Genomic DNA, 70,726 nt, shown 5'->3' with positions numbered 1-70,726 from the left:
ATGAGATTTAAATTGCACTCCAATTAAGCCTTTCCACTCTAAGTCCTCAGGGAGCATTCTCAGGCTTGGACCATGCACTTGTAAGAGCTAATACCATTCTCAGATGCCTGTTCATCTCATTTAAATAAGCCCATTAGTGCCTCATCTGTCTGGCCATGTACTTTCCTGCTACTGCTCAGAGCCTCCAGACAAACACACTTCCAATCATGCAAGCAGAGGAAAATATTAACAGCAATAATATTCACTGTATGGTTTTATTTCCTGTCTCATTATTTTCCAGCTTTTTAACTAATAATCGGTAACATCTATTATATACTTACTATGTGCAAGGTACTGTGCTGTTTTTACATAGATTGTCTCATTTCACCTTGACAATAGATCTAAAAGGTAGGTACTACTTAATTCTCACTTTACAGATGAGCAAACTGAAGCTTATAGAGGTTAATTTGGTGTCTTTGGTGACATAATTACTAAGTAGTAGATTTAAGATTTGAACCCAGATAGCCTGACTCCAGAGCCCACACCACTTAACCATGATACCTCCTTCAGTTCTGGATGGACTTATTTATAAAATAGTGGGTTCTGACCATGCTTCTCCCCTTTCAAAGGTGAAATTCTGATATGTTTAGGGAACAGGGGTATGGTGGAGACTACTAGTGATCATCAAATATCGATGTGTTCCTATAAAGTTTCCATTTCTGTTGCAGTTGAGTTGCGGCCATGTGACTGTGTCTGGCCCATTAGGTGTGAGCTGAAGTGATGTGTGTTATTTTCAAGCCTGGCAATACCGCCCCCCCCACCCCGCCCCGCACTGTCAGCCACTCCCTGTCTCTCTTGTCTATGGCTTCAGAAAGTGAAGAACTCAGAGACGGCAAAATTGCTACCTGTAAGTTGCTTGTTGCTTCTTGGAGAGAGCCATGCCAGACGGTTACCTGACCTGCATTGGATGGTGACATGAGTGAGAAGTAAACTTTCGTTAGGTTAGCCCACTTAGATTTTGGGGCTTATTTATTATCATACCGTATCTTATCATACTCCGACTAATACGCATATTGTACAGAGGGTTCCTGTCTTGTGATGGTTCAACTTACAATTTTTTGACTTTATGATGGTGTAAAAATGATACCATACTTTGAATTTTGAATTTTGATCTTTTCCCAGGCTAGCAATATGTAGTACAATACTCTCTCACGATGCTGGGCAGTGGTAATGAACCGTAGCTCCCAGTCAGCCACGCAATCAGAAGGGTAAACAACTGATATACTTACAACCATTCTATTTTTCACTTTCAGTACAGTATTCAATAAATTATAGGAGATATGCAACACTTTATTATAAAATAGGCTTTGCATTAGATGATTTTGCCCAATAGTAGGTTAATGTGAGTGTTCTGAGCACATTTAAGGTAGGCTAGGCTAAGCTGTGATGTTTGGTAGGTTAGATATAGGACATGCATTTCGACTGATGATATTTTCAACCTACAATGGGTTTATTGGGACATAGCCCCATTGTAAGTTGAGGAAGATCTGTACAAATACACAAATTGGTATCTCAAAGTAGGGCACTTCTATAACAGTTTATTGGTCTGAGAGGAAAACTAACGTTGGAGACTGGAAATGTCTCAATGCATGTTCTGTGGTGCTGAAACATTATCAACTGATCTAACTTGGGAGGCAGAATGCATGTTTATTTATATGACATCTCTAGGAGAAGAAATGGAAAAACAGAACAATAGTAGTGCATGTTGGCTATTATTGGTTGCACCTGACAAGGTATTACAAGAAAAAGATGAGGGCGCCTGGGTGGCTTGGTCGTTAAGCGTCTGCCTTCGGCTCAGGTCATGATCCCAAGGTCCTGGGATTGAGCCCTGCATCGAGCTCCCTGCTAGGTGGGAAGCCTGCTTCTCCCTCTCCCACTCCCCCTGCTTGTGTTCCCTCTCTCGCTGTGTCTCTCTCTGTCAAATAAATAAGTAAAATCTTTAAAAAAAAAAAAAAAAGAAAAAGATGAGTTCAAAATAAAACTGGCAAGAGATTGACAGAATGGATAAAAAGAAAGCAAACAAACGAACACTCATGAACCAATATATATTATGTACAGAAGACACATATTAATTTCAAAGACAGAAATAGGTTGAAAGTAAAAGGATGGAAAAATGTATACCATGCAAATAGTAGCCAAAAGAAAGCTGGAATGGCTACACTAATATCAGAAAAAAAAAAAAAAAAAAAAAAAAAAAAACCATTTAAGACAGAAACTGTTACTAGAGACAAAGAACAGATTTAGTCTTTTTTAAATTGCAAACGAATCAATCCATCAAGAAGATATAAAAATTATAAACACATGTGCATTTGACAAGAGAGCCCCAAAATACACAAAGCAAAAACTAACACAACTGAGAGAGAAATAGATAATTCTACAATAAGGGTTGAAGACTTCAATACCCACTTTCAATAATGGATAGACTATCTAGGGGGACTTAGAAGATCAAGAAGGATATAGAGACTTGAACAACGATATAAACAAACTAAGCCTAATATAATAGACAGCAAAGAAATCTTCCACTCAACAACATCAGAATATACATTCTTCTCAAGTGCACATGGAACATTCTCTATAATGGACCATATGTCAAGCCATAAAACAAGTCTCAATAAATTTAAAAGGTTTAAAATAATGTATGTTCCCTGACCAGAATAGAATGAGATTAGAAATCAATAAGAGAAGGAAATTCACAAACATGTGGAAATGAAACACATTTCTTCTGAATAATCAATGGTCAAAGAAGAAATCAAAGGGAAATTAGAAAATGCTTTGAGATGAATAAAAATGAAAACATAGCATACTAAAGCTTATGGGATATAATGAAAGCAGTGCAAGGGAAATTTATAGCTGTAAACACCTATATTGAAAGAGAAAAAAGATGTCAAATCAAGAACCTAAACTTTCACCTTTAGGAATTAGAAAAAGGAGAGCAAGCTAATCAAAGCAAGCAGAAGGAAGGAAATAATAAAGATTGGGTCATAAATAAATAAAATATAAATAAAAACAGAGAAAATCCATGGAAACAAAAGCTTGTTTTTGTTTTTGTTTTTTTAAAGATCAACAAAATCAACAAATTGATGAACCTCTACCTGGAATGACCAAGAAAAAAAAGAGAGAGAAAACTCAAATTATTAAAGTCAGGAATGCAAGAGGGGACATTACTATCCACCTTACAAAAATAAAAAGGAATATAAAGGAACACTATGAACACTTATATGCCAACAAATTAAATAACCTAGATGAAATGAACAAATTTCTAGAAAGGCATAAGCTATGGAGACTGACTCAAGAAGAAATAGAAAAAAACTTTTTAAGATTTACTTACTTATTTGAGAGAGAGAGCACGCACGTTAGCGGTGGGGAGGGGCAGAGGAGAGGGAGAGAATCACAGGCAGACTCCCCGCTGAGCGCAGAGCCCCACAACAGCAGATGCTTAACCAACTGAGCCACACAGGCACCGCAAATATCCAACTCTTGATTTCAGCTCAGGTCATGATCTCAGGGTCCTGGGATCGAGCCCTGCCTCAGGCTCTGCACTGGGCGAGGAGCCTGCTTAGGATTCCCTCTCTCCCTCTCTCTGAGCCCCTCCCCCCACTCAAAAAAAAATTCCATTTGCAGTAGCATCAAAAAGAATAAAACATTCAGGGATAATTTAACAAAAGAAGTGCAATACTTGTACACTGAAAACTGCAGAACATTGTTGAAAGAAATTAAACACCTAAATAAATGGAAAGACATTCTATATTCATGAATTTGAAGACTTAATATTGTTAAGATGACAGCATTCCCGGGGCGCCTGGGTGGCTCAGTCGTTAAGCGTCTGCCTTCGGCTCAGGTCATGATCCCAGGGTCCTGGGATCGAGCCCCGCATCGGGCTCACTGCTCAGTGGGAAGCCTGCTTCTCCCTCTCCCACTCCCCCTGCTTGTGTTCCCTCTCTCGCTGTCTTTCTCTGTCAAGTAAATAAATAAAATCTTAAAAAAAAAAAAAAAAGATGACAGCATTCCCCAAATTGATCTACAGATTCAATGTAATTGCTATCAAAATCCCAGCTGGATTTTTGCAGAAATTGGTAAGCTGATCCTAAAATTCATATGGAAATGCACAGGATTCAGATTAGCCAAAGCAATCTTGAGAAAGAAGAAAAAACATGGAGGATTCACATTTCTTGATTTCAAAACTTACTACAAAACTACAATAATTAAGACAGTGTAGTACTGGCATAATTATAGACATATAGATCAATGGAATAGAATTGAGGGTCTGGAAGTAAATCCATACATTTGTGGTCAATTGATTTTTGACAAGGATCCCAAAACCTTTCAATGAGGAATGAATAGTCTCTTCAACAAATGGTCCTGGGAAAACTGAATGCAAAAGAATGAAGTTGGGCCCCAACCTCACAATATATACAAAAATTAACTCAAAATTTATCAAAGACCTAATTGATAAAATTATAAAAGTTTTAGAATAAGACAGGTATAATTTTCATGACCTTGGATTAGGCAATGGTTTCTAACATTAATACTAAAAGCACAAGCAACAAAAGAAAAAATAGACTTCATCAAAATTAAACACTATAACAGGGCACTCTAAAGAAAGTGAAAAAACCCATAGAATAGGAGAGAATATTTGCAAATCATATATATCTGATAAAAGTCTATTGTCAAAATGTAGTGATCTGAAGGGGCACCTGCACTCCAATGTTTATTGCAACAGTGTCCACAATAGCCAAACTATGTAAAGAGCCCAGATGTCCATCGACAGATGAATGGATAAAGAAGATGTGGTGTGTGTGTGCATATATATATATATGCACACACACACAATGGAATATTACACAGCCATCAAAAAATGAAACCTTGCCATTTGCAACAACGTGGATGAAACTAGAGGGTATTATATGCTAAGGGAAATAATTCAATCAGAGAAAGACAATTATCATATGATCTCACTCATATGTGGAATTTAAGAAACAAGGCAGAGGATCATAGGGAAAGAGAAGAAAAAAGGAAACAAGATGAAACCAGAGAGGGAGACAAACCATAAGAGACTCTTAATCCTAGGAAACAAACTGAGGGTTGCTGGAGGGCAGTGGGGTCGGAGGATGGGGCAACTGGGGGATGGACATTGGGGAGGGTATGTGTTGTAATGAACAATGGGTGTTATATAAGACTGATGAATCACATACCTCTACCCCTGAAACAAATAATACATTACATGTTAATTGATTGAATTTAAATTAAAAAAATAAAAATAAAAAATATATCTATAAAAAAGTCTATTGTCGAGAATATTAAAAAGGATTGTAACTCAACAATAAAAAGGGAAATAACCTAATTTAAAAATGGACAAAGGATCTGATAGACATTTCTCCAAATAAGATATACGAATGGCCAAAAAGCACATGAAAATGTGTTCAACATCATTAGTCCTTAGGGAAATGCAAATGAAAACTAGTGAGATACAATGAGATACAACTTCTCACCCACTAATCTGGCTATAATCAAGTAGAAACAATGACAAATGCTGGTGTGAATATGGAGATGTTGGAAACTTTACATATTGCTGGTGAGAATGTCAAATGGTATGGGACTACTTTGGAAAATGGTTTGCCAGCTCTTCAAAATGTTAAACATAGAGTTCCTATATGACCCACCAATTCCACTCCTAGGTACTCATCCAAGAAAAATGAAAACATATGTCTAAACAAAAACTTGTACACAAATGTTCATGGTAGAAATTTCATAATAGCCCCAAAGTGGAAACAACCCACATGTCCATGGACAGATGAGTTGATAAACAAAATATGTTATACCTATATAATAGAATATTATTCAGCTATAAAAGTAATAAAGTACTGATTTAAATTTTGAAAACAAAAATACTAATTCAAAAAGATATACACACCCCTATATTGCAGCATTATTTATAACAGCCAAGATGTGAAAGCAACCCAAATGTCCATCTGTAGATGAATGGATAAAGAAAAAGTGGTATATATATGTAAACAGAATATTACTCAGCCATAAGAAATGTAATCTTGCCATTTGCAACAACGTGGATGGACCTAGAAGGTGTAATACTAAGTGAAATAAGTCAGTCAGAGAAAGACAAACACCATATGATTTTACTCATATGTGGAATTTAAGGAACAAAACAAATGAACAAAGAAAGAAAAAAAAAAAAGAGAGAGACAAAAAAACCCAGACTTTTAAATACAGAGAACAAACTGGTGGTTGCTAGAAGGGAAGTGGGTGGGGAAATGGGTGAAATAGATAAAGGGGATTAAGAGCACACTTATCTTGATGAGTACTGAGTAATGTAGAGAATTGTTGAATCATATATTGTACAGTTGAAACTAATACAACACTGTGTGTTAATTATACTTGAGTAAACACACACACACACAAGTGATGAAGTATGGATTCACATTTCAATGTGGATGAACTTTGAAACATGATGATAAGTGAAATAAACCAAACACAAAAGACCACATATTATATGATTCCATTTATCTGAAATGTCTAGAATCAGCAAATCTATAGAGACAGAAAGTAGGTTAATGGTTTCTGGGGGATGGAGGGGATGGGAAAAATGAGAGTGACTACTAATGGTTATGTTTCTTTTTTCCTTTTTTAAAAAAGATTTTATTTATGTATTTGAGAGAGAGCGAGAGAGTGAGAGAGCATGAGTGGGGGGGAGGGGCATAGGGAGGGGTAGAAGCAGGCTCTCACTGAGCAGGAAGCCTGATATGGGGCTTGATCCCAGGACCATGAGATCATGACCTGAGCTGAAGGCAGACGCTTAACTGACTAGGCCATCCAGGCACCCTAGTTATATTTCTTTCTGGGGTGATGAAAATTCTCTGAAATTAGATAGTGGTGATGGTTTCACAACTCTGTGAATACACTAAAAACCACTGAATTATACATTCTAAAATGGGGAAACATTACGGTATGTATAAGATTTGAGAAGTGTATCTCAATTTAAAATTAAAAAGGAATATATTTGGCTGTTCTGCCAGCAGAAATTAAATGCTATAGACAAAGTCCAGAGTACTGGTGTCAGTCAACTTAGAAAAGCTGACTGCCTCTAGTTCCCAAATAGTAAGAGATGGAAATTTAAAAGGCTTTGCGTGACAAAGGCCCAAGAAGATGTTTCAGCTGATTAGAGTGAACCATGGAAAATATCTGATTAAAAGTGTGTTCTTTGTTTCAGCTAGCTTCAGGGAAATCACTATCACATTGAAAGAGAGAGCCTGGGGGAAAGAAGGCAAAAGAGTAAAGCAAATTTGAAGACTATGTGTTACAAAAGAACATTGAGTATGGATATTGGCAATGGAAGGGTCTGGATGCCAATAGACTAGAAGTTTACCAAGTTTTGGAGAAAACTGTATTGTCAAAGAAACCACAAACTTGTGTAAAAAGCCTAAATTTGTTAGTTAAGCCTTAAAACAACCTCTGGCAGGAAGTTGCACAGTCCCTAGGGAGAGCATTCTCCCCATCTCTCTCTTTAGATGTAGCCAAGGAGAATAAGGGTCCAGGAAGAAGCCCTTTAGAAGATGAGGCCAAGGATCACAAAAGATAATGGATGAGACAGTCCCTGCCCCAGGCTAGGCAACTTTGATATCTGCCTATTGGTATTTTAGAATTGTAATACCAGTGTGTCTGTGGAACAGTGACTACTGTGGGTCTCTCAGGCTCCCCCTGCCCTTTTTTTTAATTTTTATTTTTGTATTATTTTTATTTTTTTAAAAGATTTTATTTATTTATTTGACAGAGACAGAGACAACGAGAGCAGGAACACAAGCAGGGGGAGCAGGAGAGGGAGAAGCAGGCTTCCCCCTGAGCAGGGAGCCCCATGTGGGACTCGATCCCAGGACTCTGGGATCATGACCTGAGCCAAAGGCAGCCGCTTAACAACTGAGCCACCCAGGCACCCTGCCCTTTTTTTTTGTAAAGATTTATTTACGGAGGGGGGTGTGAGAGCGCATGGGCATGGGGTGGGGAGGGGAGGGGAGGGGCAGAAGGAGAGGGAGAGAGAGAATCTGAAGCAGGCTCCATGCCCAGCAGGGAGCCCCGTTGTCGTGGCGCTCAATCTCATGACCCTGAGATCATGACCTGAGCTGAAATCAAGAGTCGGACACTTAACCAACTGAGCCACCCAGACGCCCCTCAGTCTTGCCCTTCCTGAATGGGAGTGCTTATTGAAGTTATCCTATTCCTGATCCATTATTGTACATTTGTAGGTTGGCATGGGTATGAGGCAGACAACTTGCAGTCTAAGAGAAGTTGCATTTGTTTTTGATGGGGAGGACTATGAAATGCAATGGCAGATTGGACTTTGCATTGTCTTCCACAAGGACCAGTTGAAGGTGTTTTACTTGTGGGAAGAAGAGAACAAACAAGTGTTTAAAGACCAGGAGAGTATACTTTGGTGGAGACTGTTAGTGCTCACCAAATGGGCTCACCATGGACTCCTCTACATTTCCCAGCCTGCAATATTGGCCAATAATTTTCTTTTCTTGTAATGTCTTTCTGATACCAAGGAATCAAGTTTTGCAAGCCTTATAAAAATGAGTTTGGATATTTCTTTTCCTCTATTCTCTGGATGCATTTGTTTAGATCAGCATTATTTGGACTATAAATTTTTGTAAAACCATTCAGGTCTGCAGTGTTCTTTGTGGGAAGAGTTTTAATTTCAGATTCAATTTCTTTGATAGATATAAGACTAGCATTTTAAAATTTCTTCTTGTGGTAATTTTGGTAAATTGTGTTCTAGGGAATTTGTATATTTCACCTAATATTCCAATTTATTGGCATAAATATGGGCACACAGAGTGTCAATTTATTAACATAAAGTTGTTTATGATATCCTCTCATTATCCTTTCAATGTATATAAGATTCATAGTGATATCCCATTTTTAATATTTGATTTTGGTATCTGTGTTGTCTCTCTCCCCTTTTTTTCCCCTCTAGATTTGTCTTGCTAGGGTTTAAAAAAAAAGATTTTATTTGTTTATTTAATATAGAGGGAGAGAGAGAGTGAGCATGCGTGAGCGGGGGCGGGGGTAGAAGGGGAGTGCGGAGTCTGATATGGGGCTCCATCTCACAACCCTGAGATCATGACCTGAGCTGAAACCAAGAGTTGGGGGCTTAACCAACTGCACCATATAGGTGCTCCTTGCTAGAGGTTTATTAATTATATTAATCTACTTAAAGATTAGGATTCTGGCTTTGTTGATTTACTCTATCATGTCTTTTTTTAAAATTGATTTCTGCTCTTACCTTTTTGCTTCCCTTCTCCTTGTTTTGGGTTTAGTTTGCTGTTCTTTTTCTAGCTTTTGAGTTGGAATCTTAGATCATTGGTTTTCAACCTTTCTTATTTTTTAATATATAAATTTTAAAGGGGCGCCTGGGTGGCTCAGTCATTAAGCGTCTGCCTTCGGCTCAGGTCATGATCCCAGGGTCCTGGGATCGAGCCCCGCATCGGGCTCCCTGCTCCGCGGGAGGCCTGCTTCTCCCTCTCCCACTCCCCCTGCTTGTGTTCCCTCTCTTGCTGTCTCTGTCTCTGACAAATAAATAAATAAAATCTTTAAAAAATATATATATATATAAATTTTAGAGATTTATGCTTTCTTCTAGGCACTGCCTTAGTAGTGTCATTGGCCACACCATCTCCCTTCTCCTACACATCAAGTAGTCAGACTCCTAATGGTGGAAATGTAGGATGGGACCTGCCTGAATCTCTTGAGTCATTGTTTGGAGGAAAGCCACGCAGAAGAGCTACCTGACCTGCCTTGGCTTGTGATATAAGTAAGAAACAACTGTGATGTGTCTGGCTACTGAGTTTTCTATCTGGTTTATTTGTTTGTTTTGTATTTGTTTGCTATATCCTAGCCTATCTTGGCTGATACGAGACGACTTGTCCTTTATCAGCTCCTGTGTTGGTCTACATGAGAGTTTCCCATGACCTCTTCTCTTTTACACGCCCAAATATCAATATTTGGAGACTCTTGTTATAAGACATTTTCACTGAAGACGTGGGGGGTAGTGAAGGGGTGTTAGTACAATACAGAAGACAATAGGAAACAATGATAAATTTAATATGCCTTCCCCTCCCTGTCATAGGGAGTTTTTCATTGTCTTTTCAGTCTGGCCCTGCCCTGTTATCAAGTTTTGGGGTTCCTTTCTCTGTTTAGACTCTTCCCTCCCAGTTCATATTCTTTCTTCTTCCCATCCCTCCTATTCCAGAGCATCCCAAACTCTCCAGCTTTTACATATGGCTCTTCCTTACCTTGGATCAAATAAAATTCTTAGTCACGGTGTCTTTTCTACAGATCAAAGCACACCCAGAGGTCTGGGGCCGAAATATGGCTGTGGGCCGCCTGATGGAGAATCAGAGCAGGCACTCCAAGTTGAGAGGACTTTCCCCCAGAACCTAGAGTTGTATTTAAAAAGGTCCTCTTATCACTTTCTTTATATGCTCAAGTTTTTACTTATTTTATTTCATTTATTTTATTTTTCACATAGTTGAAATCCTGCCCTGCATCCTACTTTTATGACTTAATGTTCTATCATGAGTATTTACTATATTACTATATGATTTTGATAAACATTATTTTACATTCACATTTTTTCCCTATTTAAAAACCCAACAATCAGTCCCAAGGGGTATAGAAAGGACATGCAACTTCCTGAAATCCCGACCACTGGACAGAGATGAATTGGGCTGCATGACTTCAGCACTGACAGCTGAACAGAAAGAATATTCAGAAAGTCTGTGGAATGGGGTGCCTGGGTGGCTCAGTCGGTTAAGCATCCGACTCCTGGTTTCAGCTCAGGTCATGATCTCGCAGTTGTGAGATTGAGCCCCCTATCGGGCTCCAGCCTAGGGCGGAGTCTGCTTCAGATTCTGTCTGTCCCTCTTCCTCTGCCCCAACCCCCAGTTGCTTGCGTGTGCGCTCTCTTGAAAAAGAAAAAGAAAGAAAGAAAGAAAGAAAGAAAGAAAGAAAGAAAGAAAGAAAGAAAGAAAGAAAGAAAGAAAGAAAGTCTGTGAGGTGACTGCTTGGACAAAGCTGTCGTCCCTTACCAAACTGTAACACAGCCATGGTCCTGACAACCAGGACTGCCGGACTCAGATGCATCCGGATATGTCTGGAGCAGTTGTGGGGAGGGGGCCAGGCAGTAGTCCCTTTTCAGAAGGGTTTCCCTAGGAACCCTTGGGAGAGGGTCCAGCCTGTGAATGTGGCTCACATCGCCCTGGCGCCGCCTCAGAGGGAGGGGCTATAATGGCGAGTGAGTAAAAGTAGGCAACTTCACTGAAATTCCTGTGGGAGTATCAAAACTTATTCCTTTGTGTTCTTGGCAATAGTGACCCACAGAGGAGGGAAGGGATGGTGGAAAGATCCTCCACCCCCACCCCCTTGATGGATAACCCTGGGAAACAGATTGGATACAGCTGCCTGAGCTGTCAGCCGAACCAAATTATGAAAAAGGAGGGTCTGAAGAGTTGCCGGAAGAACTGGCCGTGATAGGGGCGCCTGGATGGCTCAGTCGGTGAAGCATCTGTCTTCGGCTCAGGTCATGATCTCAGGGTCCTGGGATCGAGCCCTGCATAGGGCTCCCCACTCAGTTGGGGAGTCTGCTTCTCCTTCTCCCTCTGCCCCTCCCCCCCCCCAGCTCATGCTCTTTCTCCTTCTCTCTCAAATAAATAAAATCTTAAAAAAAAAAAAAAAGAACTGGCCATAACTTTAATGTTCAGTCTAATTGAGAATCAATCACCAGCTAACCAAAAGGCAAGGGAGGTCAGAGGACCAAAATGGTCACTCAGCACCATTCCCAGATCCTCAAATGAGGAGGAGAGAGAACAGACATCATGTTCATAGGAAGGCCTGTAGGCCAGGTTAGAGGTAGGAAACCCTATGCAGAAGAGTAGCCCCTGCATAGGGGTTCAGTGAGGGGTCTGCATACATAGACAAGGCTGTGAGGAAGAGGATTTGGCTTGGAGTCTGGCTTTATTGGAAGCCTGCCATGTAATTAGCGCCACTGCTCTTCAGACCTGCCCTTTCAGGCCCAAGAAGGTAACACCCTGATGTTACTAGCCCTTGAATGTTGTATAGATGTTCATGGTTTTCTACACCCTGCCCACATCTTTGTCAATAGTCCCTTGATTAAGTTATCTGTTAAATCAATGATCCCAACATGAATGTACCATCCATTTGCTACTAGGACACTACTGATACAGGGCTAGTCTGTTGATGGCGCTGGGAAGGCCCCCTGGGACTCTGGCTCTTACAAACCAGCTCTGGAGACAGGACGAGGCCAAGGTTTACATGGTGGACCCCGGCAGGGGAGTTGTGTGAGGAAGACACAACAGGTAAGGATAGAGACTGTGATTTCATTGCCATACTTCAGAGGTCCCTGGTAGGAATGGAATTTGGCAATGCATTTAGGCCTGACACATCGGGATAGGGAGAGATTAGATAGATCCAATTTGAAGCACGGTGGGGTGGTGCTGTTATGAGGCAGAAAAGCTAATGAAATAAGACCATAGCCCAGGACCATGGATCACCCAGATCTTATTCTACTTGCTCTCTGGAGAAGAGCTGAGCAGAAGGCTAGACTCAGGTTGGATGAGTGATTACAATTAGAGCCCATGAGGAAGAAGTAGCTTCAGGCCGCTACCTGACGCTGGAGTTCCTGCATGGGGTCTGGCACTCGTGAGCCCCTCTACAAATTTGGCAGAAGAAATGAAGATGCTTAGAGGCGCCTGGGTGGCTCATTTGGTTAAGCGTCTGCCTTCAGCTCAGGTCATGATCCCAGGGTCCTGGGATGGAGTCTCGCGTCGGGCTCCCTGCTCAGTGGGGAGCCTGCTTCTCCCTCTGCCTGCAGCTCCACCTGCTTGTGCTATCTTAAAAAAAAAAAAAAGAAATGAAGATGCTTACAAAACAGCATAGGGAAGACATTCTTCTCCACTGACTTTCAGAATATACTCTCATGGAAGGAATGTTTGAGAAAGACAGTACTGGAAATACTCAGAAAACCCAAGGGGTTGGGGAGGGTGGCCATGAGGAATTTTAAAACAGCTTTGTTATAAATTTAATAAATGCTGGAAAAGTGACAGGGTTTAGAAAAGTTAATTAAAAAAAACACCACCCTGGAGCACTAAATCTGGTTTTATTTACCCAGGCCATGTGGTACTTTCCTTAGTAAACCAAAGAATTTATAGACATTGGAAATTGAGATTTTATTGTGTAAACTTAGAATGTGCAATCATGAATACATGACAGAAATAATGTGGAGGGAAACGGCTGTGGTATTGTTCCCCTAAATTCTCCCAGGGCCTTTGCACATGCTGTTCCCAATGTCTGGAACCTTCTTCTCCTTCCTCATACCTGGAAGAAGGTCAGGTATTCTTGTTATGCCCTGATATAACTCTTGCACTGTTCCTTTACAGAACTATCACTATTGGAAGTCATGCTTTCATGGGGTCGTTTGATCAATGTCATGTCTTATTCCTTAGTTGATAACCTCCATGAAGGCAAGGGCTGTGTGCTGATCACCATTGTTGCTCTAAAACCCAGGGCCTGACACCTGCCAGATGTTCAATAGGTATTTCACAGGTGACTGCCTGAAGAACTTTTAAAGCATGCCAAGTTAGGACTGGCTTCCCAAGTAAGAGAAGGTAAAGCATAACATAATTCTGGTAACCTGGGCCCCTATTGCCTGCATTTCTCCATGTAAAGACATTCTTCTGACACCACACTAGTGAAGTGGGAGCATGCTACACCGGCATGGTGACTGCTGACATTGGGACTTGATGAGGTGGGGTAGTGAAGCCTTTACTTGGGTAGAGTCCTGCCCTTGTAGCATGAGAGACAAATAACTCCTTTGATTCCCCCCAAATTGCCTAAAGGCTTTCATTTAACTCAGAGGTCTTGGATGTTGGAGTGGCCGCTACAACTATGCAAATATCATGGCACATTGACTGACCCGGAGAAGTTCTGAGGTGGTGAGGAGGTCTAGACTGCACTGTGTTGATACTTTTCTCTGCTTTCTTTGATGTGAGATTTTAGACCTCTTATCATCAAGTTAATCATGAAAATCTATGGCAGTTATATTTGGAAAGGAAGGCTATGCAGAGTTATATGTGAGACAAGAAACACCAGTGTCCTTGATCAGTGATGCTACAGAGCTGCTTGGTGTGGCCCATGGTTAAGTGGAAGTGTGATATGTGGCTTCATTAAAAGACATTTGGCACATGCCCTCTGACTTTTATTCTCCCTTCCTTCCTCCCTCCCTCCCTCCCTCCCTCTCTCTCTTCCCTTCTTTCAAGAACACTTAACATGAGATTTACTGTCTTGACAGATTTTTAAGTGTACAGTACTGTTATCTATAGGCACAGTGTTGAACAGGAGATCTCTAGAATTCTTCTATCTTGCAAAACTGAAATTTCATATATGTTGATTAGCAATTTCCCATTTCCCCCTTCCCCCAGCCCCTGGCAACCACCATTCTATTCTTTGCTTCCACGAGTTTGACTATTTTAGATAACTCATATAGGTGGAATTATGCAGTATTTGTCCTTCTGTGACTGGCTTATGTCACTCAGCACAATGTCCTTAAGGTTCATCTATGTTGTTATATATGTCAGAATTTCCTTCTTTTAAAGGCTGAATAATATTCCAGTGTATGTGTATATCATATGTTCTTCATCCATTCATCCATTGATGGACATTTAGATTTCATCCACATCTTGGCTATTGTGAATATTGCTGCAATGAACATGGGAGTGCTAATATCTCTTGAGATCCTGATTTCAATTATTTTGGATAAATATGTAGAAGTGGGATTGTTGGATCATATGGTAATACAACTCGACAGCAAAAACTCCCCTAATAACCTGATTTTAAAAAGGGCTAAAGACTTGAGTAGACATTTCTCCAAAGAAGACCTACAAAAGGCCAACTGGTATATATGAAAAGATGCTCAACATCACTAATCATCAAGGAAATGCAAATCAAAACTACAATGAGATGTCACCTCACGCATGTCAGGATGGCTAGTCTCAAGAAAACAAAATTCAGTGTTAGTGAGGATGTGGAGAAATTAAAACCCTTGGGCACTATTGGTGGGAATGCAAATTGGTGCACTGCTATGGGCAACAGTATGGAAGTTTTTCAAAAAACTAAAAATAGAACTACCATATGATCCTTCCTCCTGCTTGCTCTATGATACCTGTATGTAATGGCTGAAGATCTAGCTATAGGCTCTTAGAAAAGGAAAGGGGACTGTTAATTCCCACAGTGGTGAGGGCCACACCCAGGGGATGGTAGAGTGGTGGCTGGAAGAAGTCTGAGGATTTGTGAAGTGTCCATAATTCCCAACTCTGAACTATTTAGTGAAAGAAAGAGAAAGAAACTTTTATCTATCTCATTGTTATTTTAGGTCTTTGTTACCTTCAGCTGAACCTAATTCCAATGAACACTTTTTTGGGAATACTAGATTATTGATAAGCCACAGCTTTGCCTATGTTTATTTAGAAAGGATCTGAGCTTTGCCATATGTCACTGGGAATTGATCTGGTTCAAGTGGGGATTCTCTGGAATGTGATGTAGACATGAAATATGCAGATGGGCAGTGACTGGGACTTACATTTTGGGGACAGTTGACAGATGATAGATACTGGTGACTTCAAAGTGATTTATTTCTCTTTCTCAAAGACTCAGTCTTTAGAAAAATCATGAGTGATGGGAACTTCTGCCCACCTTGAGCTGTTAGGGGCTTGTCCAGTATTCTCTCCAAGATTTCTGAAGATTCCTGGGAAGAGCTTCTGTGTCATAGTGACCTTTGGATTCTCTTTCCTAGTGATGTGCTAATCCTCTTTTTTTTTTTTTCCCTGGCAACTGCCTTCTTTTCTTTCCTGGGTCCTTTCAGGGTGGAACAGAACTCTTCCTTCTTTGTTCCCTCAGAGAACCTCTTAAGCAGCTTTGCCTGAAGGTTTGTGGATAGTTGGATAGCTGATAAAGAGTCATTTGCTCTGTTCACACTTGATGCAAAGAAACAGTGGAGCTGTGAAGTAACAGTTTTTTAAAAACTCAATTTTTGATTTTTTTGTTCTTTCAACAATTTTTTATTGTAGTAAAACATATTGAACATAACATTTGCTATTTTAACGTGTACAATTTTACATGCACATTTTACATGTATAATTCAGTGCCATGAATAATGTTCACAATGTTGTACAACCATCACAATTTTTAAATTTTTGATTTCCCAAATCAAATTCTTTTCTTTGAAAGATTTATTTATTTGAGAGAGAGAGAGCGTGTGTGCACGCAGGAAGGAGGGGCGGAGGGAAAAGAAGAGAGAGGGAGTGACTCTCAAGCAGACTCCTCACTGGGCATGGAGCCCCACTCGGGGCTTGATCTCATGACACTGAGATCATGACCTGAGCTGAAATCAAAAGTCAGACGCTCAACCAACTGAGCCACCCAGGCGCCCCTCAAATCAAATTCTTATACAGAGTCCTCGTCCCTCACCCAAGGTGTTATTATCCTTAGTGAAATCATAGTTAGGCTCATTCAAATAACAGGAATTCAGGAACTGGAAAAATCCCTATACTTCCCTCTGATACAATTTCAGCTACTCGCATTCCTCCAGATGTTCCTGGTAGAACCCACTGAGCTGAGGATGGATTGGGTGTTGAGTACTGTCTGGAGTCTGACACTCAACTGGAAAGCAGACACTGAGGGATAGGATAGCTACATACCCTTGCTCCTGGCTCAGCCTTTGACCCTATCACTCACTGACTGGTTGGGTGGGCAGTTCCGAACCAGGGATTGGGAAGAGGACAGCCTGAGATGGGGGAATGCTAGAAGCTGCAGCTAGGAGGGCTCTTGGGAATGAGTATGGCCTAAGGGGAATGTGTGTTTGTGTGTGTGTGTGTGTGTGTGCGCGCATGTGTGCGTGTGCAGGGGGCAATGGGGAAGACTGCATCTCTGGGAGACAGAGGTTACAGCCTCATCTGAGGCCTTACTCTGCCCACCACCCTCTTCCCCCTCCCAAATAATTCTAGAGGGCCACAGTCATGGTAGAACTTGACATCTGAATTTCAAATTATAAGGTAAAAAATAAAGGGAGTTGGGGGCAGATGATTTGGGGAGTTTAGACAATGGGTTAAATGTGCAAGGCTGTCCGAGGCTGTGACTTCCATTGTAGAAGTCCAACAGCAGAGTCTCACCAGAATGGTGTCATGGCTGATGGGGGAGTTTTGGAGAGTATGAAAGACACACAGACATGGGAATGAGCTGGTGGTGAGCTGGAGCGATAGCCTAGGATTCTCTTGTACAGAGTCCTGGAGAGAAGGCAGAGACAACAGGCCGTTCTTAGATAGGATAAGCGGATTGCTAATTGCCAGACTTCAATTTAAACACAGAGATCATGAGCCTAGGAACACACAGGAGTGTCCTGGGAGTGTCAGTCCCCTGACTACTGAGAGAGAGAGAGTGTTCTGTGGCCAGATGCTGTGGGCCCAAGCCTCAAGCACCCACTCACTGACCCTCCTTCACTGCAGTGCTGACAGGAATGACTCTAAGCCCCAGGTCTCCAGCCACCCCCAGACTCAACACCAGTCCTACCCCCGAGCTCTCCCCTCTCCCTCTGCTTCCTGTCACAACAGCTCCACTTCCAAGGCTGAGTGCATGTGCTCTGGGGCCAGGGCCCAGCTCTCATTCACACTAATTTTTGAAGTACTCAGGTTTGACTCTCTCCTTTCTAGAAACCCATTTCAGAAAGAGGAAACCCGGCTTTTAACTGTAAGGGGACTGTTCTGCCCACTGTCCATCTCTAGCTTGCTCAGGGCTGATTGATGTCCAGGGACTTACATTCCTGGGGGAAGGATTTGGACCTCAAATTGGAGTGAGAGGCAAGTGGGGGGAAGGCTGTCTTCCCATTATGCCCCAGCACTGGCAGGGGCCACAATCCCCTTCTGTGCCCAGAGCCGGGAGCACTGCCCTGGACACTCTCCTTCCAGTCACCATGTACTCCTGATGTACCTATTTCTGCCCATTGTCAGACCATATGCCATGATTTCCGTCCACTCAATGAATAGAAGGCCCCAGGACACTTTGGTTTGAAAACTGGATGTATTTGATGAGGCTCTGCTAAAGCACTCAGAAGCAGAGCCCCTTTCTTATTGTCTCCTGGGGGGAGATTTTGGCTTCTGTAACCCAGAAGACTAAAAGGAGACAGAGAAATTGGGTATTTGGAGGCTGCCACGCTCATCTTGGATGTGGGTGTATATCATGTAACAATCACCCAGAGAAGAGCATTAGTGGGGGTGGAGGGTGGAGCACAGATCCCAAACATCCCTGGGTTGCCAAAAATGCTCGAATAATGCCGACCCCCAGTGGTATTAGGACTCAGAGCACTGTTGGGGGTAACCCACAGCTCTGATCGCAGTGCTCTCCAGGGTGTTCAAGTCTGAATGACTGGAGCATGGGGCAGACGGGAAGAGAGGAGGAGAGGACTCAGGATGTCTGCCACTGGTGGCAGAAGCATGGAGAAGAGACGGTGGTGGTGGTGCTAGGGATGGGAGAGGTGGTTGTACGGGCAGAGACTAGTTAGGTGGTATTCACATGGAACCGAGGCAACAGCAGGGATGGATTAAATCAGTGGTCTTCAAAGTGGGTGTGTAGGATGATCCACTGGCATGTAAAAGAAAAATTAAAGCTTCTATTTATATTTATGTTTTAGGCTCAAAATAAAGAAATTAAGATTCACCTATATTTACTATGTGGATTGACACAGGCGCCCTAACTCATCCCTTGCTTCAGGTGTCTACGTCATGTATCATAGTTAAGGTGTCCTCAGAAAAGAGGGGGGGTTCTACTCCCCAGGGGAGGGGGTGACTATGGCACCTTCACTGGTTCAGTTGCTTTCAAGTAGGTATTATGAATTATTTGTATCCCAGGTGGTAGAAAGATAGATTATATCATCAAATCATCATTTAACTAAGCTAATTCTCACAAAAGGGACAAGTGGCTTGAGAAGATTACTGCAAAGAAATCCACAGACTGAAAATAACATGAATAGTGCAAGCAAAATCAAACTCAGAAAAATGGCAGAGCTAACAATTTCCTACTACTCATATGAGATCCATTATGAGGATATCTCTGGGAAGGGAGTAGACCAGAAAGAAGTTCAAAGTTATGAAAGAGACTACTTAGAATATGGATCTACATCCCTGTAGTTAACAACTAACCTAAGGGTATACTGGGCCTTGAGGTATCGGCTAATAATAATATAAATGTGCCATTCATAATCAGCAAGATGTGTGAATTCTACACAACCAGAGCATGAAGACAAATCTCTACAATTTTTGAGGGGGAATATTCCAAGTCCTGCAGTACTTAGTTGTGTACTTTTGTGAGCTATTATTAAATGCAATAAACATGTCTAAAAATCTCTTTTGAGCAAAAATCCCTTTTGCTTAAGAGTAAAAGGCAAAATGTCAGTCAGTGTCATTGGAAAAACCTCTGTTTTATTTGCCATTGTTAAGGTGATGGCATTAGTAGAGAGAGAAGGTGATACAAAAAAAATGCATTCTGTTGAAAGACACACAGAAAACACTGTTGAAGATTCGAAGAAAAGGTTTAGAGCATATGATGCGTGTGCACATTGCTGACATGTTGCCCCTTACCCCTTTGCCATACTTTTCAATGATGGCATTCATAAAGAAATACTTTTTGTAATCTACTAAAGGAAAGACGTTTACAATATGAATGGCTTGTAACATGCTGTGGGTTTTTTTTTCTTTTAAAGATTATTTATTCATTTGAGAGAGAGAGAGAGAGAGAGAGCACGAGCAGGGGGAGGGGCAGAGGGAGAGAATCCTCAAGCAGACTCCCCACTGAGCCCAGAGCCAGACGCGGGGCTCGATCCCAGGACCCTGAGATCATGACCGGAGCCAAAATCAAGAGTCGGATGCTAAACTGACTGAGCCACCCAGGCGCCCCGACATGCTATGGTTTTTATGTGTAAAAGGAACCACTGATGGAGTGGCTTCCCTAACTGGAATACAAAACTGGGAACTGGGAACAGGGAGGGGCTACACATGAAACTCATCTACTGCATCATTCATTTACAAATTACAATTTCTTTATTGTAATTGAAGTTGGAAGAGCACAAAATACTATAGGATGTCAATAATATGGCTAATTTGAACAAAATCTTAAAATACAGTAGAATCTTTACAGTACTTTGTAATGAAATGTGGAATGAGACTATGAAATCCTTCATATTACTCAAAGGTTTACTGATTATCTGAAGGCAAAGAACTTAAACACTGTGGAATTTAAAGATGAGTTTAACAAAAAGACCAAGGATTCCAAATTTGCTGACCTCTGATGGGCTGGCTTGTGACTGTCACAGATGCATGAATACACACACATAAATACACAGTGTATCCTTTATATGAAGGTGATATTTTTGCAATGAATATAATTGTGTTTTAAAAGAATTATGTTATAGGGAAAGACTTTTGAAGACTGATGTTTGGAACTGTTTCCATTGTCATGTGATTTTAATGCCAAAATAAGTGTATCATTGTCACCTATATAGACTGTGCTACTGGGGGTTGTATGTAAGTGATGAATCACTGAATTCTACTCCTGAAACCAATATTGTACTCTATGTTAACTAACTGGAATTTAAGTAAAGAAAAAAAGTAAAATAGAATATATATGTAGTCACATTAATTGATGGGGCTCCTGGGTAGCACAGTGGGCTAAGCTTCGGACTCTTGGTTTCGGCTGGGGGTTGTGATTTCAGGGTTGTGAAACCTGCTTGGGTTTCTTTCTCCCTCTCCCTCTGCCCACCCCCTCAAATAAATAAATAAATAAATAGTCTTAAAAAATAGACTGTGCTAACTATAGACTTCATAATTAAGAAATACACTTTTAAATCCACTTTACGATCTCCCAAATGAAGAGTTTCAAGAGTTTAAGAAATCCCATTGTTACGAATATTCACAAAAATAACTGATGAAAACATCATGAGAACGTGGGTTTCACGGACAAAGAAGGGCTTTCTGGTGGAATTTCACATTTGCAAAATTGGTAGATGGCATTTAAACGAGAATTATGATTTACTAAGTGTAGTCAAAGATAGAATTCTCCCATTTGGGTCTACTTATCTTTGCGATATATCTTTTTTTTTTGCGGGGTGGGGGGGGCGGGCAACAACAGCCATTAGGACTAAGTATTGACATTAACCGAACTTAAAAGCATACTTTGTAGTTTCATAAAATATTAAACTAAGATTTATTAAAGCCATTTTTAATCATGTTGCTCTCCCTAAACAGACTTTTGCAAATAACTTTAAAGTGAAAGGAAAAAGGGATATTGTACCATTCATTAAAAATGAAGTATTATCGGGGCGCCTGGGTGGCTCAGTCATTAGGTGACTGCCTTCAGCTCAGGTCGTGATCCCAGGGTCCTGGGATTGAGCCCTGCATTGGGCTCCCTGCTCAGCGGGAAGCCTGCTCCTCCCTCTCCCACTCCCCCTGCTTGTGTTCCCTCTCTCACCGTGTCTCTCTCTGTCAAATAAATAAAATCTTAAAAAAAAAAATGAAGTATTATCTTAACCACATCCTTTGACATCCATTTTAGGTATGCTTTGTAATATATAATATATTAATACAATTGCATGTGCATATCATTTATAAATAAGTACATTGTAAATACCAGGCTGTGAGGTAGAAGGAATAAAACCTGGTGCTTAAAGGAGGCCACTATGTGACAGCAGTTGGCACAGGGAAGACACAGTGGGTGCTCACTAATGACTGGTTCCACTTCCTCCTTTAGTGACGAATTTGATGCGAGAAGTGAAAAGGAGAGAGTCAAGGAGGCCTCCCCAGTATGGCCTGGAGTGGAAGGTGGTGCTATCCTTCCCTAAGACTGGAAACACAGGAGCAGGAGCAGGTTCTGGCAGGATCCTGGGAGGAAATTAGGAGTTTGAGTTTGGGACTACAAACCTCCAGTGGAGATGGCCCCCAGGAAGCTGGATATACCACCTGCAGCTCTAGAGGACATCCTGGGTTGGAGGTGGGGTTCAAAAGTCGTTAGCAGGCAGGAGGTTGTTGAAACCACAAGACTGGGGTAGGCCCGCGGAATGACAGAGGAGACAGGCTGCGGTGCGACCTGGCGGAACACCACAATGAAAAGCCCGGCCTTGGAGGCTGAGAAGGTGTAGTCACCAAGGTATGCAGGAAATGAGAAGAGAAAGCGGCGGGCGCCAACTCTGGAAACTTTCGTACTCCACGCGATCCAGGAAGGAAGGGCGTGGTCAGCAGGTTCAAACGCTGGGGAGAAGCGAGTAAGGGGCTACAAGGCACAAGGCTGGATTTAGCAACTAGGAGGTCAGTCGGGACTTGGAGGGGCGGGTGTATAAACTGCAGAGCAGGGGGTTGGAGGAGTGAGTATGTGAGTGTGAGCGCGTGTGTGTTTGTGTGCGTGCGTGTGTGTACGCGTGCTGGGAGGGGCAGGAAGGTGATCCAAGGGACCAGGCTGACGCCTAGCTGATGCTTGCCGGTCCGTTCAGCTACAGGGAGTAAGTCACCTATTTGGGGGCCGTGACCCCAGACTCTCACCTTGGGAAACGTCCTGGCGAGGGAGGAAACTCGAGCAAGTCGGAACACGGCGGCAAGCGCTCTCGGGCCTGGCGGGTGGCAGCGGAGGCGAATTCCGAGGAGCCCGGCTGGAGCCTGACCCCGGGCTGCGGCGGGCGCGCTTCCGGCCGGCCGGGGGACAGGGCGGCCGCCGCGCCCCTGGCGCTCTCAAGTTTCCTGTTGGCAGCGCCGCCCGGGCGCCTCAGGTAGCGGCGGGCAGGCCTGGTTGGCGGGTGGCGGGCAGGCAGACCCGCGCGGCTGCGACGGCCCGGCCCGCGCCCCCCTGCTGCCCGCTCCTCGCTTCTCTGCTCCGCGCCCAGGTAGGGCACCGACCCGGGCGGCGCGCGGCTGGCGGGCTTCTTCCGTGAGGAGGCGGCTCTCCTCCTCCCGCCAGGCCGGCCGGGGGGCTCGGGGGTGCGGAGGTGCGGGCGCCGCGGCGCTGCGCTCGCAGAACGCTCGGTCCCCGCCCCGCCGCCGGCTCCAGCTGAGCCGGCCCGGGGGCGCGGCCTGGCCCGGGCCGGGCCCCGGCTGGCTGCGGTGCCGGACAGCCCCTCCGCGGCGCTTGCCGTGCGCCCTGCCCCGCGCCGCCAACTGCCCTCCAGCCCCGAGGGCCGCCCCCTTCGGGCCCACGACAGGGCCCTGGCCCCGGAACCCGATGAGTGCGCGCGATGCTGCGAGGCTGACCTTGGGCCCGCGCCCCGCGGCCCCTGCTGCCCAGGACCGGAGCTGGAGCCCCCGGAGGTCGGAACCTCGGCTCTGGGTTTCGCAGGCCACCCTGGCGGCGGCGCCAACCCCGGACTCAGCCCTGCCCGGGCCCTTGCCTGTGCTCCGGCCGCTGTCTCTGCGGTGGCCTGGGCTGCAGCCAGTCCGGGGTGGCAGCATGTCCCGGGTCCCTCAATTTCTCTAAACCTCTCGAATCCAATGTAGGCCGCCAGGGAGCTGAGATGAGGCTGGCTCACTTAAGCTCCCGGGGAAGTTTCTAGGTGTTTGACGACCAGCCGGATGCCCATGGCTGCGGAGATGGACAGGATGACAGGGTGTGGGTTCATTCGAGGCCTTCATCGTTACCTCTTTGGCTCTCTCCCAGCATGGGAGGTGTACTGGCCTCTGGAAGTCTGCTTTCTGCCCTTGAACTTCCCGGTAGCTGCTTTGCCAGTGGAGCTCCTAATGGCTCGTCTCGGCTGGCGGAGGCCTCTGGGGGAAGTTTTGAGAGACCCTGGAGTAGGAGAGGCTTGCTAACTACAGTGTCATTTCCCCAAACTGTTAGATCCTTGTATGTGTCTGGAAGCTTAGGTGTGACAAATTAGTAAAGGAGCCAGGTGAAAGCTGGAAGGAAGGAATTTTAGCATGGTCTTGAGCCCATGTTGGCTATCCCCCTTGACGTGGTGACCAGCAATTGGTCAGCTTCAGGGAAAAGTTGATGGTGGCTGGAGCCCTCATGGGAGAAATTCCTCCCCTGGCTGTGAAGCATCTTTGCTGAGTGATAGTTGAGCTACTGAGCCAGGAAGACAGAGCTCCTATCAGCTCTCACATCTCCAAGTGTTGGCAGCAGGTTTGGAGTAATAAGCCTGGGCTGGCTACTCCTCTGGGTGAAACTCTGAGGGGCTGGCTTGCTGTGAAGATAATGGAACTGGGCTGCCCTGTCTAAGAATCATGGAGTTTGCATGGATGGGTTCTGGGGAGACTCTTGGACCTCTTGGCCCCACCCTCAGCACACCCTTAGTCCTTCTGAGATCCTAGATGAGGGATGAGTAGCTTTCAGCTAGGTCAAAAATTTCTTTGAGAGATGAGGCCTGTTTTTCTTGTCCTCACACTAGGTGAATAGCTTTTCAAATGGCCTCAAAATCATACCCAGATCTTTTTTTTTTTTTTTTAAATCATACCCAGATCTTGAAAATATCATGGGCAGATAAAATACAGCCTTGGGATTAAGCAGGGAGATACCTTTTCTCCCCTAAAGCTCATTGGTCTTCCTGGTTCTTCCCCCAAATATATTAATCTCTTAGATCTTCTGAGTGCTGGCTGCATATCGAGGACAGGAGACCTTGTCTTTGGGCTTTGATATATAAGGGGCCTAGGGCATAGAAAGATGGGCTCATGGCTAGAACACTGGCCATGCAAAGTCAGCAAGAAGTATCAATCATAGAGGAGAAGGCTGTTTCTCCTGATCTGGTTTCACATTTAAACATGGTTTCCTTCTCTTTGCTCCCAAATAGGAGCTTGAGAGAGTGCCTGGCATATAACTGCACTCCATAAGTAATATTGAATAAAAGGATTCAGGGTCTAGATGAAACTTCATGTTTGGTTTCCCAGTTGGACTGCCTCTTGTACCTGATATCATGATGACAATGACGTTGATAAATAATACTTTAAAGCATATACTATGTGCCAGGTACTATTCTAAACCTAGTCTAGCATATTTACACATGCTAACTAATTTAATTGCCATGACAACCGATGAGGTTGGTACTGTTATTATCCCCATTTTATAGGGAATAAAACCGAGCCAGAAAAATTGAATAACTTGCTCAAGGTCCTGCAACTAAGTTGTAAAACAGGAATCAAACCTAGGTAGTCTGGCTTGAGCCTATCTATTTAACCATATACTCTACTGACTCTTGACATTGCCATAGATAGATTAATCACTTAAATCGTTCACTCATTCATTATTTCATACATTCATTCATTCAATGAATATTTATTGATACCTACTGTATTGTAGGCAGGGGGATACAAGAGTGAATGATGTGGGCAAGGCCTGTCATGGAGCTGATATTTAGCAGGTGAAGCCCCTTTGTCCAACTCCCATGAGAGTCATGCACGCCTCAGAAAGATGAGAAGGAAAAATGAACCCTTAGAGGCAATCCCAAAGCATCCTTTCAGAGGAAGGGGGAGTAGTATCTTTCTTGGTGAGACATAATTTGATTCTAGCCTTTCCTGTCCTGGTGTTTGTAAGGGGTACATAAGTGGTAAAAGTGAATGCAGTCTGGTCTCCTGGGCAGGAGATGCAGGCCCTGGGCCTGGTTATCACAGATTGTCTTAATTTTTGTTCAAAGAGGAAATAAGGCTTTGAGCTTGGGACCAGTGCTCCTTAGTCCAAGGAGACTTCTAGGCCACGAGGGGCAGTGACATGTTAAGCTCAAGATGGACTTGTGAGGTCATGAGTGAAGTTTGCCCTCCCAAGACAGAGTCACAGTCTCCTCCTAAACTGCCACGGTTCTGGAGGCTCTTCTATCTCTTTGGCTCTAGCAGGACCCTTGGCTATTGTCCCAATCTGTATTATCTTAGCTGAGCTGCTACCCATCTCTGTCCGGACCTGATGGAGTGGATCTCACATCCATACCTGGGCCTCAGCAACGCAGCTTTCTCTATGTTGGAAAATGAAGGCTCAGGTGGAAGGCATTTTCCAAAGCCTGTGCCACGGATATTAATAGGTCTTTTTTCCTATGGTGGCAGTGGTGAGAGGGTCAAATAAGTGTGTTGGGCTAAACAAAGCCAAACAGCTTTCTTTACTGAAGGACTCTCTGGTGTTTAGAATCTGCTAGTAGAAATTGTGCATGAATCCCCATAAGGGATTATGGTATGTAGTATTTTCCAAGCCTTCTGACCTTGTATGTTCTATACACTACACTTTGGAAAGTGCTTGTTTAGACTGAGGCTATCCATGGTCTGGTGACAGGTGCAGAATAGAATTCCCTGAACTGGATCTGGGTAGATTCTCAGATGCATGCACTAGGAAGCTCCCACTGCAGCCCCCGTTGTACCTCCCCCTCCCCAAAACATGTCAGCAGAAGGAATCACTTGCCCCTCCTCCCTTCTGGCAGAACAATACTAAGGACCTGGACCTTTTCCCCCTATGCTTTAAGTTCGTTTAATTATTTAATGAATACATATTACCCTCCCTCTAGGTTGCTTGTAGCTTGCTGATCGCGCTGTTTATGAAACAGCTGTGAGGACAGGTGGGTTGTAATCTCTGGGTAGCTCAAGCCCAGCAGCAGCCCGAGGATTATGTGTCAACCCTGTAATCCTGCTCTGCACACACAGGAATCATTATGAGGGCTCAGGAAGGCACAATCTAACGATTGGACGTGAGGAGGTGACTCAGGCCCAAGTCGGGGCTAGCGCTAGCCTCCTGGTAAACAACTGACCCATCCTTTCTGGGCTCTTGTCCCCAGGATTTCAACAGCATCACAGAAATAGCCATTTTGCTCACGGTTATTTCCCAGACCCACACCATTTGTCTAAGTCACTGTATCGGTCCTGAGCCTTGCTTTCAGAGGACTGCTTCTGTGGCTCACTTGAGGCAGGGCCACCGTCCCCAGGGAGGGCAGCAGCTGTGGCGGCAGGCGGGTCAAGCGCAACCAGTGCTCCAGAGGCTCCGCAGAGCTGGAGGCCCACGTGGGAGTCAAGAGCGGCAGTAAGAGGAAGAGGAGGGGGTGGGTGGGCTCAGGTGGGTCAGAAGGGACAGCCTTCTTTTCTGGGGGGTGTGTGTGCGTGTGTGTGTGTGTGTGTGCGCGCGCGCGTGTGCGGGTGTGTGCGTGCGCGCGCGTGCGGGTGTGTGTGTGTGTGCCCACGCACGTGCGGGAGGGTGTGCGTGTGCGGGTGTGTGCGCGCGCGCGTGCGGGTGTGTGTGTGCGCGCCCACGCACGTGCGGGAGGGTGTGCGTGTGCGGGTGTGTGCGCGCGCGTGCGGGTGTGTGTGTGTGTGCCCACGCACGTGCGGGAGGGTGTGCGTGTGCGGGTGTGTGCACGCGTGCAGGTGTGTGTGTGTGTGTGCGCGCGCACGCGTGCACTGATGCACTCGTGCTCTGGTAGAGCCTGTCAGGCTGCCCAGCACTTGTGATGTCAGCTTCCTTCAGGGAAGAAAGGAAGGAGAGGGACGAGACATGCCAGCTTTTCATCCTAAGCCTGCTCCTCTACGGAGGAGTCTCCTCTCCCTGAGTCTCTGTCCTTGGCTCTTTTAGAGGGGGAGGGGAAGAAGGAACTCTATTGGCAACTGGGCTCAGCACCTCCCCTGTCAGTCCTGGGGTGCCTTCAGGGAGGTTGCTTTGGGGGGCCTTCTGAGGGAAGGCAAGGCAGGTTGTGCCGTAGACAATCCCCTTGGTGAAGTGAACGCGGCTGCCAGGCCAGGCCTGAGGTGGGGTTCAAACGGAAGCAGCCAAGGTGATGGTTTGGCCTGTTCCTGCTCGGCTGTCAGGGGTCTGCTCATTAGAGGGAAGCTGTGGCTTATCTTCTGTGTGCGGTCAGGACGGCTGAATAGCACTGTCGTGTTGGGGCCAGCAGCGGCTTTAGCTTCTTGCTTTGGAGAGGGCTGTGAACAGGGCCAGGGCACTGCATTCAGCACACAGCAGCTGTGGATAGTTGGTATTACCTGGGCCCTTTAGGACCTTTGGAAATTTTCCACTTACATTTCATATTCATGGAAGAATTTCTAGCCCAGACGTTTCCTGCTCTTGCTCAAGGCTGCTCACAGATATGCAAAGCAGAGACCTCCCACCCCAGCTGCGGCAGGCAGGACCCAGCTAGCTGCACTCACACTGACTCAGCTCAGCCTCCTGGGCGCACATGGCCCATGGCCTGAGTGCGTCGCCTGTGTGGCATCCTCAGGATCAGCCATGGAGACTCCAGCACCAGGCTCAGGTCTGTGTCATGGGTTCTGACAGTGGGAGTGTGGCAAGAGCAAGAAACAGCTTCATTTGCGTCGGGAGGGGATTTAAGTAGTCCCATGCTTCCTTTCTGGAGGGGTGATGGTGCCTTGAAAAGCTACTGTTTGTTGGAACTGGTGGCATTTTGTAACTTTCTGACTTTGAGACACTTCTTCAAGCCCATCAGAGGATGTCGTTTGTAGCAACGAGATAAGCTATACCTTAGCCGACTGAATTTACAGTTAAGCCTCCCAAGCCGGCTGGCTTCAGCCGACAAACGGTTGACAAACAGTTGACAAACGGTTGAAAGCCAGGCTTGAAGAAGCAGCTGGAGCTGAGGCTTGGCATCGACAGGGCTGACTTTCCTGGGCATGCCTGCCCTGCCAGATGTCTCCAGGTCTGAGAAGAGAGACGAGCTGTGGAGGGAGGGGTTGCCCGGTGGGAGCTGTCTGCCAAGGATGTCCAGAAGACAGGGGTGTAACAGGCTCCTAAGGCCCACTGACTTAGTCCAGCACCCCACCTGGGTTACTTGGTGCATACTAAGGTATGGAATGAAGTGTCCCCCACTTATTTAAGACACTGGTAGTAATTCTGCAGGAGATTGATACGGCTTCCACAACAAAAGCGATCTAGATGGGGAAATGCTAGTCTATGATCCTGTCCTCGGGTCTTTGATGTGTCTTGGGAATCTGGGGTGAGGAACTATGGGATGGGGCATCTCCCTGATAAATGACCACAAGACCTGTTTCACCAGCAACAAGCATCAACTTTTCATGGGACCCACTTGGAAAAGGCTGATTTAAACTATTTAAAGAAAAAGGAAGATCTTTTGTAGAAAGATGCATCCAGGAAAGTATGTTTAGTTGACTTCAGCAAGGTAAAAATGCTTCATGGAAAGACATGGCAGGATCTGGCGTAAGAGCCCTCAGACACGAAGAACCCCCCCACCCCATGCCCATTTCTGAGGAGGCCTGGTGGGCTGTGGCCTGGGTTTGGGCCTGCGTGTGTTTGTAGGGGTAAGGGCTAGTGGGTAGGAAGGTGGTGGTGGGCAGTTTCTGCCCAGGGCAAGAGCGAACACAGAGATGGATCTCAATGGCGTAATTCTCTTGGCTGGCCTGTCTCTGATGTGGGTTAGGTGGGAGAGGACCCTAATTACCAAAACCTGGGATGTAGAAGTTCGATTTTTTTCCTATTTTCCTTTCTTTTTAAAAAACTCTTTAGTCTGTTTTCTTTCTATCTTCTTTGTGTTTGTTAAAGTGACATTTATAACAGCATTAGGGGCACGGAGGTGGCTTAGTTGGTTAAGCCTCTGACTCTTGGTTTTGGTTCAGGTCATGATCTCAGGGTCCTGAGATCGAGTCCCCTCATTAGGCTCCCTGCTCAGCTGGGAGTCTGCTTCTCCCTTTCCCTCTGTCCCTCCCCTATCTTGTGCGCGCGCTCTCTCTCTCTCTCTCTAAAATACATAAATAAATCTTTTAAACAATGACATTATAACAGCATTAATGATCAAAATCAGGTATTGTTGCCTCGCACACAGGCAATCCTGCCATCTGGTCATTGAGTGTCTCTTGTGCAGCCCTTATCCTTAAGGGGCTGCATTTTCATATCACTGTAATCAAAGCATGGGTACAGTTTTATGTATTAATTTTTTCATTTACTGTCATTTCACAGTATTTTTTATGTGATTGCACTGTCCTCTGCACTGTCCTCATAATTGTAATTTTGGTTGCTTAACTTTTTTTTTTTTCCAAGTAAGCGTGCTCTCGTTTGGACATTTTAAAGCTATGTATTAAATAGTGCAGGTAAACATCTTTGCGCTTTTCCTTCCTTCAGATTCTTTTCTTAGAAGCCATTTCTGGAAGTGGGTTTACGCTGTCAAATGGTATGGATGCTTTCTGGCACCGGCTGCCCCTTGCCTGGGGCCTGTTTGATGTCTACTCCGGGCATCAACCCTGTGAGATTTTGGAATGCTATACTTGACCCGCAGCCTTTGGGTTGGGGGGACAGGGGTCCAGCTTTGTTCTCACCTAACAGCTCCTCCTGGCTCTAGTTCTTTGTCTTCCTCTTCATTTATCTCCCTGCCACTTCCTCTCCAAGCCCCGTTGTGATGGTTTCCAGCTTCCCCTTCTGTCCGCTATCAGGATGTGGACATCTTCACAGTTAGCTCTGGTCCTCCTCCTCTGTGCAGGTCAGGACTGTGCTGTCTTGCTCTCTGCTGCCACAGACCAGCACAGCTGTGGGCCAACTTCCGTCCTCCTCAGCAGTGCCCTCCCCCTGAACCCCCTGGAGCGGAGAGAGGCCCAGGAGAGGCATGGCCCTGGGGGTGGGGGGAAGGAGGAAATCGGTTTCACAATCAAGGGGTCCACAGATGTACTTTGACAAGTGTTACTGGCCTCCTTTCTTCCTTCCTGTCTATGTCATGAATTAGCCCATGGGCCACAGAGAAGACCAGAGCAGCAAGCCTCCCTGGGCACTGGAAACCTCTCTGGTACCTAGAAATTACAGCACTTAAAACTGAGAGGGCCTTGGAGACTGCTTAGTCTCCTCCCTTTATCTCACAGAGGAGAAAACTCTGACGCCCAGAGAGTGACTGTCCTAAGGTTGCTCAGTGAGCCCCTCCTCCCCTGTAATTGCTTCCTCTGCTGGCCACACAGCAACTGGGCCCTGCCTTACCTTCATCTTCATCTCTCAGCTGACTAAACCACCTCTCTCTTTAAACCTTCCTCAAAGAAACTTTGGTAATAGGTAGACAGGACACTCCTCGTCAGGGCTGCTCCTAGAGAAGGGGGCTCATTGACAGGCTGCAGTATTCACCCATTCCATAAATGTGTTGCTGGGGACAGCGAGGAGACCTGCCCTGACACCCAAATGGACAAAGAGAAGCACCACGGTGCAGTGGTTAAGAAGACAGACATGGGAACCAGGTCTGTGGGTTCAAATTCCTGAGCAGACGCTCATAGAGGAAAGGGGCAGGGTGGGGGGCAAAGGCTAAGAACAGCACAAGTCTCTGCCCACTTAATAAAAGTGTGACCCAGGCACATTAGCTCTCTGTGCCTTTACTTTCTCATCTGTAAAATGTGAATATTCACATAAGTAGAAAGGGCTTGGCAGAGTGTACTTAATAAGTCTTATATAAATGTTGAAAGAAAGACAGACAGACAGAAAGAAAAGAAAGGAACCAACCAGGTAATTTAGGCCAGCTACTGATAGTAAGGAAGCAGTTTGAGGAGAGGTGGATAGGGCAAGCTTCTTTGAGGAAGTAAGTTTTCAGCTGGGCTGTGAAAGTTAAGGAGTATCTCTGCCTCTAAACCTTTCTTTTATTTGCTGTGTCTTGTTCAAAGTTCCAGAAAGTCTGGGAGATGGTGGAACCATGATGGTAGACTCCTTCTTTTCAGAAAAAGGCCTTGTTTTATGTGAGGAAGAATGAAGCTTTGGATTCCCCAGCACTCATCTTGTGGGACCTTAGGCTAGTCACTAGACTTTTGGGCGTTAGTCCTCCCCTCTGTGCAGTGGGGAGTGAGGTTTGGTCATTGCTATACCCAGATGGCCTCTGGGTAGTCTGCAGGAAGGGGGCTTAAGCTCTCCTCTTCCTTCCTCGTCATGGAAACAAAGCCAGGAAAGGTGGAACGGCCCATGTGCTGCGGGTTCCCTGAGTTCTGGAAAAAAGAAGCATACATAGTTAGACAATTCATTCTTGGACTTCTGAATGTTTGCTTTCTCGTGAAATGTGAGTGGCGCTATGCTCTTCACATCCAATGATGTATGGAGCTAGTTTTTTTTTTTTTTAGATTTATTTATTTATTTGATAGAGAGAGCTAGAGAGCAGGGGGCAGGGTGGAGGGGCAGAGAGAGAGGGAGAGAATCTTAAGCAGACTCCATGCTAAGCGCAGAGCCCAACACGGGGCTCCATCTCAAGACCCCGAAATCATGACCTGAGCCGAAACCAAGACTCGGAAGCTCAACTGACTGCGCCACCCAGGTGCCCCTTGGAGCTAGTTTTTAAAATTGGCCTGCTGGGTTTGTTCTGGGGAATTCCTGAGCAAGACAGCTGACCCCAAGGGCCAGGCCCTTATTTTAGTACCTTCTCCTTCCCCAGCCCGCTGACTCAGGCCATCCAGGAAATCAGGAAGGTTAACACTTGCTCTTTTTCTCCTAGCCGAGATGCCACGCCAGTTTCCCAAGTTGAACATCTCTGAGGTGGATGAGCAAGTTCGGCTCCTGGCGGAGAAGGTGTTTGCTAAAGTGCTCCGGGAAGAGGAAAGCAAAGATGCCCTGTCCCTTTTCACAGTCCCTGAGGACTGCCCCATCGGGCAGAAGGAGGCCAAGGAGAGGGAGCTGCAAAAGGAGCTGGAGGAGCAGAAGTCTGTGGAGACGGCGAAAAGGTTTGTCCCCAACACCCAGCTCATGTGTGCACTTGTGCAGGCCCAGGCGGGCTGTGGGTATGTGTCCTGAGATAAGCTGGCCTGTCCCTAGGACCTGAGTTTGTTTCTTAACCAAGACCACTTAATTGACCACTTACTTCTTGAAGGATTTCTCGGTGCCTGTGTTTGGTTGAAAAGATCAAAACCCACTTTTTCTCGGCTGCCGTTTGAATAACAAATCGTGTGCATAAACACACACCATTTGCAAATGATATTTCCGTGTTCTTATTGGAAATTTGAGGATTTCTTGGGAAACACCAATTTTACTTCTTTTCATCACTTGACAAGTACTTGGCATTGTTAACTAAGTCCATTCACTATTTGCCAGGTGCTGTACCAGGCACTGAGGATCACTAATGAACAAAATAGATATAGTCCCTGCCCTGTAGAGCTTACAGTTAGTTGGTCTAGACCATAGTTAAGTAACAGGACAAATTAGATAAAACAAGACAAGTTCTGATAAGACCTGTATCAGTGAGGGTCGAACCAGAAAAAAACCGGAGCCATGTAAGTACTGCAAATAGGATTTTAATGCAGGGAATCGTTACCGAGGTGGTAGAGAACCGAGAAGACAAGCAGAGGACAGAGACTAGAGGCAGTAGGAATCAGCTACCACTCTAGGCTGGAGGGATGATGGGAAGAGGTGGTGTTGCTGACACCCAGTGCCTGGGGTGGGGAAGTTGGAACCATGGTGGCCTTTTCAATGGAAGATGAGCCAAGGAGGAGAGGCCATGGCTGCAGAGATGCTTCTAAGGCAGAGATGGAAGCAGGAGATACCTGGCTTTAATCCTTCTGGCACCTTCCAGTTTCTCCCAGTGGTTGCCATTGGCCAAACCTAGCCAGAAACCAGCTGACACAAAGCTGGAAACACAGGGGAAGATGAGGAGTGGATCTGAGGACGCACAGGACCAGCATGGGTGCTATGTAGTGGATGAATAAGGAGTTGAAGGAGGGAGAGAGAGAGAGGGAGGGAGGAACCACAGGCTGGAGGGAGGGTCAGGACTCAGGTCAGGACTCAGGTCAGACTGGCCTTGGGCTCCCTGATAAGAAGTTTGGATCTTAGTACAAGGGCAATGTGAAGTCCTCATCGTTTCAGTTTATCTCACCCAGGAGAGTGGAATTAAAGAAGAAAAGAGCTCTGAGAAAGTGTCTAGTGGGGCTTTATCTCGGTGCCTGCCCAGCCAGCACACTGCAGACCTCAGAGCTAACTAACATAGTGGAGCTTGAGCCCTATCTGTGACCTCATCAGCAATCAGGTCCTTCCTAAGATACCGCCTTATTTTTAAAGGGAAGCCCTTTGCTTTCTGGTAGTCTAGAATTTCAGTATTTCCTTAATGTTTTGGGGAAGAAGTAAAAAGTCAAGTACTGGTATAAAGGCAAGAACAGAACTTCACCATCCAAAAGAAATGCTTTCCTTCGTCTGAGGGGCTCTGAGACCCCTAAGTGAAGGGTTAGAGTGTGCCGTCTGTCAGTTGTGAGTGCCAGCCAGTGTTAGGTGAGGGGGAGTGGCTGTCGGCCCTGCGGTATGCTCATCCCTGGAGGGCCAAGAAGAGCAGGACTGTGGAGACCCTCCTCCACCCTGCACTGGCTCAACAGAGGGCTGGCTTTATGAACTGAATGGTGTGCAGGGCCCTCTGTGTCCTATGAATCGTGCATTTTAGACCCTTGATAATGAGAAGAGAAGAAGTCCTGGCATTTTTTGTTATTAGGAATAGTGCATTTCTGAGGCCACTTTCCATTACAGGGTGATGCTGGGCCTGACGTCTGCAAAAAGAGGTTGTTCTCTTCTTATCAATGCCCAGCCTAACAGCAAAATGGAAACCTTCTTACTCTTAGTCCACATGGTGCTCCATGGTTTCCAGAAACTCTTCTGTAGGCTCCTCTCCAGAAATCATGTTCTGTCCCTCCTTGCTAGGATTGGTGGTCTCAGTTTGCATCTCTCTGGAAGCTCCTTGAGATCTGCCTCTGGTTCCCACCTTATCCCCAGGATCCAGCCCCGGACTTAGCCCGTGGTGATGAGCAGTGGATGTGTGGCAGAGAAAAGATGTCCTGTTCCTTCACAGCCGATGCAGATACTACATCAGAGTGGCTACAGCTCTCCGGACCACTGTGTTCTGCCACCACTAGAATGTTCTATGACCTTGGAAAATTAGGAAACTCCTCTGTGCCCCAGTCTCTTCTTCACCTAAAAAGCAGGGATGGTAACAGTAGCTACTTTTGTGGGGTGTTGTGAGGAATGAGGGGATTGACATGGGAAGGGCTTAGGACAGTGCCTGGGTCACAGGAAGCCCCATGTCCCTGCTCCCGGTTTGCCCGACTCCCTGCCGAGGAGACAGGTGCAGCAGATGCTCGCCGCCCGCTCAGTGCTGGGCTGCTTGCTTTCTTTACTCCCCACATTAAGCTGATTAGTTGGATATTCTTATTGACTTCCATTTTGCAGATTAGGAATCTAGGGCTCAGAGAGGTTAAATTAGCCTGCACGAGGATGCATAGTGAGGAAGTGACAGAGCAGGGACTAGAACCCATGTCTTTTGAATCTAGAACCCCAACTTTGATCACCAGGCTATTCCATCTCCGGCCAGGGGTGGAGTCTGGTGCCACCCGTAGATGCTGGAATGACACCGGGTGCTGCTTGCCAGGGTATAATTGCTGGCTTTTGAATGAAAGGAAAGGCAGCTGGGCCAAAGCTCCTCACTGCCCACTGGTTTTCTGCCAAAGGACGGACTGGTCCCTGGACTTACCTGCAGGAAGTCCCAGTGTTGTCCAGAGCTGCACGTCCCTAATCTGTCTTTCCGCTTCGCTGCTCAGTAGAGGCACCATTATGCAAATATTCAGATGTGAGCAGTCCCTGGAGGAACCCTCTCCCCAGCTTCCTCTTTATTTCTCGCTCCTCCCTGACATTCTGGAATATAAACGGTGATGTGGAGCTGTCCTGCAAGGAGCCCACAGGCCCGGAGCCAGCAGCACATCTCCAGATGCCCGGAGTCTGCGGGTCTGTGTTTCAAACTGTGACATGAGAAAGGGCATCCAGTTTGGACAAAGCCCTTCCTCATCCTGGCTCCTCTGACAAGCCTGAATATTCCTGGCGCTTGGAGAAGGCCTTTCTTTACAACCGTTGCCTTTTTCTCTCTTATTTAAAAAAAAAAAAAGAAAGGCACAGACTATTGTTAAGTCTCATGTAAAGGCATAAACTAAAACCAGGAAGTAAACCAGCTTCTTATAAAAAGAAGAAAAACTGGATGGTGAATAGGAAAGATGAGCAGCTGCAGCATGGAGGCTGGGTGTCCAGGTTGCCAGCAACTCTAAGAGCTGAGCTGGGCTCGGATATCACCCTTCTAGGATGGGGACCGACACCAGGGAGCCAATGTTCCAGGCTGCTCAGAGAAGCTCTCGTTTTGCAGGCTAGACTGGATGAGGAGACCAGCAGGGACAGCTTGCCACAGGGCCCTGCTTCCTTAGGAAGATGACACTGGGATTCTGTTGGGAGTCCCAGGTCTCGGATGGGACTTGGGGGCAGGTCAAGGTGAGATGGTGGGGCGGACGATCTATGGCATCAAAGTTAGGGGGGCAGACAAAGGAAGACAGGAGAAGCTGAGAGGTACCCAGAAGCTATCCCTTTGTCCACATTGAATCCTACCATCCTCCCTAGCCAGAGCTCACCCACTCTACTAAAGTACAAAGTTGCAACTTAGGGCCACATTGATGGCAACACGAAGAATGTGCAACCAAAATGTACCTTAGTGCTCCCCAGCTCTCCTGTTTCTTCCTTTTAAACAGCTTTATTGAGATATAATTCAGATACCGTACAATCTACCCATTTAACGTGTACAATTCAATTGTTTTATTATATTTGCAGACTTAGGCAACCATCACCACAATCAACTTTAGAGCATTTTTATCACCCCCAAAAGAAACCCTGTAGTTTTTAGCTGTCTTCTCCCCAATACTCCCATCCCATCTCCTACTTATTCTTTACACAGAGTTCTAATAACCTTGGTGGTCTTACCCTGTGACAGATTTAAGGAAGGAGATTAGAAGTGGGGAGAGGGATTTCCATGGGCAGGGACGCAGAAGTGGCGCGTGGCGACTTTGAGCTCAGGCGTGGTGGTCAGGCCACTGGGTTCAGATGACAGCCCATCTCTTACTACTGAGGGGCCTCAGGTGAGGCTCCTAACTGCAGGAACCTATTTCCTGATCTGCACAATGTGGATAATAAAAGCACCTACCTTGCAAGAATTAAGTGAGCTAATACGCATGACTACTTAGGACAGTGCTTGGAACATCATTAGTGTTCTTGTTTTTATCATCATTATTATTTGACAGTCAACAGTGAAGGAGAAAGTCATGAAAAGCAGACACAAGAATTCGAAGCACAGCAGTCTTGGGACAAAATGCCTCTAAGCTCATGACTGGGTAACACAATGATGACTACAAGTCATCGAGAGAATTTTCAATTGTGTTCAGCATTCTCTGATTAAAATATAGGAATTATGGATTTCATTTAAAAAAAGCCACACCATAGCTGTTTTGTTTTTTTTTTAATTAGGGTATAAGGGGGCCAGATTTTGTCTGAAAAATGTAGCTTTCTAAAACAGCTACTTTCCCAAGTAAAACAGATAAACAGGTATTTGTTAGGAATTGAGCATAGTACAGCTACGGTGTTATTAAATCATTCTGTTTAATGAAATTTCTTAAATCAGAGGTAGGTAACTTTTTAAATTCAGGGCCATTAATAAAGGAGCTACATTTGTTTTCTTTAAAAGATTTTTAAAAATTTATTTATTTGAGAGAGACAGAGAGAGAGAATCTCAAGCAGGCTGCATGCCCAGCATGGATCCCAACACAGGGCTCCATCTCAAGACCTGAGCTGAAATCAAGAGTCGGACACCCAACCGATGAGCACCCAGGTGTCCCAAGGAGCTTCATTTAACAGTTTAATTCATCTGCTTTTAAAGTTAAGAGTAGAGAGTATTAGGCCTATTTTAAAAGATAGTCAAGATTGTACTTTATTTTGACCTCTGGAGTCTTTTAGGAGGAAGGGCAGCTGGGAAGGACTGGGGAGAGGGAGGAAGGGAGCTGGCAGGCAGTGGAGACCCACATTTGGTCAGGAGGGAGCCAAGGGAGACAGTGACGGGTGAGGGCAGGTTATCAGAGGGAGGTGAAGGGAGAGACAGGGGTTGCGGTTGTGAGTCTTTACGCCTGATAGGCTTCAAGTGTGCAAATCAAAGCTATGCCCACCTGGGCAGGCCGCTGGTCACTTGGTGTGCACACAGAGTAGGTGCTGTCTGTGGGGCCCAAGGGCCTGGCATCCTTGCTCACAGCGGCCACCCATCGTGGGCACACACCGTAGTCAGCTGTATCTGCTTTCTCCTTTCTGGATGGGCTGTGACCTCGGGTATCAATCACTGCTCCCCTTCTTAGACCACGGGTCCCCACTTCCCCAGGAATCAGTGCAATGATGGTGGAAGCAATGGGGACAGATGAACCTCCGGAAGTGGGGGATGCCTGCCCCACCTAATGGCATTCAGATTCAAACTATTAATAAATCTCCATGCTGGTTTGGGACTCTTGCCCCAAACCTTTAAAATGGTAATTCTCATCTGGAGGGGTAGAGGCTGCCAGAATGATCTGAGTGTGTGTGTGTGCGGAGGGTTCAAACAAGCCTGCCCATTCTGGAGTGTTCCCCATTCCCTTTGGGAATGACGTAGGTAGACTTCTCTGACCCTGCTGCTTCACTGCTCTCGCCCCCAGTCTGATTAGGTGTCTCCTCTGGGATCCCCAAACATCCAGAGCATCTCACACACCAACCCCACTATGTGATGACAGTCTGTTGAGTCGTCTGGCCAGCTATGCCAGCATCAGTCAGCCCCTGGAGTCCGGGGGATAGCTTCTCTCCGCCTACCCCTGGGGCCTGACACTTGCTACTTTACTGAGTAAAGTGAGATCTGCGTGTGGCCCCCTGATTCACTGTACACAACTGAGAGCCTTTGGTGAACGGTTTGCTCTGGTGATTTCCCCTGCCTGGAAGTTCTCTGGACAGACTACACAGGGCAGCGGGCTTCAAAAGGTCCCTGGGAAGATGCTGGTTGTTCTCTAGAAGATTGAGGAGGGCCTTGAGGTCTTAACTTGGGTTTGGCATATGAATCAAATGTTATTATGGGAAGGCTTTGGGGTGCCCAGGAGCTGAGGAGGGCTGGAGAGTGGGGCAGGGTAAGGATGGGGACACAGTGAATGGCAGGGGCAGCCAAGGGCCGTAGACCTGGGGCAGGAAAGGTACCAGACAGGTACTGAGAGGTACTGTAATAACAGCCCATGTGACCAGTTCATGTCCTTGTGTTGAGGGCCTGTTTGGGTAAGAAAGTCTCTGTGGCCCAGGAGGCCCATCCATTTCAGAGAAGATGAAGCTGCTCCTGGCCCCTTGGGCCCTCAGGCCTGGCCTGGAGCTGGTATGCTCACAGCCCCACACTCTGCCAGCTCTTTGGCAGGACTGAGTTTCTGCCAGGTGGATATATGGGTGGGGGAAGGAGGGGGCCTTCCAGCTGTGGCAGAGAGAGCTGGCTCACTCTGGTGCCCCAAGGGCTAGCGCGAGGTACAACAGGTGGGACTGTGGACAGACAGATCTTGGCCCATCATGAGGAAGTGCTTTCTAACAGTGACAACAGATCATGTTTTGTTCACCTTGTTTGCGTGCTTAGCACTGGCCTGGCCCAGAGTAAGTGCTTGGTAAATGTTTCTTGAATAAATGATTGATGACTGATGTCTTGTTCAGAAATGTAGTGAGCTGTTTGTCAGTGGAGGTGTTTAAGCAGAGGCTGTCTTAGTGAGGGGACTGGGGTGTGTAATATTTAAAATCCTTTTCAGCCAAGACACCCCATGGTTCTCTACTTCAGATAAAGCTTATGGCTCCTTCTTTTATTACTGTTACGTATGTGGGGCTTCAGATGGTCTTGAGAGGGAAAGAAAGACAGGTGTGTGGACACACACAGACACACACACACACAGACACACTCACACACACACACATTCAGTCACTCAGTTGCTGCTCTGCACCTTCGTTGGCTGAGCCTTGAATGGATGGAATGGATGCTATGTATGGGCCTACGGTAGACAGAATTTCTAAAATGCTCCCCCACCAAAGATGGCCCTCTCTAACTCCAGACCCTCTGAATATGATGAGACATCACTCCTGCAATTAGACTATAGTGTATGGCACAGCAGTCTTACAGCCGCATGGAACTGGATTCTGCCAACACCCTGCATAAGCATGGAAGGGGATTCTTTCCTAGAGTCTCCAGATAAGAGCTCAGTGAAGCCAGAATCTTGACTTTGGCCTTTCGATACCCCAAGCATAGAGCCCAGCCAAGCCCACCCAGACTTCTCACCTACAGAACTGTGAGCCAATAAATGGGTGTACTTTTAAGCCACCAAGCTTGTGGTAATTTCTTATGCAGCGATAGAAAATAAATACAGGGCCCTCTCCTTGGGCTCCATTCAGCTTTTCCAATTTGCTGAGATACAAGCTTAATGGTTAGCTCTGGTTACTCTAAGCCCTTGCCCAGGGTGAGTGAGCCCTGAGGAGATGCCCCATCTGTTGTTAAACCTGTCCCTTGTGCCTGTAGAATCAGGGCTCTCAGCCCAGGGATGTCCACATGTAACAATCTGGTGCTCACTTGAAGACCAAGATGGAGCCATAATGGACGTCTTCAAGAAGAGTTCTTTGGGCACAGCTGGGGGGTACTGGCTTCCTCATTGTGGCAGAAGAATATGGATATTCCTAGGACAAGCCTGGTGGGCTCCTGGCTTAGGCAGCCTTCCAGCTTCCTGAACGTGGTGGGCTTTATGACCTTTCTTTCCTGTTGCTTACCTTAGACGTCATCTTGCTTCTCCTTGGTGAGACCAGCCCTCAGGCAGCATTGGCTGAGGCATGGAGGGGGGTGAAGTTGGCAAAGATAAAAACCATGAGCTGGCAGGCATGTGAGTGACACAAACACCAGAGTCTCATGGGATCCAGCTGAACCGGTCAGAATGTTAGAGGGAGGCCAAAGTAATAGCTCTTCCTGTAGGTGTGAACGTCCAAAAGATGCCGAAGTGAGAGCTTTATTGCTCAAGGTGAATCTGCCTCTGAGGAATGATTGACTAGCATGAGTGGACATCTTCCTTGGGGCAGGATGCTTAGCTCTGCTCTGTGGAATGGATGGGTGGCAGACTGGAGAGAGCCTGGGCTGGAGGCTCCTGGAGTTCAGGCTGCGTTTCTGGAACGACTCAGTGCCTCTGTTATGCAGGGTCATGGGCTGGGCAAAGGCAAACTCCTGAAAAGGGACTGCCTCTACTTTCCAGGTGCAAACAGCCTGGCCCCAAACAAGGGATAACACAGGTGGGCAGATAAGGATCAGAGAGCCATGGCAAGTGGTAGGTGTATAGACAGAGACGTCAATGTGGTTCCTGAAAAATTGGCAGTGGGCCTATGAGGAGACCTGGCCAAGGGTCAGGAGGAAGATAACTGCTTCCAGGTGACTCATAACGCCTGTTTGGAGATCAGGCAATTTCCCCACCCCTTCTAGGTATCATGGTACCCGGAGAAGAGAGGGGTTCTATGGGCTCTGGTGGGTCATTGGGTCTTTTGCTGGTGGCTGTAGGCCCCGGCTATCCTGCTGGGCCCTCAGCTAGTTTCTGGCATTGGATACTCCAATGCTGGGGGACTGGGGTCTTTAAAGGCAGAGAAAAAGACGTGGGAGAGGGGAGTGCTCATGGCTTCACCTCATTGCTTCACCTTCAACTCCCTTCCTGGGGATCCTAGGACTTGGGGGTGATGTCATTGAAATGTTACTCTTTAGTTAATGAGGAAGGTGAGTATTTACGAATCACTGCAAATAAGCATGAGCTTGCAGCCTTTTAAACCACCTTGTGCCCACTTCCCCAAGAGTTTGTGAAATCACTTTTGGTGCTAAAGTGACAGGTCCAAAGGGCCCTGAACTTGATGCCGACCACTCTCTTTCCCATAATAGAGATACAGGTCTGTGCCGGCCCAGCAGTAGCAGCGGCCAGGATGGCGCCTGTCGGGCTTGAGGAAGGAGCAGCGGGGGTGACAAGGTGGAGCAGGGTCCCCAGGAGGCTAAGGGCTAGCTGCCACCTTGCCATGTGACCTTGAGCATGCTCTCTTCTATTTCTGGGCCCCTGACTCCTTCATGAAGAAAAGAGGTGGGACTAGTGGGTGGTCATGCTCTCTCCTGGTTCCGGTGCCCCAGATTTCGAACTCTGTGAAATACAAGGTGGGTGTCACCTGTGACCCTGTTCACTGTCCTTCCTGAGGCTGTCCACGTGCTGGGACTTAGAGTTTGGGTGACTTGACCGGGTCCTCACTCCTCCTGCCTTTGGTGTGAGACTCTGGCAGTGTGGTCTGCCCTCCATCTCCCAAGACAGTTGCTTTCCCCAAGGTTCTGTGTGCCGTGCAAACACAGGCCACGGCCATTCTTAGTGACCCCAGGGAGGGCTGTCTGCAGGGCTGTTCTGTACCTCAGGCAGAGATGTGAGTGAGAGGAAGGCATAATGAGCAATTTCTTAATGGTAGGGCCAGTACCAGTGATGAATCAGAGGGCAATTCTCCTGCCATGTGCATAACAAAGACTCTTTATCACTTGCCCCAATTCGTGGCTGATGTTTCCCACTTTTCCTTGTCCTTGGCTTTTAGAAAGAAAAGTTTCAAGATGATTCGGTCCCAGTCCCTGTCTCTGCAAATGCCGACGCAGCAAGATTGGAAGGGCCCCCCGACGGCCAGTCCGGTCATGTCTCCCACGACCCCTGTGCTCCCTGGCACCACTTCCCAGCCCACGCCAGTGCCCTATGCCATGCCCGAGTTCCAGCGGGTCACCATCAGTGGAGATTACTGTGCCGGGGTAAGGCATCTCCCACTCCCCACTCTCTACCTGTGCCCCAGGGGCCTGCGTGAGGGCCCATGTGCTTTGTGCTTCCAGGAACACACCCCACCCCCCTGTGTCCCTTGGCCACCAGGGACATGCCTAGCGCTGAAGCTTGGTCCAGTCCACGGGTGTCTGGGAGGTGATGGGCAGGAGGCACAGGAGTCTGAAGAGAAGGAGGGTCTTAGTGGAGGTTGTGGGGTACGGGTGTGGCTAGGGCACTGCTCCTTCCTGTGGGGGTGGGGCGAGGGCTGCGGGCTGGCACACTGGGCCTGTGGCCTGCAAAGTCCTTGTGTTCTGTGGGTCCAGAATGCTGCTCTCAATCCCTGCAGCCCACTGAGGAAGATGCCAGCTCAGACCCTTGAGTGTTTCCAAATGTTGAGTGGACTCGAAGTCCACGTGTTGACTGGTTTGTGTGGAATCAGTCATTGCTGGTTCAGCTCCTCCTATGGGATTCGGCTCAGTATCCTTAAATACAGGCTAGACCCTCCCAACCAGGAAGAGGGGGTCTTGATGAGAAAATGAACAAGCTCAGTCACTGAAAATGTGCTAATTTTCTTGGTTGGATGATGCATTTTTATTGCTTCCTTCTTGAAGAGAAGTATCACTTAGTACAGGGTTAAGTTTGGTTCTCCCTCCCTGGCCCTCAACCTGCTACCCACACCTCAATTGTCCTTGTCCTTGTTAACTCTCTCTTCTTCTTCTTCGTTTTTTTTTTTTTTTTTTGAGAGAGAGGGCACACACATGTGCAAGGTGGAGGGGGGGCAGAGGGAGAGGGAGAGAGAGTCCCAAGCAGACTCTCTGCTGAGCCATGGAGCCCGACGTGATGAAGGACTCCATCTCACATCCCTGAGATCATGACCTGAGCTGAAATCAAGAGTCGGACGCTTAACTGACTGTGCCACCCAGATGCCCCCCCAAATATTTTATTATTTGAGGCAATCCTTGGCTTTGGTTTCTTATGTGTATCTAAAATTAATTAGGCACATATAATTTGTTTATTTTTACATAAATGGTAGTTTACTATACACATTATACTGACTCTAGCTTTTCTCACTTAATGGCACATCTAGGAGATAATGCCGTATTAATATATAAAGAACATCCTTGTTCTTTTTTTTTTTTTAACAAGTGCATAATATTCCACTGTGTGGGTGTACCACACTTTAAGTTCCTATGGATGGGAATTTTGTTGGATTGGACACAATGCAGGCCTTCTCCGAAGATGCAGCATCCTGACCAGGAGTCCTTAATATCTACCTGGCCTCTGACATGTGGGCAGAACAGGAGAAGGGGGAGTAGAGGTGGACCAGCCAGCTGAATGGGAGGATGTTGGCTTGGTGCAGTAGCTAGCTTCTTTCCATCGGTCTCCTGGCATGGAGCCCCTGAATTGGGCAGTTGGTCCCTAGAGAGCTATGAGTCCATGAAAGGCAGGCTGACCTTACAGATCACCTTGGCTCTCAGTGGGCCTGCTGCCGGGCATAGGGCCCACAGTGTCTGTAAGCTGGCTGGTGACTGCTGGTCACCTGGGCTCCTGAGCACCCTTTCTGATACTTTAGCCATGGCCTGAGCCCCTTGCCCTGCTGAGTCCTTTGGCTCTGCCAAGTGTTTGGCTTTGTCATTGGCAGGGACATATTTTTGTCTAAGGTTCTAAGATGTTTGTGTCTATTCACCTATTCCTGCTGCTCTCAGAAGCCGTCCACTGGAAGGTGTAAAATGGAATTAATGTGGGGACACGTGGAATCAGGAAGGGAGAAGCTACTTTCTTAACAAAAGCGAGGAGCAACATTGAGTAAAAGTATAAAAACATGCATGGGAAAGCTATATACCAACTTGCTTCCTCTGAGCCTGGAGTGGGGTGGAGGAGCAGGGAGGGTGGAGTTTTAGCAGTGTCTGTGATGATTTATTTATTCAAATATATGGGAGATCTGGAACAGTAATGAAAAACATTAGAAGTTTTAGCTCTGGAAGGTAGACACATGGGTGTCTGTCATATTATCTTCACTGCTTGTCTGTGTGTTTAAAATGTTTTAAAACTAAAAGTGGTTTTTAATTAAAGCAGAGAGGAAACTTCCAGGAACACGCCCCACACCCCCGTGCTCCACCGGCATCTTGTACCTCCCTCTGCTCTGTGTCACTTACGTCCTGTTATGACTGTCAGTTTAGCTGCTTGTCTCCCCAGACACGTTTGGGTTTCTGCAACACACCTCCTTCCCAGACAGGCAGAGATAAATAAGCCCACTGGAAGGTGGGAATTTCTCTCTTCCATCTTTGAGAAACAGGCAGCTCTGGGAAGGCAGAACATGCTTAGGTGCAGAGAGCCAATCAGACCAGAATCTGAAGTCTGACTTTGTAACTTCTGGCGAGTGATTTATCCTCTCTGGGTCACGGTTTCGCCCTTGGTAGAATGGGTTGCTGTGAGGACCAAAATGAAATCTAACACTTGCCAATAAGTGCTTGTTGACTGGGTGAATTGGGTGATTCACAGATGAAGCAGAAGCCAGGGGTGGCAAAGCAGCAGACTGAGCATGCCGAGTTTTTATGTTTACCTCTGGGGGACCCCTGTGTTTTCTCCAGTGAAAGCGATGATCCTCACCCTCGTCAGGGCTATGGTCCAGGCCCTGGCTCGTCATGTTCAGGGTGCAGCAGAAAGGCTGTGGTTTCACTAGCAGCACCAGAGGCTGGTCTTGGGGGTGCAGGCTGGAGGACCTGCCTTTCTCTGAGTCTCCAGCAGCCCTCATTCTCCGCCTGGGCCAAGGGTCCCCGGGCTCAGTCATTGACTAGGAGGACACTTAGGACCCAGCACAGAGTTGTACTCAGGACTAGGATTTATTACAGTGAACGGATGCAGAGTGAAGTCAGCACAGGGAAAAGGGACAGGCAGTAGAATCTGCCAGAACCCAGACTCCTCTCCCCGTGGCGTCAGCAGAACACACTTCATTCCTTCAGCATCAACTCGTGACATATTTGAAGTGTCGTCTACCATGGAAGCTCATCAGAGACTCAGCACCCAAGGTTAATAAAAACCTTGTCTTCCAGACTCCCAGAGAAAACCAGGTGTTCGGCATAAACCGTAGTGTTTGTGCAAACCGTTTAGGCTGGATGAGCTGCTCATATTAGCGAGTGGGGGAAGGCACCTGAAACCCAAGTTCTCAGCTGCCAGCTGAAAGCCAACTTTGCAGGAGATCTTGCTATGGACCGTGGTCTCAGTCTTGCTATGTGGACTCTTCTCTGCCCACCCCCTTCTGCAGATCACTGTGGAGGACTATGAGCAGGCTGCCAAGAGCCTGGCCAAGGCCTTGATGATACGGGAGAAGTATGCCAGGCTTGCCTACCACCGCTTTCCACGGACCACTGCCCAGTACCTGGGCCATCGGCGGGTAGACACCATGCCTCCGGAAGAAGGCCTCCCAGGTAGGGCACTGTGGGTGCATGGGGGGTCCTAAGTGGGGCATGGCCCAAGAGTTGGTCAGGACTTTTTCCTGACTGGATATATTTTTCCCAGATGGTGTTTTAAGGACAGGGCCCTGGTATGGGCTTCCTACACCCAAGGATTCCTTCTGTGTGCGCTCTATGCTCTGCCCTGGGTAGAACTGAGCTATAGCAGTTCAGAGAGATAGGCAATCTCATCCTGGATATTTAAAACAACACCACGACTGGGTGCCTGGGTGGCTCAGTTGGTTAAGTGACTGCCTTTAGCTCAGGTCATGATCCTGGAGTCCCGGGATCAAGTTCCGCATCAGGCTCCCTGCTCAGCAGGGAGTCTGCTTCTCCCTCTGACCCTCCCCCCTCTCATGCTCTCTCTCAGTCTCATTCTTTCTCTCTCAAATAAATAAATAAAATCTTTAAAAAAAAAAACAAAAAACCCCACAACACCACGACTGTAAATGCTGAATTTGCTAGTAGGGTGGGGTAGAATGGGGGTAGATGCAGAGTGCATGTTCTGGGGGCAGGGAAAGTAGGCTCTGGAGTCAAACACACCTACCTTCTGGTCTCAGCTCCACCACTGTCTTGGGCAAACCTCAGTTTCTCAATCTGTAAAATGGGACTAATATCTATACCCTGGGTCCGTTCTGAGGATTGAATGAGAGAATGCACATGAAGTACTTAGTGCAGTTCTGGCACCTGGTGAGTGAGTGTTCAGTCAATGGTAGCTGTATTTACCCTGCAGAATGTGGGGAAGAAGAGATCAGAGATGGCAGGATGGTTTCTGGGGGAGTCTGGTCTGAGAAGGACCTAGGAGCAGTAGAGGCCGTAAGTAAGTTAGGTAAGATGAATGAAGACAACAAGAAACTACCATCTGTAAAGGTGGTACTGGGGGATCAGGCAAGGGCCTGCTGGTCTGTGCCAGTGCCCAGGACCCTGGCTGCCCTCTGGCTGTAATGGGTGCCAAGGGGTCTCCTGTCCAGGTTTTCCTTGAAGCTCTGAGACCTGGACGTTGAGCATCTGTGACCACCTGGGACCCTGGTTAAATCGCAGCCCCCCCGGGCCCATTTCCCTATCTGTCTGAGGCTAGTCGAAGCTACCTGCCCCAGTTTTGGCAAGAGCAGACAGGACCAGCTGTCAAATATGTACTTTATACAAAACAGAGTACCCAGGGGGCCTGGGAATGAGCCTGGTGAGGCAGACGCTGTGGGTTCTTGCAGGCCCCCTGGCACACTTCAGGGACTCCTGAGCTAGCCGGGGGCTGTGCCTGAGGGGGGAACGTGCTTCAGCCCCTGTGATGCCTCATGTGTTCTCTGGGGCGGTCTGTTCCCAGCACTGACTGGGGGACGCCCAGGCAGGTCACCAGGCCTTGGCTGCTTTCTTCGATGAAGATTCCAGGGCTTCTGCCTGCCTAGGCTGGCAGCTGAGCAGCTGCGCCCTATGTGGGCTTGGCTGGTGTGCAGAGTCAGAGCCCCCAGATCTACTGCTATTGAGCATAACCTCTGTTCCTTGGCCAGAGACGGAGCTTCTCTAGAGTCAGGAGAACTCATGGGAAGAGTGATGCGAATAATGTCGTCTAATTGATGGGTTATAGGCATCACTGTTACAAAGCATTGCTTATACCCACGTTTGCAGCCTTTACAACATCCCATTAAGGCAGGGTGTGTTATTCTCAGATGAGCAGGCAGGATCAGAGAGGTGAAGTGGTTTGTTCAGTCTCATAGCTGGGAAATGGCCAAGCGGCATTTTCTGCCTCCTGTGGGCTAACAGCCCTGGGGACAGAGAACTCTGTCTTTGCTATTCCCTGCTCTGTGGGGGATGAGCTGCCTATTCTGTGCTTATTTGGGGAGGAGAGGAGCCCTCCTTCCATCTAGCCCCTTGCCTGCCCGGGGCTCAGGAAGTTGTGGGAGGACAGGGACAATTATTCCCACTGGGCAGTCCCAGGTGCTGCCTGTTATTTTATTAGGAGAGGACACAACAGCCCTTTCTAATGTGCCTGGAGTCCCTGTCATGCCCAGGAGGCTGAAGCTCATTTCAGTTAAATTAAAAACATTTACTGAAGTGCCAGCCATGTGCCAGGGGCTGTTCTAGGAAATGCAGATACAGCAGTAAACAAACAAAACATAAAAGACCCAAGATAAGTAAGTGGAATTGTTTTCCATAGTGGCAGATGCCAAGGAGACGATATAAAGGAGAGAAGGAGATATGTGATGTCAGGGCAGGTGAGAGTGGTGGGGGTGGTTGGGTTTTAGATGAGATGATGAGGATAGCCCTCACTGAGGTGACTTCTGAGCTCACGTGAGCTCATGAGGTCAAGGGCACTTTGCAATCACTCAATCCTGTTTTGCAGACTTCCACCCTCCCCCTCTGCCCCAGGAAGACCCTTACTGTCTGGACAATGCTCCCCCCAACCTGGGCTACCTGGTCCGCATGCAGGGGGGCATCCTCTTCGTGTACGATAACAAGAAGATGCTGGAGCGCCAGGAACCCCACAGCCTGCCCTACCCCGACCTGGAGACCTACACCGTGGACATGAGCCACATCCTGGCTCTCATCACAGATGGCCCCACGTAAGCCGGCTTCCCCCAAGTCTGCCTCTCTTTGCATGGTGGCTGTTCTGTAGGAAGGGGCTGGGAAAGGCCAACCAGGTCCCCCTTTTACTCTGGGCTTTCCTGCACTTAAATCATCCCAGAAAGAGAGTACTTTCCCTTTCCCCACCGTGCTTTGTGGGTTCCTGCGACAATTTTCCATCATAGGCTGGCATGTCCTTAGAGTCAGTACTACCTGTCTCTTCTGCATCCTAAAGCTGGAACTTCTGTTTCTTAAAGTGGCAGTTTTCCCTCTCCCCACTCAGGGTGGCAGCCTTGCAGAGGTCCAGCCCAGGGCATCACAGATGGTGGAGGAGAGAAGAAGACTGTTGCTTTGGTTGTTGGGTTTTCCGTGTTTCTGGAGGGGAGAGTGCAGGGAGCCTGGTAGCTTTGTGCCATGACCCCCAGGATGCTCGCTCCCTCGTGGGCTTGGCTTGAGCTAAACTGGAAGGCAGTTGTCTCCCTGCATTTGGTCCCTCCCTTCTTGGTGAGCACTTCAGCTAATCAGCAAAGGAGGTTGGGCAGGCCTGGCCCCTGAGCCGGGGAATGGCTGTGCTGAGTGCTTGGCCAGGACTCGGCAGTGGGGGCAGGAAAAGGGTGCGGTCACTGCCCAGGAGCCTCTCTTGCCCTGCCTTCAGGGTTTTGCAGGGAATGGTGTGATGCCAGTTTCCAAGGGAGGAGGGTGGGTCCCAGGGGGGTGGGGAGAGTGGGTCTCAGGCCTCCCTGATCTGAGGGCAGAGCTAAGATCCGGTAGGGGGAAAAGGCAGTTTCCAGGAGGCTTGCCTCTGCCATGTGAGGAGGAGCTGTGAGGGGAAGCCTTGGGAGGGAGAGGAGGGGGAGGACCCCGGCTGTTCCAGGAGGTATGTGAGCAGGGGTTGTCCTGTCCCAGAGGCTGTCCAGGCCAGTCCTGCTGGTAAAGGGACTAGGTGAGATGGCCTTTGAAATCCCTCCTGACTCAGACTCTTCATGCTTCCTCTGAGCTCTGCTCTGGGGATTGTCTCGGTCGACATGATGGTGCTGTTCCAGGGTCGGCAGCTGCTCCTGATGAAAGTCCGAGTGATTTCATGCCAAGGGAGCTGCTGTTTGTTTGGGGGTCACAGGAAGCAGGGTGGCATGACTTGTGGTTGGGAGTTCCGTGTGGCTGTGGGCACAGGCACATGGCCAAGCCCTGGGCTGGGTGTGGGCTGGAAGTTGGCTGGGAGCAGTGAGCATTCCCACCCTTGGTGGCCTTTGCTGACTGGCGGGAGCATCAGTCCCTGCAGAGATTTCTGTCCTAGTAACAAACATCTCTGCATTCCTCATCTGCTCGTGATACAAAACCTCCTCTGTTTGTCCTGAAATCTCAGAGTCGAAGGGTCTTCAGGTCTCGGGGGTTGCAGAATGTCATTAGGTCACCAGATGCTTTCTCCCCATGCCAATGTGGGCAGGTCTTGCCTTATAGTTTGGCTGTATTACTGAGGTTCTGGGCAGAAGTGAAATTCCTTTTAAGGAGTTAAAGGTGGCTGAGGATCGATGGGAACACAGAAGGAAGGAAGGGATGAGGAGGGAGACCTTTACTGAGCATCCACTCAGCTCAGTCTTGGGCACTGTCATCTCCATATTTGTTCGTGGGAAACAGAGGTTTGGGATGAATTGCCTAAGCACATACAGCTACAAGTCCAAGAACCTGCACGAGGTCGCAAAGTCAGCTTTGTACCGCCCTGAATGGACCCTCCACTCATGTCACAGAACACATGGAGGTGGTTACACAGTCCAGCTGGGTCTGCAGAAAGCTGGAACCGCCACATCCCTCCCTGCTACATCCTGACCTTCCACCTGAGGGCCGGTCCCCACAGCTGCTGGAGGTCTCCAAACTGGAGAGCTCCGTGTGACTTCTCCTCAACTGGGGTTTCTCCCCCTTCCCCACCTGCAGGAAAACATACTGTCACCGGCGACTGAACTTTCTGGAATCCAAGTTCAGCCTTCACGAGATGTTAAATGAAATGTCTGAGTTCAAAGAGTTGAAGAGTAACCCCCACCGAGACTTCTATAACGTGAGAAAGGTGCGTCAGTGGGCCACTATTGAGAGCAACCCCTCCCAGTCCCCCTCCCAACCCACTGGGATGCCCTGAGCCAGTCTGGGGCTGGTCCCCTGTGTGGCCTTCCTTGGCCAGAGGAGTGTGATGTGTATGTGTGGAAGAAAGACTGGCGAGTTGCCTTCCCTCTGCCGGGCCATGTCTCAGACGGTACTTGGTATGACTCTAGGTGGAAACCTTTGTCCGTGTTATGTGTCTGTTGCAATGTGCCCTCTAACTTGGAAAATAGGGTATGGTCTGTTAATTGGTCATAAGACTTGAGGCCAGGCTACTTGTAAGGTGGAGGATGTATTGAATTCATCATGGAGAGAAAAGGCTGTTAAGACCTCTTTGGACTTGGGAGTTGGTGGTTTTGCTTCCTTCTGGACCAGAAGTAGGTAAGGAAAAGCATCCAATGCACTCCCGTCTTGCCCCTCCCCTAGGGTGCATGAGCAGCCTTACCTGGGTTCGGGGACTGCGGCTGCAGCTGGGGCAGGTGTGTGTGTTAAATGGTCATGGCCTCCAGCTGTTCCATTTTCTTCCATTTAACTAATATCAGTGCTAAGCCTGGGGTGTTTGATGTTGAACAGGAGTCACTGACCGTCCCCGAGAAGTTCCTAGCCCGGTCCTGTCAGTGTGAAGTGTTGTGGCTTCCAGGAAGAGCCCAGAACTGAGCTGACTTAAAAGAGTGCATAGGAGTCAGCCTGGGCAGGAGCGAGGGGGGGGGGGGTGCGGGGGCAAGGGAATGGAAGGGATGGCATTCCAGGCAGAGGGCACAGCATATACCGAAGACTAAGAGGGAGAGAGTGCTGTACCATGAGAGAGGAGAAACTATGTCCAGTGTGTGGTGTGACAGGAGCTCAGGTGTGGGGGACAGCATGGTGCTGGGCTGTGGGGAGAGTGAGGTGGTGGAGGTATGTGAGGTTCTGGACCATGTGGGGGGGGGGCTGGGTTTCTCAGAGGAAGCAGGGAGCGGGGAGGGGGCATGGTAGTATTCTGGGAGAGAAGCTCAGGGGGGAAGGGTGGGGATTAGGCTTTGCCTCATGGCCAAACCCAAGCTGACTCACTGTGGGGTCCTCATCTCCAGAGGGGATTCTGTCCCAGATGTGACCCCTTGAGGACTCCCCCTCCCTGGGGTCAGCTTTGATAAGGGAGCGTTAGTCAGGGGAGGATGCGGCTCCTCTGTGGAGCCCAGGCCTCCCTGACCTGACTGGGAACACTGAGCAGTGATGGACAGACGGCCTCCTCCAGGGAGGCCCCAGGGTCACCCCTGTTAAGCATCATGGGGTCTGGCATGGACTCCCACTTGGATGGGACCTTAAGAGTGAGAGGTGGCTTCAGCTCATGGGCTGTGAGGCTTATGGAAGTTTCTCAGGGGGCTCCAGGTAGGGGTGAGAGGATGTGTTAGAAATCACCCACCTGGCATTCTCACCCTTGAACACTGTTTGCTCCTTCTCTGTGAGGCTCAGGGGCTCAGACAGGTAGGTGCTTCAGGCACCATGCCAGCTCCTCTCAGTCCTGCCTGAATGCACCCCCCATGCCCAGATGGGTGCCCGAGGAAGCTCCTTGCCTGGCCCCGTGCAGCCCCGCCCTCTGCATGAACACTCCGGGCCTGACTGCTTCCTGCTGCCTGCAGCTGAGGTGTTCCTGCTAACTGCACTGGCTCGGACACTGTTTGCTCCTGAGGTGGGGCCCCGGTGGGTGTTCCAGCTGCTCCCTGGCTGTCATATGGGACAGAGTCCTGGTCGGGGGGGGGGGGGCCTGTGGTCACCTACCCCTAGGCGTTCCCTGTCGGTCTGGGGGTTAATGTGTTCTCTGGATAGGGATGACCTTGACCCCTGTGCTGTGACTCAGTGGCCTGTTCTCTGGCACCACAGCAGTCCATAAACATGGGCCCGGCTGTGCTCCAAGTCAGGCCTCTGCCTGCCCCTCCCTGTCTCCCGGGTGCTGGCTACTTAATCTTACCCTGGAAGCTTCTTCTGTGGGAAGAGAGCTGGCTTTCTGAAACCCCGGGTGGGCTGGGAGGGTGGCCTCCGTATTTCCAAGGTGGCTGTCCGTGTTGGGAGGGCAGGCCAGGGCCGTGCGCTGAGGCAGAAGCTGTGAGTGGCCATGGGTCTGTGTGGGTGGTGTTTGTGAGAGCGCCTGCAACATCACCGCAGGGCATGACTTAGGACACCCTGCGGCCTAGCCAGCAGGACCGTGTAACTGAGACGTCTGTTTTTTGTTCAGAGCTAAGAACCAGGGCTGAGTGTGTTTACTGCCTAGGAGTTGGGTAAGATTGGGCCTTCTCCATTTTGGTTTAAGTGTCATATATCAAGCAGAGCAAATTGGCTTCATCTTCTGTGCCAAACTTGACCAGTTGGCAGTGGTTACTCCCAATGCTTAGTGAAAGTGCTGCAATCGATTATTGATGTCTGACATGCATGTGGAAATGGCCAGTTTGTAAACTGTACTGTTGGCTTAGACCTGGGCCCGAGGTGAAAGCAAGGTACGCGCTGGTATCTTCTGGTGAATTGAAAACACTGACATCCAATGACGGGCTCTTTTAGTTGTTCCTAAAATAATCACCTTGGACCTTCTGAAATTTGGATTGGATGCTTCCTGGATTGTCCAGTTATTTTTCTCCCTCATCTTGTGACTTGTGGGGGTAAGGACAGCCTGCACCCCCTGCAGTGTGTCACTGGTGTGCTAGAGGACAGAACCAGAAAACCCAGAATGTGCTATGTCATGCTGAGGTAGTTGAGTCCAGCTGTGTCTGGCTGAGCTAAGCCAGGCTGACCACTTGGGCGTCCCACATGAGCCCTGCCTGCCCCTGAGGTGACTGAACCTTTGCACAGTGCTTTGGGTGATGTTTTAGCTTTTGGCGCTTTGAATGGCTTTATTTCTCTGATGTCTAGTGGTCTTTCTGGTTGGAGGTGGCAGGATGAATGGCAGGAAGGGCCCCGATGAGTCAGTGATGTGGCCAATGACATGGGCTGGCTTGTATAACGTTCACAGAGATTCAGTAGATCAAATGTCTGGTTTGGCATGACTCAGAGATGCCTGGCCAGCTGTGGACAGCATTCCCTGGCCACAGGTCAGCCGCCTCCTCATCCCAGCCCTGGCAGAGTACCCAGTCGGCTGCAGCAGGAACTGCAGAGCGCAGTCTGGTGGTTGGCAGCATCCTGGCCTGTGAGGCTGCTGCCATTTCCCTGGGGCCCTCTCTGAGGCCCCCTGGGCTCAGGCAAGGGGAGTCAGGATGCCCACTGTGACCTCAGGCCATCCCTCAGCTTGGCTAGGGCTCATTGCGTTAGGGCTGCTGGCTGAAGGGAATGCTCCAAGAGAGGTCAGTGGGAAGAATGGTATTTGGTGGGGCATCTGGCGGGTCCTTGGGGTTATATGAGGATGTGTATATCACCATTTGTTCATTCATCCATCCACTGATTCAACAGATAGGTCATACTAGGCTGTGGGGTAGGCGTTGGAGACTGAGATGCATCAGCTGAAGTCCCTGTCCCTTGAGGACTGCGCTCAGTCTAGTGGCAGAGTGGAGGGGAAATCTGTAGAGTGAATTGGGAGGACGTGCACAGTCACGGGAGTGTGTGCGCTAGCTTTCCCGGCCAGTCAAGGGAACAACTGGTCAGTGTGCCGGGGGGATCAGGATTGGCTTCCAAGTGGAGGAGGTTTTAAGAAATCGCGCGTAGGTGGATGAGATTGGTGAGGAGCAAGGAAGGCACGCCAAGCAGAGGAGACGCATGGGCAAAGTGACGCAGTGCAGAATAGCACAGTGCCTTGGGCACCTGTTAGTTGTAGGTCAGGGCTGGAGCACAGAGTGGGCAGTGGTAAGGTGGGAACTGGAAGCAAGGCTTGAATCCCAGTTGACGGAGTCTGGGCTTTCTCTTGAAGACTTGGGGGCCACTGATGATTTGTTAGCAGGCGAGTGGCCAGACCCAATCTACATTTTAAAAAGATCTCTGGCTGCTGTAATGAGGTCAATAGGGCAGCAAAGCTAGAAGGAGGACCAGTTTTGAAGTCTAGAGGAGACACTGAGGGGAGGGGCGTAGGTCCAGGCATTGGTGGGACCGCAGGTGCTGAGGTTTCGCGCGCCACTTTGAGGGTTGGACACCCTGTCTCCTTGCCAGTGGGGAGAGGGCGCCTGGTTCATGGCTGGTGGGCACTGCGCTGCAGGTGGACACACACATCCACGCAGCTGCGTGCATGAACCAGAAGCACTTGCTGCGCTTCATCAAGCACACGTACCAGACAGAGCCCGACAGGACCGTGGCCGAGAAGCGGGGCCGCAAGATCACCCTGCGGCAGGTGTTCGACAGCCTGCACATGGACCCGTACGACCTCACTGTGGATTCCCTGGACGTCCATGCGGTGAGTGAGCTTCTGCCCCAGTGCCTCCCGCCATCCTGGGCAAGCACTCCGCTCCCGGGGAAAGAAGACCACGGCTGTGCCCAGGGAGAGGCTGCGGCCCTGTCCCTTCCAGCCATAGAGATGTGAAAGGGAATCTGGCCTCAGGGAATAACAGGGCCATGGGACAGGGGAAAAGTGCGTGTGGCTTGGAGTCAGACAGGTCCCAGTTCTAATTCCCCTTCTGCTGGTTGGGAGTCGTGGGCCCTTAAGCGATTCACTTACACTTTTATTTCCTTGCTTATAAAATGGGGACTGCCATGTGCCTTATTGACAGGACAGTTATTAAAAACTAAATGATGGTGCCGTTGCTCTAGAAGACAGTATGGAGTTTCCTGAAAAAGTTAGATATAGAATTACCATATGTTCCAGCAATTCCATTCCTAGGACTATACCCCAAAGAACTGAAAGCAGTGACGAAAACAGATACTTGCACATCCACGCTGGTAGCAGCATTATTCACAATGGTTGAAAAGTGGAAACAACCCAGGTGTCCACAGTAGGTGAATGGATAAACAAGATGTGTAAAAACATACACTGGAATATGATTCAGCCCTAAAAAGGCATGAAGTATGATACTTGCTATGAGATGGATGAACCTTGAACACATGATGCTAAGTCAAAAAAGCCAGACACAAAAGGACAGTTAATGTACAATTCACTTGCATGAGGTACATAGAGTAGGCAAATTCATGGAGACAGAAAGGAGAGTGGTGGTTACCAGGGACAGGAGGAAGGAGTCGTGGGGAATCATCGTTTAATGGGTACCAGGTTTCAGTTTTATAAGATAGAGAGGTCTGGAGATGCATGGTGGTGATGGTTGCACAACATAATGAATGCATTTCATACCATTGAACTGTACACTTAAAAATGGTTAAGATGGTAAGTTTTGTGTTATGTATATTTTACCACAATAAAAAAATCTTCGTAAAACCAATCAAACACAAAATGAGTAATGTGGAGAAGGTGCCTTAGGAAGTCCAAGCAGTAACAGACACACTGTATTACTGACTGTTATAGTTTGGTGTTTTCTGCTCACTCAGTCAGCTGGGCTCCTAGCCATGGCGCCTTGGAGCACAAGGCCCCTTGGTCTTCACAGAGGGCCTCACTAAAGGACCCCCAGGCTGGCTGAGTGAGGATACACATCCTGGCTCCAGGACTTTCCAAGAGTTCATGCAAGAACGGACATAGAAGACATCGGTTAGCATGGCCACACATAGGGCCACCTCGTAAAGGCCTGGAGAGGGAAACATGCGTGTATGGTAGCTGCAGAACAATATGGCCATCTGCCTGGTGGTCTCCTCTCTCCAGGGTCGGCAGACATTCCATCGCTTTGACAAGTTCAACTCCAAATACAACCCTGTGGGGGCCAGTGAGCTGCGCGACCTCTATTTGAAAACTGAAAACTACCTGGGAGGAGAGTACTTTGCTCGGATGGTCAAGGCGAGTGAGCCCTTGGGAGTCAAGCCCTCCCCAGATCCCTGACAGCATCTGTCTGCAGAGGGTGGGGGCGCTGCATGGCCTCCTGTTTCCCCCTCCCCAAATCCCTGTGGGCCCACCATCCAGCTCAGGCAAGGCTAAGGTGCCCAGGGGGCCCATGCGGTGGCCCTGGCCGCCAGCTCCTGAGCACGGGCGGGCTGGTGCTGCAGGTGCTGACTGCAGGCCAGAGGAGGGGAGGGTATCCTGGCACTCACGGCATCCAGGCTCACCGCCCTGTCTGTCTGCAGCCTGAATTTGGCTGGGGGCAGGTTAAATCCATTTGGAGATGCTTCTGCTGCCTGGCCTGGTTATGCATGAAAGGAGCCTCGACTGGGGTGGAGGAGTAGTTACATGGCAGCTAGGGGACAGAGATCAGGTCTTCCCAGCCTGGGAGCAGGTGGCTGAGGAAGCCGCAGGATCCAGCAGCTGGGGTGCTCTTGGGCTGACCCGAGCTCTTCTTGGTGTTAGGAGGTGGCCAGGGAGATGGAGGAGAGCAAGTACCAGTACTCAGAGCCACGGCTCTCCATCTACGGCCGCAGTCCCGAGGAGTGGCCCAACCTGGCCCGCTGGTTCATCCAGCACAAGGTCTACTCCCCCAACATGCGCTGGATCATCCAGGTGCCCCGGATCTAGTAAGTGAGGTGGCTTGCTGTCTGCCCATGCCCTCATGGGCTGCTGGGTCTGCGCTATTCTGGTGGGGCTGGTGCTGGTGCCAGCTTGGGCCTCTCCTCCCTAGAGATTGTCCCATAGCGAGGGGTGGTCGGCAAACATCCTTGTGACACTTCAACCCTTGTTCTTTGACAAACAAGCCTGTGCAAAGCCTAGTAGGAACTACTACCCATTGGGGTTTGAGGGTGGATGATCCTTTTGTGTGAGCCCAAGGGTATGAGTAACCTAGTGGTTACATGCTACATGCTGGCCCTCTCCATGGCTATGATTCGGACGACCACTGGCCTCTCCCATCTGGCCAGTGTGGGGTTCATTGTCCCTCAGTGGGCTGGGATATGCAGTTTAGGGGAACTGAGCTGAGTGGCAGAGAGTTTGGATCACTGAGAAATTTGAGAACTCATCTCTTAGAACTTGGGCCAGCCTGAGTCCCAACACCCCATTCCCAGCATGGCCTGTAGCTTGGGAAAGCTCTCTGATGGGCAGGGGTGGGTGTTGAGTTTGCAAACCAATGCCTAGTATTGCAGACCTTGCTGGGAGTTGGAGAGCAGAGGAAGGACCTGTGTTTAAGCCACATCTCTGGCTCTGCTCCGGGTGTTTAGATGGAACACAAGCTGCTTAAGAAAAGGATGGGACTGCCCGCCCACAGGCCAATGGGGACGTTGGGTTCACTTTAATCAGCAAGTCTCTGTTTTCCCCCAGTGACATATTTAGGGCAAAGAAGCTGCTGCCAAGCTTTGGGAAGATGCTGGAGAACATCTTCCTGCCCCTTTTTGAGGCCACAGTCAACCCCCAAGATCACCAAGAGCTTCATCTTTTCCTCAAATACGTGAGTGTGTGGGTGGTACTCCAGGCGATGTGCATAGTGGTGGAGGGAAGAGAGGATTCCAAGAGGGTTGGGCCAGGCTTCCCTTCTCAGATCCTCTCACTCGTGTGCTCAGGCTTGGGCAAGAAACTGAATTTCTAAAATAATGAGTTTGCTCCAGGTAGGGGAAGTCCCCTTCTCCTCAAGGGCAGCCCTGGTGTGTGGGTGGGGTGTCAGGAAGACAGCAGTGGGGAAAGACTTGAGGAGCAGTCAGTTCCTGGCTGGATAGGGCTGGAAAGACTAGTTCCTGTCCCCAGCAGCTCCCAGCAGCAGCCCCAGGTCTTTAGAAATGCAAACATGTCAACATTCCTGCTTTTACCTTGAAATAATGGTTCTCACGTCTTGTTTGGTTGAATACCCGAGCCCAACAACATATATTTATGGGAGTTATGGGAGAGGGAAAGGAGGGATGGAGGGCAGGCTAACCAGAAAACGTATGAGTGGTGCAGGAGCTGATCCCTCCCTCTGGGGTCCCAGAGTAGAGATGGCTGTAGACAGTGAGAAGCAAGCTCAGTATGCCATGAAGGTTCTGGGGGTCTGACAGGGAGGGAGGCAGGGAAGATTCCAGAGAGCTGGGTGGATGGGGGAGGGGTGATTGAGTCTGCGTGTGTGTTGAGTCTGCCAGGAAATGTTTAAACCCAGCAGCCCATGAGGGACATCACTGAACTTATGTTTTAGATAAACACCATTCTGCCTGTTGTGTGGAGAAAGGCCTGGAACAGAAGGTAGCTGGAGGTGGGCGGAAAGGGGCAAGATGGCGAGTCAGGGGCCCGGCTCCAGCACAGGAGAGAGATGCTGGGGGCTTGCACCAGCGGTCACAGCTCACGGTTTTTGAGTGTTTGCTGCCTGCCCCCGTGATCCATGCCATGACATGATCTCACTTCAGCCTCATGACTACCTTACTTCACGTCATTTTGTTGGTGTTAATGCTAAGCAGAATCATCATGTGCTTGCTGTTTAAGCACTGTTAAGCGCTCTCCATGGATTGTCTCATTTAATTCTCACAACAGCTCTGTGAAGCTACTAGCTCCAGTTCACACAGGAGGAAATTACGCGAAGCTAGGAGGTGGCTGAGCTGGAATTCGCAGACAGGTGCCCGATTCCCGAGCAGGTGTTATTATCCTCACGCTGTAGGGCCTCCCAAGTAGGACAAGTGAGGCATATGCAGACGGCAGGCCAGGGCCTCTGGGCACGGAGGTGGGCATCGCTGTTGCATCGACAGGGCCCGGGCAAAGCCTGAAGGTGAGCCAGAGGGAAGAGTCTCGGGTGCCTTCAGAGGTCACTACCACAAGTGGGGGAAGAGCAGGCTTGGGGAGCAGGAGGAGTTGGGGGTTGGACATATTTTGTGCTTGAGGCCCTGCATCTGTGGGATACAGAGCTCAGGAGAGGGGCTGATGTTACCTCCATGCAGGCCCTGGAGAGTTCAGTTAAGGCATGGGGCTAGTGAGTACAGTACCTCTCTGGGCCCCGGCCCCATCCAGGCTGTGCTGGGAGCTGTGGTGGCAGCCCTGTTATTGCCTTTGACACATGTTTCTGTGACAGGGAAGATTCTGCGCAGACTGTCATGGTCCCTTGCTCCTCTGGGCACCTACTGCCCATGTAAGAATGGGCGAGGCTCGCAGACCTGGCCGGGGCTCCCCATTTTGGGCCAGATGTGGAACAAGGTGGGCAGTCTTTCAGAAGCCCCTTCCAAAGCACTGCTGTGGCTGAGTAAAAGGGGGGAGACATGTTAGAAGAACTGCCCCATGCACTGGCTGAGAAGCTGTATCTTCTGTGGGTACACTTTCGTCAAGGTCTGGGACCAGGTAACCAGGAAGCCAGTGACTAGGGGCAAAGTTTGGGTCCCAGCTGAGGGGTAGCTGCTGTGGAAGGTCAGGAGGCTGGGAACCACAGCTCAGCCTTCCAAGGGGTCCTCTTGAATGGGGCCCACCTTGACTTGTTTGTGAGGCATCTAGGCTGGTTTCCCATGGCCCCAAAGGTACATCCCAGGGGAATCCTCCACGTACAGCCCCAGAGTCCATGTAGGCTCAGAGCCTGGTTGTCTTGCATGGGCAAGCTCCCTAAGCATCTTGGGCCTGGGTTGTTCACAGCCAAGCCCTCCCTCACAGGATGGCTCTGAGGGTTGTATTAGCTGATGTGTGGTAAGTGCTTAGGGCCTGACACATAGTAGGAGGATGGGAAACACCTGTCCCATTCCCCCTCCCAGCTGTTGTCACTGCTGCTGATGGTTGGTTCTGCTAGCTACCCTGCAGGGCTGGCCTCCTCCTTGGCGCAGCAGAGAGATGGGCAGTGGGTATGGCTGTTTCACTGGTCACCTGGTCCAGCCCAAGTTTTCCCTTACCGTCACCACAATCACCCCAGGGCTTGGCACTCTCCAGGCTGGCCTCTTGGATACATTTAGAAGCCACGGAGAGACAGATTGTGGCCTTGTGCCCACTCCCCCTCCCTGGGAGGAAAGTGGCCGCAGGCTCTGTGGGCCCCAGCTAGGGTATGGACCCAGGAAGCCTGGACTCCAAGGCCTTTGGCAGCTCATCGGCCTTGGCTTGATGTAGGACCCCTCCTCCTGCCCAGGTGACAGGGTTCGACAGCGTGGATGATGAGTCCAAGCACAGCGACCACATGTTCTCAGACAAGAGCCCCAACCCAGACATCTGGACCAGTGAGCAGAACCCGCCCTACAGCTACTACCTCTACTACATGTACGCCAACATCATGGTGCTCAACAACCTCCGCAGGTGGGCGAGCCCGCTCCTGCATGCGCCTGCGTGCCCTCACGCCTCACACCCAGCGCGCAACACCGGGCCCGTGCAGGCAGGCCACCGGACCCCAGACGCGGTGGTACACACAGTGCGGCCGAACCTTGTGCCTGTACACACGTGTGCATACCCGTGCCCCCCAGCACCGACATGTGTCCCTGTCCATCTCCGGTATGACACGGACATGGGATGTGCCAACACACGAGCATGTTCTTTCCACTATGCCAACGGTGTTCACACATGCACTGATGCATGGAACAAGTTACCGCGCCAGCTACGTGACAGGCACTGTCCCAGGCACGGGACATATAGTAGGGACAACACAGACTAAATCCATGCCCACGTGGCGCTGCCGGCCAGTGGTCTTACCTGCATGGATTCCCACCAATGCACACACACGGGGCGCCTATGGCGGGAGTCGGGTGCCCCGGGGGCAGCCGACACTGAGCTGTTCATTCCCCCCCTTGTAAGTCCAGCCTCCCTCCTGCCCCCTGCTGGGCCACGGGGCCCCGCTCGCTCAGCCTAAGCCAGTGTAGTCTGTGGGTACGAAGGTTTTGGATGGACCGTGATTGAAAGGAGACTGCCTGGTGTTGGGGAGGGGCAGTCCAGGCTGAGCTTCTGCGGGGGGGGCTTGAGTTCTAGCTCTGCTGCTGACCTGCCCAGGGGTTTCTAACGCCTGACTCCATCCTCTGGGTTTGCCCATTTTTATGACCAAGTGGTTGAACTTGATGGTTTCTCATAGTCTTTGCTGCTCTGAAGGTCTGTGAACCTGGGCTCCAAGGCCTGGTGAAGCGTGAATGGGGACAAAGCAGCGTCTCTTTCTACCACTCGGTCCCCTTTCTGTTCCCCGGGGGGTGGTATCTCTTGGTTCTGAAGATCTCTGGACCTGGCGCTCTGTATTTTGGGAGAGGTAGTTTCCAGAGTGCCCTGTGTCAGCTGTGTTGACTCTGCCATGGGCAACTGTCTCCCCTGGAGTAGGCCCTGAGCTAGGGGTGCAGGCCCCAGGCCTGTGGGGCCCCAAGTAGGTTGGACCAGGGGTCCTTGCTGACCAAGAGCCTCACTTCTTCAGGGAACGGGGCCTGAGCACTTTCCTGTTCCGGCCTCACTGTGGGGAGGCTGGCTCCGTCACCCACCTGGTGTCTGCTTTCCTGACCGCTGACAACATTTCCCACGGGCTGCTCCTTAAGAAGGTAACCAGGCCACTCACGGAAGCCTACCCTGCAAGCATGGTCCCGCTCTGGGCTCCCTGGGGGAGGAGCGGGATCACCTGGGCTCCTGTCTGCCCCCCGAGAGGCTCTCGCCTGTGACGTTAAAAGGCCGGGGCCTTTTTCTGGGTCAGGCTGTCTGTCATCATCTTGGTTTCATATTTAATTATGAAAGGCATATAATCAAACACATCACAATTTGGATTTTCCAAAAGATGGAGAAATGGAAAAAAAAAAAAACCCTTATTGCTATTACTTTAAAAGAAATAGCCATTATTAGCATTTTGGTATTTAGAATTCTCTTCTTTTTTTACCAAAGCATTATTTCTAACGTGCTTATTATTATAAGCACAGATTTTTTGTTTCTGCTCTCTTTGAATAAGCATTTTTCTGTGCTGCAACATAGTATTTATGGTCCTCATTCTAAAGGCTGTTGGAAGGATGGCCCACCACTTGGAAGGTCTATAACTGATTCAACTAGTCTCCGATTGTTAGACAGAGTCCATCCAACTTTTCGCTTGTGTAAATAATGCAACCACGAACTCTGCCCATTTGGTTTTCTCCAGATTTTGGATCACTTCCATAAGAAGGATGTTTGCTTAGACTCCTCTTGAGCCCTGATCCTGGGGAGGTCTAACGGTGTGTCACAATTCCGTGGGGGGTGGGTATTACATCAGAAAACCACTCTAGCCTTGTCAGGCCCGCCCCTTCCCATCTCTGAGGAGCCAGAGTGTTTATGGACTCAACCTGAATGTTTGTGGTCAAAGCAACACAACAACAAAAGTGGGCATCTCCCGGGCTGACCCACTGGGGGCAGTGCCTGGGGGAGGGGAGCAGAGTATGTGGGCTGGGGGCAGCCTGGGGCCTTGCAGCTGCCTTCCTGCCCTGAGCTGGGTCTTGTCTGGAGCCAAGATGGGGCAGAGGGCAGCCCAGGAGGAGAGGGGCATGTGGTGGATGAGATGAAGGTAGAGGTGGGGGAGGGGAGGGGGAGGTCTGGGTGCCCTGGCTTTGGGGAACTCGGGCTTGGTGAGGGAATTGCACAGACACTACCCAGTCTCCCGGGGTCCTGCCTTCCCTTCCTCCCTCCCCTCTCTGGCACTCGTCACCTGAGTTTGGTGGTTCTTTTGCAGAGTCCGGTGTTGCAGTATCTCTACTACCTTGCTCAGATCCCCATTGCCATGTCTCCTCTTAGCAACAACAGTCTGTTCCTTGAATATTCCAAAAACCCTCTGAGGGAATTCCTGCACAAGGGACTGCATGTTTCTCTCTCCACCGATGACCCCATGCAGTTCCACTACACAAAGGTGAGGCTGTTAGGCGCCCCAGCAGGCCCCAGTGCTGGCCTGCCCCCCACACTGCAGGCACCAGAGCGCACGCTCAGTTCTGCCTTTGGGGTGGGGGCTGGCGCCCAGTGAAGGCAAGAGGTGAGCTCCTGGTGAGTGAAAAGCATTCCTTCCAGGAGCCCTGTCTTTGGAGTTCTTGAACCCTCAAAGGCACAGCTTAATTTTTTTGCCCTATTTTCCCTTTCTTTAGCATTTACTATCTCTGTGATGTTGGTTAAGTTACTGGATCTCTATCTTTTGCCTCTTCATCTGTAGAACAGGGATGCAATTGTCTCTATGTCTACATCTACTTTATTGTGAGGATTCATTAAGATAATGAACCCAAGTCTAATAGAGTGTCTGAATACAGCATGTACTCAAAATGTTAGCTAACATTTTGTTAATACTATTATTATTATAATACTTTGGATCTGTGGGGCAAGGGAAGAGGAAGGGAAGAGGTGAAGAGGGGACCAGCCATTGACTAGTAAAAACAGAAGTGCCTGAGTCTTCTAGGACAGGCTCTCCAAGCTTCTGGTCTCAGGACCCCTTTATACTCTTAAGAAATAAAGACCCTCAGAAAGCTGTTGACTACATAAGTTATCTCTAGTGATATTTAAGTGTATTTTAGAAACTAATGCAAAACTGAAAAATATTAACTCATTTAAAAATTACATTAACAAACCTGTTACATGGTAACATAAATAGCAATTTTTATGAAAAACAGTCATACTTCCCCAAAACAAAAAAATGGCATTGGGAATGGCATTGTTTTACATTTTTGCAAACCTCCTTAATGTCTGGCTTAATAGAAGACAGCAGGATTCTCATATCTACATCTGCATTCAATCTGTTGTGATGCCTTGTTTTTATCAAAGTATATGAAGAAAATCTTGCCTCACAAAGATACATAGTTGGAAGAGGGATGACCTTTCAAAAGGCCTCAGGGACCCTGGATCACACTTTGAGAACTGCTGCTCTTGGTTACAGAGGCAGTGGGGCGTCCAAGAGGTCACAGAAGGGCTTGTGATCAACCGCAGACATCTCATATCCGAGGAGATAAAGTGAAAGCACAACTCAAACCTAAATCCTTTTGCGATTACTGTCTCACTACCTGATCATTTCTCATTCTTATTTTATGTTCCATCTCTGCTCTTCATACTTTACTTGGATTAACTTTGATTTTTGGACAATCTTAAGAAAATGATGTTAAATAAAAAGCAAAGCTATAGGGCATGTACTTAGCATGTGCATGACCAGGGAGACTGTCGCAGGAGACCAAGAGGCAGGCATCCGCATGACTGACACAGGGCTTCAAACATGTGCTGGTCAACATGTGTGGAGGTGTTCTTTGATATAGCTCTCTCGGGAAACCCAAGAATTTGCCAAAAATGCTCTTAGGAGTTCATCATTTAAGGGGGGTGGGGTGGGAATGTTGTTCGGTTATCCGGGTGCCAGACATTAAAAATTAAATCTGCAATGTCTGTCTGATGTTTCTAGCTTTGGAGATATGTGAAGGATTTAAAGGGATATCCTACCATCTAATACATTTACTTTCGGGGGGATCTAGGAAGCCCTTATGGAAGAATATGCAATTGCAGCTCAAGTGTGGAAGCTGAGCACGTGTGACCTGTGTGAAATTGCCAGGAACAGCGTGCTGCAGAGTGGACTCTCGCATCAGGTACGGGCTGTGATGGTGCTGCCCTCCGTCCCCCCCGTCCCTGCAACACACGTACAGTGGGCGCCCGCTGCAGGCCAGGCACTTTCTAGGCGCTGAGATCAGTGAAGACAACAAGCAGGGTGTCTGTCACACTGAAACTCAGGTCCTAGAGAAACCTGGGGAGACCCATGAATTTTCAAGGCTGCTCTTTGACCCTTTCAGACCTCTCTTCAAATGTGACCTCCTCTGAGAGGGCCTCCCTGATCACCGTTCTACAGTAGCCCCCCACTTGCCATCAGTCTCTATCCTTTTTATCTGTTTTCCTTCATAACATTTATTACTACTGACATTGTAATATGTAGTTATGTTTTCCTGTCTTTCCTTCTAGAATGTGAGTTCCATTACAGTAGTTCCATTAGACTGTTTTTTTCAGCATTATATCCCTAGAGCCTAGAATAGTCCCTGGCACATAAAGGCACTCGGTATTTCTTGGATAGTGAATAGTACCTAGATTGAATGAAAAGTCGTAGGGATGGAACCGGTGCATCAGTAAGTACAACTTCCCAGGTGATCTGATGTGGAGCCAGGGTTGAGAACGTGGTGTCTTAGGCTGCTGGGGCCCTCCCCTGGGTGATGTCACTGGTACAGGAAGAGGCTGCACTGGTGCTGCTCTTATTGGATGCTCAGGCAGACAAGAGCTAAGGTTCAAGATTCAGTTGTGCAGACCTGCTTCCTAAGACTGGGCCTCCCCAGAAACACCTGTTTGCCCCTGTCGGCTCTCAGGAGGGACTGAGTCTTCACGCCTTCATCATGCCTTCTTTATTGCCAGCAGCACTGGGGGTCTTATTTTTGTCTCCTGATCAAGGAAAGCATAGTCAGAAATGAAAGGAATGAATGTGGGTGTCAGGGTGACATCCTTGAGGACACAGAAGCCAGGAGGAATTTTTAAGAACCCCATGGGGAACCATGTCCTGGTAGAGGATCAGCTTCAGGGGCACTGGTTTGATTTGGTGTGGCCAATGTCAAAGCTGTCGTGTGAATATAGAAAGTGAACCTAAGGTTTATGGTTTCATTTGTACTTCTCTGGTTCTACAGGAGAAGCAAAAGTTTCTGGGACAAAATTATTATAAAGAAGGACCTGAAGGAAATGATATTCGAAAGACAAATGTTGCTCAGATCCGGATGGCGTTCCGATATGAGACCCTATGCAATGAGCTCAGCTTCCTGTCTGATGCCATGAAATCAGAAGAGATCACAGCTCTGACCCAATAGGTCCAGCAGTGGACATGCATTTTAACTTTTTGGTTTAATTTCAAGTCTGCTGTGATTAACAGCGGTCAAGATACCAAACTAGGACGGTCCTCCTTGGAGAGGATGCCTCTAAAGAACTTTCAAACTAGTGATTTTGGTTGCACCATTCACTTTAAGATCTAACATGCCCACTTCTGTTAGTATTTCTGAGTAATAGATGGTGACTCCTCCTTGGGGATTTGGGAGCTGGACACTTGTCTGTACTCATTCCAAATTTTCCAAATATTTCTCTTGAAACCGCTAGTGCTTGCACTGTTGGGGCCAGGATCTTCCAAGGTCCAGTGCCTACTGACATGAGGTCTGTGTGGTTTTCTGCCAAAATCCTCTATAGACCCTGCAGGCTAGTTGGTAGTTGTTCATTTCAGCCTCTGGCTGGCTGGCTGCCTTAAACAAAACCAATTTCAAAGCTCCCTTTCATAAAGGAACTACTTTGAGAGAATTAAAATAGAAAACTTCCTTCTTGACAATTTGCATTTTTTATGAATTTCTTACACTGTTTTATTTAGCCCTCCACCCTCCTTTCTATTTAGGAAGCCAAATGTGCACACTGAACCAATTGTTCCTATTCTGTGTCTTGGTTTTCTCATCTGAAAAGTGAGGGTTTGGACTAGATGAGTGGTTTTCAAATGTTCTGTGAATCCCCCTCCAGGGCTGGGGGAGGTTCTGGGTTCTGCCTTCTTCAAAGCAACTCTGCTGTCATCACTGTTACACTGGGCCTTCTTTGTATTTTCATTTGAACTATAAGGACTGTGGAAAACATAGGATTAGATGATCTCTGTTCCTTTTGGTTCCAATATTCTGATTGTAGCCCAATTACCATTTTACTTATGAAGAGTTAGGGCCAGAGAGGTGAAATTTGCTTGAGGTTACAAAGATAATAAGTAATAGGACCAGAACTAGTTTCCCCACTCCTAATCCAGTCCTTTCCCCACTATTCCATTAGGCCTCACAACGGTTAGATTTTTTTTTATCACTATAACCTCTGCTTTTTTTTTTTTTTTGAAGGTGAAATTTCTCCCTTATCTAACATGCAGACTTCTTCAGAAGATATAAGTGGTCCCAGGGGCCAGGTAGAAAGCATTTTTTTTTTTAATTTAAAATCAATTAATTAACATATAGTATATTATTAGTTTCAGAGGTAGAATTTAGTGATTCATCAGAAAGCATTTTTTAAGACCAATCTGAATTTAAGCTTTACCAATATACTCTTCATCTGTGTTACTAGTGCCTGGTACATAGTAGGTGCTCAATAAATGTACATCGAATAACTGAATGAATTTCTCTTTTGGCAACTTTTTAAGGACATGTGCTCCAAGTAGTCAACAAGTTGCTCAAAGACCTTTCTGTCTATTTCTGTGGGCAAATGCAGATTATGAGAAGCCCTTCTGAATTATTATAGACTTAGAAGAACTCTATTTTTGCTTGTGAAGACGCTTATTTGATTTTAGATTGTCTTGTCCTGTGACTTTATAATGCTCATCCCCTCCACTGGTTAACTTAGCATACAGAACAGTAAATGTAGTCTTTTTATTAGGCAGACATGTGTGCTCTTCCAGCTAATAATGAAATTGACTGAAAACCCAGCATATCTTATGCATTATTTTTGAAAAACCCCCATTTGTACACATTTGTCCTAACACAGCAATTATTGTACAGTTTTTCATTGTCATTTTATCTGTACCAAGTATTTATTTTTAATTATTAAATAAAGTCTGTTAGGACTGTGGCTCAATAATTTAAAATGATTTCAAGTTAATACCATTTAAAGAAAAACAAAACAAATGAATAGACAAACAAAAAGCAGAATCAGACCAATAAATACAGAGAACAAACTGATGGTTGCCAGAGGGAAGGGGTGGGAGGATGGGTAACATAGGAAGGGGAGTGGGAGACACAGGCTTCCAGTTCTGGAGTCACAGGAATAAAAGGCACAGCATAAGGAATATGGTCAATGATACTGTTACAGCACCGTATGGTGACAGGTGGTGGCTGGCTGTACTTGTGGTGACAAAGCATACTGTACAGAGAAACTGAATCACTATGCTGTACACCTGAACTAATGTAACATTGTGTGTCAACTATATTGAAATAAAAACATTAAAAAAAAGATGGGGTATCATGAAAAGTTACCAATAATAACTACTAATTTATCTTTTACTAAGACTCAGACATGGATGACATTCACAATAAATACTCAAAATTTTTAAAGTGAAGCTCATTAGACCCAGAAGGTAAACCTTTGCTATCTTTCTCCTCTAACTTCTGCTCTGGACAGTTCCTGAGCAAAGCCACCTGTGTTCCTTTTCCCTGGATATTACTTTAGTCTATTCAGCTAACACTTGTTCGATTTTACCGGTCCTGCAAACTTTTCAGACACCTTTTTCAATAGCGCTTTGCACTTTCATCACATCTTTGTACCTAATTGGCCTTTTGGGGGAGGGGGGCGGTAAATCCCTACTTTCTTTTGTGTTCACACTTGGAATCAAAGGCAAGTGTATACTAGCTCACGTTTCTAAAAGAACAAATTTTGAGGCATGTATCCCTTACTCTAAAAGGCTCAAGTTCATGTATGTGTTACTTCAACCTGCATTGTTGAAATGATTAATGACATTGCTCTTTGCCACATGAAAACAAATCACAGCTCCTGGGTTGGTATGTACCAAGGCCTGTCCCGGGCCTTTACTTCCTCTTATCTTGGATTAAAGCACAGTTGCAAGCACATCCTTCTGGCTTCCTCTTTACTTGTTTCTGAGTGAAACAATATTCATCTTTTTTGGGGTTTGTAGACACGACTGAAGGTGATATGTTGGTAATATACCTAAGCACTCGATACCTGACTATGACTGTTATAAAGAACAAGTGTAACTAACCGCAATGAAAGGAACACTAATCAGAAAAACATAGTTTCTTGGAAATTTTAAGTATTTTATCAGATACTAAATACTTTCTGATAAAATACTAAATAAGTATTTTATCAGAAAGATCGAGGATGCCAGAGAGTAAGGCTATAAACAGCTGCAAGATTATCAAAATATATCTCTGAGGAGGCTTTTATGTTTCTTGATACCAAAATGTGTACTTCTTCAAGATGATGTACATCAGCAAATTCAATTATAAACTACCATTCCTTTTTATAAGTGGCTTTCCTCTTCTCAGCACTAAGATTCTACCTTGCTTCTCTAATTATATTCTTTAATTTTGGAAATGATTTTACTCTTTAAAACTAATATAGGGTGGAGTATTTTATCTGTTATTTTTTACTGTCCAACAGGGTAAAAAGACATGAGAACAAATGAAAGTCTGTTGTCAACTATTTATATTATATTGTATATATATATAGATTTATATTATATTGTATATATATTATATATATCATATTGTCATTATGTTGCCCATCATAATGTGGGTGATCAGCTGATTTCCCTAATCTCCAAATAGTTTTCTTATTCCTGGATAGACAAAGTAAGCTTGTCTTACTTTTTCTAATGAAGAAAAAAAACAGTTAAAAATGCAAATTCTTCAGACTGCCTTTTAATGAATCCAACTTTCCAATGTTAAAAATCACGGAACCAAAAGATATTTTCAAGCAGCCTTATAACCCAGATATATATCAGGTATAAGGAAATTGAATCCAATTTGAAATGAATTTTAAAACATAGCACACAAACATCACAACTCCCCAGAGCACAATACAAAATAGTTCTCTAAGGAATATAAACATTTAGTATATAACAATGTGAAACTATGTAAGAAAAAAGTCTCTCCAGTGAGCTAAAATTTACTTGCTAAAGATTATTTATTGCACAATATATCAGTTTGTCCTAAGAATAAAGCAGATACTATTATTTTCAACTTCTAAATTCAGTACCCAGTCAAGTACATTTTCTCAAACTAAAGTTCTATAGCATTACAGTATGAGTAAACTTCTTGTTACTGAGTTAGGATAGGGAAAACTTCAGAACTTATAAAACAAATTCTTTAGACTTCATGAAAACATTTCACAGATCCTACAAGGCACACATATTTCCTATCTTAGTAAGTACATTTAAGTACTTCATATTTGGAAAAGACAAAGCTGTACAGAATACAGAAAGTGTACATTTCATCCATTAAACAAATTTACAACTTTTATGATTAGTTATAATAGTAGAACCTATGTAACATTCACATCTAAAGAATTATCACCCAGTTTAATGGAGTGGGCAAAAAACTGTGCTCATTTATTTAATAAGACTAATAAAAACACTTTCTATTTCACAGTAGACCAGTTAGTATCCTGGAGCTCATATTGGAAAGTAAAAA

At 47.5% G+C, this 70,726-nt stretch overlaps 2 protein-coding genes and 1 long non-coding RNA gene across 9 annotated transcripts in view; 1 reads left to right on the top strand and 2 right to left on the bottom strand.

Annotated features, from left to right (window-relative positions):
* Positions 1-15,734: 15,734 nt before the first annotated feature.
* Positions 15,735-23,167, bottom strand: LOC118547587 (uncharacterized). Its single transcript, XR_013442434.1, has 2 exons — positions 22,698-23,167; positions 15,735-16,117 (listed from the first exon to the last, which is right to left on the bottom strand). It is a non-coding gene; the product is annotated as an uncharacterized LOC118547587 (long non-coding RNA).
* On the top strand, positions 21,923-69,145 carry AMPD3 (adenosine monophosphate deaminase 3). Of its 6 annotated transcripts, none has more exons than XM_036111145.2 (15): positions 21,923-22,466; positions 32,516-32,741; positions 42,469-42,673; positions 45,946-46,108; positions 48,471-48,690; positions 50,621-50,750; positions 54,930-55,124; positions 56,472-56,603; positions 57,108-57,271; positions 58,008-58,134; positions 60,742-60,905; positions 61,996-62,116; positions 63,262-63,435; positions 65,024-65,134; positions 66,209-69,145. In XM_036111145.2, exons 2-15 carry the CDS (start codon positions 32,521-32,523, stop codon positions 66,383-66,385), a joined length of 2,304 nt encoding a protein of 767 aa, XP_035967038.1. In that variant the 5' UTR covers positions 21,923-22,466; positions 32,516-32,520; the 3' UTR covers positions 66,386-69,145. The 6 variants fall into 6 exon arrangements, with proteins under 6 accessions (XP_035967038.1, XP_035967042.1, XP_035967039.1 ...); XM_036111149.2 differs by lacking the exon at positions 21,923-22,466 and adding an exon at positions 22,580-22,657; XM_036111146.2 differs by lacking the exon at positions 21,923-22,466 and adding an exon at positions 22,797-22,921.
* Positions 69,146-69,939: 794 nt separating this feature from the next.
* RNF141 (ring finger protein 141) overlaps positions 69,940-70,726 on the bottom strand; it is a 36,236-nt gene continuing 35,449 nt past the window's right edge. For both annotated transcript variants that reach the window (XM_036111153.2, XM_036111154.2), the window contains exon 6: positions 69,940-70,726. This exon is cut by the window's right edge and continues 2,363 nt beyond it. The gene's annotated coding sequence lies outside the window, so the exon portion shown is untranslated.

This window comes from Halichoerus grypus, chromosome 11 (genome assembly GCF_964656455.1).
Source record: "Halichoerus grypus chromosome 11, mHalGry1.hap1.1, whole genome shotgun sequence".
Classification (NCBI taxonomy): Eukaryota; Metazoa; Chordata; class Mammalia; order Carnivora; family Phocidae; genus Halichoerus; species Halichoerus grypus.
Note: the sequence above shows the minus strand (reverse complement) of the source record. Positions and strands in the feature narration are given on the sequence as shown.

Excerpts from the sequence above, each read along its gene's own strand:
- AMPD3 (XM_036111143.2), top strand. The coding sequence starts at position 28,330 with ATGGAGACTCCAGCACCAGGCTCAG. Across the intron at positions 50,751-54,929 it reads ACTTCTATAACGTGAGAAAG|GTGGACACACACATCCACGC; the intron begins GTGCGTCAGTGG and ends ACTGCGCTGCAG. Across the intron at positions 57,272-58,007 it reads ATCCAGGTGCCCCGGATCTA|TGACATATTTAGGGCAAAGA; the intron begins GTAAGTGAGGTG and ends GTTTTCCCCCAG.